The following is a 72089-nucleotide window of genomic DNA, read 5'->3' as shown; positions in this document are numbered from 1 at the left end:
AACTGATTATTATTCTATTTAATGAAAGAACACAGTTTTATATTTATTTATTGTGATTTTGGGAGAAAAAATCTTCCCCTGTTTCTAGATTAATTATAGCTTATAAGTTCTCACATAGGTTTTGTTTTAATATACTGACACATGAAGGCAATACTGGTAAAATTAGACATTTTAATAGGAAGTCATCATTCATCAGCAAGCTAGTCTTTATGGTCCAAAAGCTGAAAGAACTACAATGGTTCCAATGATATCTGAAATATAAACCCAAAATGTGGCCAATGTGACTCAGATATCTCTTTACACTGGGATTTTATTTATTCTGTAACATGCTCTTCTCTTCTCCATGTACACCTTGCATATTACTGCATTGCTTCTTATGAAATACTTACAAGACTATATTTACTGCAGCAATCAAGGTCCTCCTACAAAAAAGACACTAGAGATCGGTGTCTTGCACTCCCCGTGGTCCCGATGAAGCTCTGCCGGGAGACTGTGAAGAAAACAGATGATGTTGTGCCCCTCCGGAACACATGGCTGCACTTCTTATGTGAAAGCCATGAAACCAAGCTTGTGCTGACACCAGGTAACATCTTCATGTCACCCAAATATTCTGTTTACAGTGTATCAGTGATTGGGATGTTACATGCATTTTCTAATGCACATGTGTGAACTGTAATCCATACAGTTGTTGCTATGGAGAAGATCAAAGGAGAAATCCAACTTGGTCTTGGGCAATCCAGGATGAAAAGAGAAGCCAAACAGCATGGAGTAAGGGTAAGTACATCACACAGATAATAAATTATCCCATAAAATCAAACACAAAATGCTAAAGCAGGAGCTGTACTGAGAGTATAATACTTTAAAGGCCCCTAAAACATTCCAAATTTACTTTACTTTCTTTATCATCTTTCCACACTGCAGTGATTTGGGGTATCATAGCTTTGATTCCCATAAATATGTATAAGGAATGCTCAGCAGTGTACTATTATGGCATCAGTGACCATCATTTAATAACAACAACAACAACAACAACAGTATTTTTGTACCCCGCCTCTATCTCCCCAAACGGACTCAGGGCAGCTTTCACATGGCACAAAGTGCCTAAAACAACACATAAAATAAAATAAAATATGCAAAACAATACAAGATAAGCCAGAAGTATATAAAACAACAATTTGAATTCAAAACAGCACCAAATAACCTATAGTGTCAACTGTCATAAAAACATGGTCAATTGTAAACAAGAAGAAGGGAAAGGGATAATGCAAGTTGTAGCTAAGGATCAACGGCATGGAATGAAAGTGCTGTGCTGTATCATAGTTGCGGACCATTAGGCTAGACATTTTCAAAGGCTTATCTAAACATCCAAGTCTTCAATTCACTCTGGAAGAAGGACAGGGTACGAGGCCTGCCTAATCTCCCTGGGGAGGACATTCCAAAACTGGTGGACCACCACCAAGAAGGACGTCTCCCTCATCCCCACCAAACATGCTTGTATTGTGGTGGGACCACGAGGAGGGTCTCCCCGGCAGATCTTAACGCTTGTGCAGGTACATGAGGGGAATGTGATCATGAAGACAGGCAGGGCCCTAACCGTTCAGGGCTTTATAGGTGATTATGTGTACTTTGAATTGGGACTGGAAGCTTATTGGCAGCCAGTGCAGCTGTTTTAATAGGGGCATCATCTGATCCCTATAATTTGCTCTACAATTGACGTCAGGCTTTAGTGAAAAATGGGAAAGAAATATTATCCTTTTTTTTTTATTGAAAACACTGCCCCTGTCATGATGAAGCCTTTCATAGGAATCTCTTGCAACCTTTCAACTATTGCTGAAATTTGAGGAAAAAAAAAAGATTCTTCAAACAAGGAAATGCACCAGAAGTTGCAGTATTTGTTCATCTCCTTTTCAAGCTTTTAAAAAATATATCCAAACAATGCTTCTGTAGTCCCAGAGTATTTTCTGGCAATCCCTGATACCAGTTATAAAATTTTATTCCCATCGTAATATGGGATTCTTTCTAATTTCTGGGCATATTTTACAAATCAGTTTCCTCCCACTTCTATATTTTAAAAAGAATTACAGTTGCAGTTGATCAGTGACTTGTCTTATTTTTGCTTTCACTTACAATTCCTAAATAATACATAGAAAAATTCCCTTTCAAACTACAGAAAAACAAACAATACTCCTGTGGTGGACCTTTGATTTTTTTTTTTAAAAAAACTCACATTAGGATTCAGCTCTAGTGCAGGTGCCAGGAATGGTTGGAAACACCCCACCCCACCCCCAAAAATGGAACGAATGCAGCAAAAGTAAGGTTGGGAAAATACAGAAAACAGAAATAAGCTGCATCATGAGAATTCACATTAAAGAGGGATCTGGAAGAGACCAGATATGGGAATAAGGTAACTGACATTGCAAAGCTATTCCTTTTGAGGCTGTACACCAAACGGGCCTTGTGAAAAATACGAGCAAAGGTGTAGCCTTCACCACTTGTATCTTTTGTTTCACAGGATGAGTGCCACAGTATCCCAATTCCACCCGAGGGCCAGGCAGGTGTGTGCAAAGCTGACTATAGGCCTGTCTGTGGCAGTGATGGTAAAACCTATGGAAACCTGTGTACATTTTGTCATGCCAAATGGTGAGTAGATTGCATAGACAAACATCTATAAGAAAATGAAAGTTCCTGCAGTCCTCTTTAGCATTTCAAGGCATAGATAAATGTCTAAAGATTAAAATGCTCAGAAGACCTGCAGAGTTTCCACTTTGGCTGATGCCTACAAATCTATATAAATAAAAATGTAATGTTCGTTTTTGCGATTAATATAACTCAAAAACCAGTGGGTGAATAGACACCAAATTTGGACACAAGACACCAATCAAAGCAATCTATGTCCTTCACTCAAAAAAAAAACAAAACAAAAATTAACCGGAAAGATCTAAGCTAAATGACTATACAACCCCGCCCCGCCCTTGCTCCTGCAGAGGGGGGGGAAAAAAAACAACTGCTGAGAGAGAGATGGCTTGAGAGAGGGAGGGACAGGTGGCCCATATATCCCTCTCAATACCCCCTGCCTCTCTCTTCCCAAAGGATTGAGAGAGAGAGAGAGAGAGAGAGAGAGAGAGAGAGAGAGATGGCACCCTCCTCCAGATCCATCTCTCCCCTTCCTTTCCTTTCCTTTTCCCCTTGGCTGCCTAGGACTCACATGGAAGGGCCTCCACTGGGCTGCTGGGAACTCACACGGAAGGGCTTCTCTGATTGTGTGTGCACGTGTGTATGCGTAGGCACACACACATATCTCTACATACTTCAACTCCCAGAAAGCTCACCATACTGAGTAATGGGAAGAAATTCTGGGAAATGAAGTCCAGTATTCAAAGAAAGGACAAAAACAGGAAATGTACACTCTGTGAGTTAGGAAAGGCTATCCAGGAAGGCACAATGAAAAAACACTCCCGAAAGATGGCCATCCATTTCTACTCTATAGCAACCCTGGGCTATAATATCTACAATAATATCTATGCATCTATCATAATAATATCTATAAGTCAATAATAATAATAATAATAATAATAATAATAATAATAATAATAAATGTCTATGATATTTATGTTTATAACAACAATATCTACATGTCTATAATAATGTCTGAATGTCTGTAATAATAATGTCTATATGTCTATAATAATATCTATAATATCCATATGCCTATAATAATAATATCTGTCTGCCAATAATATCTATACATCTATAATAATAGTACCTATATGTCTATAATAATAATAATAATAATAATAATAATAATAATAATAATATCTATATACGTATAATAATATGTACACATCTCTAATAATAACAACTATATAATATCTATAATAATAATATCTATATGCCTATTAATAATATCTATAGGTCATAATAATATCAATTGCCCGTTTTTGCTTGAAAGATATTTAGCCTTGTGCTCCTATTTTTTATCAGTTTTATACTAATTTATGCAATGCTTTTGATATGAAATAAATAAATAACATCTATAATAATAATACCTACATGCCTTTAATAATATTTGTGTCTATAATAATATCTATATGCTTATAATAATATCTATACATCTTTAATAATAATAGTAATAATAATAATAACAATAATAATAATAATAATACCTATATAATATCTTTGAAGATGTATATGGCAGTGTGGACTCAGGTAACCCAGGGCCCTTCCACACAGCCATATAACCCTTTGGCTTTGAGGAGACTGAAAAGGGGCCTGTATTAGGTTGACACTTTGCCACTTCAGTTGTGTATTGATAGCTTAGAAACCAGCTCTACCTCTTTTCTTTCTTTCCCATTTCTCCACAATGGGCCACAGCAATGCGTGACCGGGTACAGCTAGTGATATAGTAAAAAACATAAGTTCTTAGTGGTGCAACTAGGGACTCTTCTACACTGCCATATAAAATCCATATTATCTGCTTTGAACTGGATTATATGGCAGTGTAGACTCATATAATCCAGTTCAAAGGAAATCGTGGATTATCTGATTTGATAATCTGGATTACATACATGGTAATGTAGAAGAGTCCTGGGACTCTCAGTTTTAAATGCTGTAATTTTTTCCTGTTTTATTTTTCCCCTTCAGGGATAGTGGAAACGCGATCACACTAGCCCATCAAGGTGAATGTGAGCGAAAGGTAAATCTACTCTTGAGACAATTCCCTATTTCAAATCTGGCCTTTCTTACTAAAGGTCTTGCAGTCTTACACGTAAAACTAGACGAGGAGAGGAGACGTATTGGTAATTACATGACTTTCCTTTGGAAAGAAAGTAGCAACCGGCACCTGCTGGTATGCACAGGTCTGCTCTGATGGCTATGACATGCCACCCCTACCACCACTAAAACCACTGGAATCTGGTTTTTAATGCTAAAAGAGAAGGACATTAAGAACACTCAATGTGAAATATCTAGATTCTTGCCCGAGACTGACATCCATTGGACTATGATTGCTCAGTCTATCTTCCTCAAAGCAACTAAACACACTGAGCACTTTGGGTGCAAAATAAAAGGACAGTGTGATGTCTTTATCCTTCTGCAATTTGAAGCAAAGGGAGATCAGGTGAACTCATGCAACACATTGCTGATACTTTGGGTAAATGGTCAATGGTGTAAAACTAGTTCATTTACAAAAATATGGATGATTTTAAAAAAAGTGACCACCTTGTAACTATTACTGTTGTGAATTGGTCACCCTATATTTCTTGGTTATTTAGTTTTTAATGTTTTTTTAAAAATTTCAGTGATATTTGTCTTTACTATTCCAATGTAGCACAGATTTTATATATTCGTGCCATAACTTCCAACTCTTAAACAAACAATGCATAGAGAATTTCCCCTTTGAACTATAGGGAAACAAACAATACTTCTGTAGACATTAGATTTAAAAAACAGCTTTGGATTGAGCAGTAATGCATATGCCAGGAATGGTTACACCCCTCCCCCCTCCCTAATGGAATGAACGCAACAAAAGTGGTAACGATGGGAAAATATAGAAAATGGAAATAGGCTGCGTCATGAGAATTCATACTTCTTAAGAAGGATCTGGACGAGCTCAGATATGGTATATGAGGAAACTGATATTACAAAACCAGACCCCCCCCCTGGTGGTGCAGTGGGTTAAACCACTGAGCTGCTGAACTTGCTGACCAAAAAGTTGGCAATTCAAATCTGGGGAACGGAGTGAGCTCCTATTGTTAAGCCCAGATTCTGCCAACCCAGCAGTTCGAAAACATGCGAATGTGAGTAGATCAATAGGTACCGCTTCTGCGGGAAGGTAATGACGCTCCATGCAGTCATGCCGGCAACATGACTTTGGAGGTGTCTACAGACAATGCCGGCTCTTCGGCCTAGAAATGGAGATGAGCACCACCCCTCAGAGTCGGTCATGACTAGACTTAATGTCAGGGGAAAACTTTACCTTTACTATTACAAAACCATTCCTTTTGAAGCAGTACACCAAATGGGCCTTGTGAAAAATACTAGCAAATGTGTAGCCTTCACTACTAGTATTTTAATGGTTTTTAACTGGGAATGTTCTAATACTGTTTATATTTAATTCTGTTTTAATGTTTGCATGTTTGTATATTTGAATTATCTGCTGATGCTTTTATGTTAAGCTGCTTCGAGTCTCCTTCAGGAGAGCTAAAGCTGGGTATAAATAATCATAATCATAGTAATATTTTTTCGTAGGATGAGTGCCGCAATATCCCAATTCCACCCGAGGGCCAGGAAGCTGTGTGCCAGTATGACTATAGCCCTGTCTGTGGCAGTGATGGTAAAACCTATGGAAACCTGTGTTCATTTTGTAATGCCAAAAGGTGAGTAGATCGCATAGACAGCCTTCTATAACAAAATTAAAGTTCCTGCAATCCTCTTTAGCATTTGAAGGCATAGATAAATATCTAAAGATTGAAATGCTCAAAAGAAATGCAGAGTTCCACTTTGGATGATTCCTACAAATGATATAGTAAAAATATAAGTTCTTAGTGGTGCATCTAAAGCCCCTTCTACACTGCCATATAAAATCTATATAATCTGCTTTGAACTGAATTATATGGCAGTGTCGACTCATTTAATCCAGTTCAAAGCAAATTATGTGGATTATCCGCTTTAATAATCTGGATTATATGTTAATGTAGAATAGTCCTAGGACTCTCCATTTTAAATGCTGTATTTTTTTCCTGTTTTTTTCCCCCTTAGGCAAAGTGGAAACACGATCACAATAGCCCATCAAGGTGAATGTGACCGAAAGGTAAATCTACTCTTGAGACAATTCCCTGTGGCAAATCTAGTCTTTCTTCCTAAAAGTCTTGCAGTGTTACATGTAAAACTAGATGAGGAGAGGAGACTTCAATGTAATTAGGTGACTCTCCTTTGGAAAGAAAGTAGCAACCAGCACCTGATTGTATGCACAGGTCTGCTTTGATGGCCATGACATGCCACCCCTACCACCACTAAATTCAAGCGCTCCTGTATACTGGAATGTGGTTTTTAATGCTAAATGAGAAGGACATTAAGAACACTCAATGTGAAATATCTAGATTCTTGCCTGAGAGTGACTTCCATTGGACCAGGATTGCTTAATCTATCTTCCTCAAAGCAACTAAGCACTCTGAGCACTTTGGGTGCAAAATAAAAGAAAAGGACAGGGCTATGTCTTGATCCTTCTGCAATCTGAAGCAAAGGGAGGTCAGGTGAACTCATGCAACGCATTGCTGATACTTTGGGTAAATTATCAATGGTGTTAAACTACATAAAGACTGATGATTAAAAAACGGTGACCACCCTGTAAATATGATTGTTGTGAATTGATCTCCCTATATTTTTTGTTATTTAATATTTAATTTTTCTTTTCTTTCGGTTATATTTGTCCTTACTGTTCTAATGTAGCACAAATTCTATGTAAAATCATACCACATATATTTGACATTAATATTGATATCTGAAATATGTACAGAAAAGTCTTTACATCTCAGTCTGTGATGGCAAACTAGCTATCTGCTCTAAGCAATGCAAGGTTTTCTGAAAGAAAATACTGTACACCCCTTATAAAATCAAAACTTTCCATACAATAGTCCTGGCAAAACTGTGCTCAGAGCTAGCATTGCAACAGTTCAAATTGTTTACGCTCTGAATATGGAATGCAATACTCTTCGTTTTTTATTTTCATATTACTACTGAAATGATAAAAGCATGAATAATGTAAGGAATAAAAGCTAAAATTGAAACATTTAGAATCCCAATAACTGGCCATGTTTTACAATATCTTGGCATCTGTCTTCCAAACCAATTACAGGGAGTTATCTCTTGAAGTTTTAGATATTTATTTGAACAAATGTGTCAATGACCTAGGAGGACAAACTGAAAATACTGTAGTTGATCCCCTGCTTCAGGGAATCTCAATCTCTCTAAAGGTGAATCTATACTGCCCTATACCCTAGGATCCGATCTCAGATTATCTCCTTATCCTGGATTAACTGGCAGTGCAGATAATAGAAAAATTGTGGGGGAAACCCCAGAATGGGTACGTTTACCAGCGGTTTATTTTGTTTCATAGAATATGTGCCGTGACTACCCTGTCGGAGGAGGTGATCGCCCATGTACAAAGGAATTTAATCCTGTCTGTGCCAGTGATCGTAAGACCTACGCAAATCCGTGTTGCTTCTGTAATGCTAGACGGTGAGTAGATCACATAAAGATCCATGTACAAAAATAATAGTTTTTGGGGTACCCTATACCCCTCGGAAATTATAATATATATATATATATATATATATATATATATATATATATATATATGGATGGCATGGGCAGAAGAAACAAGAAGTTCCATTTTTGGTGATATCTGCCAATCTCAATAATATTATTGGTAATATCATGTACTCTCCATTTTAAATGCTGCAATTTGTTCATGTCTTTCTTAGGCGAAGTGGAAATACTCTCACAGTGGTCCATGAAGGTGAATGTGAGCAAAAGGTAAATATACTGTTGATGTAAATATACTGTTGATGTGACAAATGTAGCCTTTCTTACCACAGTGCTTGCAGTCTTACATGTAAAAATAGATAAGGACAGGCGACCCCAAGGTAACAAACTGGCTTTCTTTTGGAAGAGAAGTAGCAAACAACATCTGGTGATATGCACAGGTTTGCTTTGGTCACCCCATCCTGATCATCCCACCCCTGCCACCATTAAATCCAAGCTTTCTCTTATACTGCAACAAGGCATTTTAATGCTCAATGAGAAGCACATAAAGAATACTCAGTCTAGAACTTCTAGATTCTTGCATGAAAGTTATTCCCGTTGGAATACAGTTGCTCAGTCTTTGTTTCACAATGCATCTAAACATCTCCAAGAGCTTTGGGTGTGAGATAAATATTATTGCAAGGAATTGCTCCGTTGGGTGCCTGCAGTCAGTCTGATGTGGCAAGCCAGCTTCCTGCTCTAAAATATCAATTTCTCTGTCGTTCTCAATGAAAGAAAACTCTCTTGCTAATAAACTGGATTCCAAAACCATTAAATGAAAATTAGATATGAACCAAGGTTCCACAAAGCTGGAGTTCCTTCTGAATAGGTGGACATACTTATTTTGTCCAAAGGTGTCCCCTGTGTAGCAACTAGAAAACCCTGTTTGTATAATTAATGTAGGTACTAGGCAGCCCTATATAAATTATTATGTTTCCCAGTGATAAAAAATATGGCTGCCATTTTTGCATGGAAGCCAAGATCTATATCCTTTTTGAAATTAAAAATATGCTCTCTGATGTCAGCAAAGGATCTGCTTATGTTCGTTTACTTCAAAAGAATAATCTGTCGTAGCTTTGTTTTGGGTGATGACGGCTTGAAGTTGAGTAGATCTACCCTTTTTAGGGAAACCATGCAGAACCAAAGAACAAGCTTTGTGGATCAAATACAATCAGCAATACATAAGCACGACATGATTCCGTGTAAATACAAATGTCAAACGTACATTTCAACAAAAGTGTTTCTTTGTCTTGCTCTAATCTCACTCCAGGGTGGAAGCAAGTGGCAGAAGAAACCTTACAAGCAAACTGAACAGCAGTTTGGTGAATGCTATGCAAACTCAGACAGTTCCAGCTCTTCTTCCTCTAGCTCTTCTTCCTCCAGACCTTCTTCTTCAGACTCCTCCAGTTCTTCCTCCTCCAGTGCTACCTCCTCTGAGCCCTCTTCTTCAGACTCCTCCTCCTCTTCCTCCTCCTCTAGTTCCTCCTCTTCTAGTTCCTCCTCCTCTAGTTCCTCCTCTTCTGAGCCTTCCACTAAAAAAAGACAAGGGAGGAAGAAAAGGGACAGCAGCAGCAGCAGCAGCAGTGACACCGAGAGCAGTAGTAGCAGCAGCAGCAGCAGCAGTGACACCAAGAGCAGCAGTAGCAGCAGCAGCAGCAGCAGTAGTAGCAGCAGCAGTGACACCAAGAGCAGCAGCAGCAGCAGCAGCAGCGAGAGCAAGGGGACACGCCGCCATGGAAACAAGCGCCTTTATCAGAAGAAATCTAAATACAGTTCTTCCAGCAGCAGTGACACCAAGAGCAGCAGTAGCAGCAGTGATGACACCAGCAGCAGCAGTGACACAAGGAGCAGCAGCAGTGACACAAGTAGTAGCAGCAGCAGTGACACAAGTAGCAGCAGCAGTCAGAGTTTTGAGAAGGTAACTGTCTTATCCATTGTTCTGTGCAGAATTTCTGGGAGAGACTTGATAATGTGTGTCTGTGCGCCTTCAAGTCACTTGTAGACTTAAGTCACTTTTGGACCCATAAATCTCACAGGATTTTCTTAGGCAAGGAATACTCACAGGTGGCTCTGCCTTCCTCCGAAATATACCCTACAACACCTGGTACTCCTTAGCGGTCTATCATCCAAATACATACTCATGAAAAGTTGACCTTATTCATGAATTTGAGGGCAGATTATGGGGTCAAATCAAGTGGAGGGCCTTCTCTGTGGTTGCCTCCCATCTCTGGAACTCGTTCCCCAGGGAGACTTAGACAGACACCACCCTGGCTTTTCTGGTGTGCTTTTGGGGATTGAACAACCAATTTCCATGCCACGTCCTGTCCCAGGTCCAACTTGTCTCTCTGATGCTCTTCATCTTATCCCTCAGCTGAAGATTACCTCTACTGTTATCCTGTCCGAGCCCCCCACAAGTCATAGCATTTTCTATCTATCTCACCCATGGATTTTATCAATTTTTATCCATCGGTCTAGCTCTCTTTGTCTAAATCGATTACCATTTTATCATTTATTTTTTATTATGGTTTTTTATTTTGATGTCATTACTATGTTATTATTATTTTATTTGATGTTATTGTCTTGTTTTATATGTATTTTTGCTCTTTTGTAATTTGTTTGGGCCTGGCCTCATGTTAGCCGCCCTGAGTCCCTTTGGGGAGATGGTTGCGGGGTATAAAAAAAGATGATGATGATGATGATTATTATTATTACACCAAGGGTTATTTCATGGAGAGAGGAAAATACCAATGCCCACCCCTAGCCGCTATCATCATTTCCCCATCCAAAAAAAATCCAAAAGTTTCATCATGGAGGTGAGAGTGGAGGGAACCAGTGTTTCTTTTAGATCATCTAGGGACAGACTAGTCATTTACCTCTGTACTCAGAGAAGGGGATGGTTCTTTTTTGATAAGAGTTAAGGTACAATACTCACATTGGTCCATAGATAAATTACCCAGGGTTTTAAAATTAATTTTGGAATAACATTCTGCACATATATACAATTATATATGATAAAATTTACAAATGAACAAATTGTATCTCCCTCGGATCAATGACTGCTGGATTGCTGGGTTTCCTGCTTGATCCTGGGAGAAACAATGTGTTCACTTATATTGTACCCTATTGTACTGTGTTGTATTATTTCATTTCTGCCAAGCTAGGAAGCAAGTAATCCAGAAAAAAAGAGCCAATCTGTAAAGCAGTGGTTCCTAAACTGGTTCTGTGGGTGTTTTGGACAACAGCTACCAGAAGCCCCAGCCTCCTTGGCCCACAGTCAGGAATTATGGGACCTGAAGTCCAAAACACCCAGAGGACCAAAGTTTGGGAATGATTACTGTACAGTATATTAATGTTCAGCTTTACTTCACTATCAAGCTGTGCCTGAATGCAGAACAGAATTCTTAAAAGCATTGTATAAAATGAAATTCAGTCTATGTGCACAAGAAGTTTATGAAACATATCTGATTCCCTAGAGTTTTGGGTCCTATATCTAAGATATTTCATTATATGAATATATGCAAATACAAAAATTCCAAAACACGTCTGGTTCCAATCATTTTGGATAAGTATTAGGTATCTGTATCAGAATAGCCATTCATGAAACAAGTAGCATTTTGTTATCACAATGAAAAATGTATGATCTCATTTTTATTCTAAGCCTGTTGCTGGAACTGCAAAATCAAAAAGTAACATCAACTCATTCAATATTTTCGTATCTATTTTTAAGAGACCACGAGAGATTTACCAATACTCTTTCAAGTCAATGAAACAGCAGGTGAGACTTTTCGTTTTAGTTGGACAAAATGTTTTTTAAAAACCAAAAGTTTGAAGCAAAAAATTGAAGGGCAAAAAAACAAACAAACAACAACCTGTAGTTGCATGGTCGTTTCCTTCTATTGATGTGTCACTGAGATGAAGGAAGGACAAATATAGCTGGCTCTCAGGATGCCCATTCTTCCAGTTGGGTTCTGGCAGGTTGGAGTAGATGCCCCCTAGAGGACCTACGCATTTGGGGTGGATTGTATGGAAGAAGGCTATCCTGTAGGCAACCTGGATTCAAACCATGTAGGGCTTTAAAGATCAAAACAAACACTTTGTACTTTGCCTGGAAAGAAATTGGCAACCAGTGGAGTGATTTTAGTATGAGTGTAATAAATTCACTCCCTGATGTTCCTATAACTAGTCTGGCCTGGCGTGTTTTGAATTAATTGAAGTTTCCGAACTTGGTACAGAAGTAGTGCATTGCAGAAGTCCAAGATGAATTAAATTGTTTAGTTGCAGGTAGAATATATTGTTGATGGTCAACATGTAGTTAAATTCCATTGATTCAGTAACTCTACTAGGAGCTCCTGGTGGCACAATTGGTAAACTCTTGTGCTAGCAAGACTGCTTACTGACAGGTTGGCAGTTCGAATTCAGGGGGCCAGGTGAGTTCCCATCTCAGCTCTAACTTCCCATGCAGGGACATGAGAGAAGCCTCCCACAGGATGGTAAAATATCCAGGCATCCCCTGGGCAACATCTTTTCAGATGGCCAATTCTCTTACACCAGAAGCAACTTGCAGTTTCTCAAGTTGCTCCTGACATGGATTTTTTTTTTTACTCTACTCCAATTGGGACCAACAATTAGACACTTGTTATAGTTTAAAAAAATAACTTTTCCAAACTCTGGCTGTCATTTCTCACCTCCAATGTAAGTGGTGGGTGTACTACTTCGACCATCACCGCAGTGCCACTTTATGGAAGGGATTGGCTTTTCAATGAGTGTCAAGCAAATCCAACAACTACAGAGGCTCATTGTTCAATCCTCAATTTCCTCTGTGTTTAATACTACTACTACAAATAATAATAATAATTCATTTTATTTCTTACCTGTCCTGAAGACTCGAAGTGTGGCACAACAAACTTTAAATATGCATTTGGTTTTGCAGTGGACCAAGCAGGAAACTGATCGCAAACAGAGGCCAAGGAGCAGCAGCAGCAGCAGCAGCAGCAGCTCCTCTACTGCGACTTCTAGCTCCAGCAGTGAGGAAGATAGAAACATTCCGGTTAGTATCATAACAAAGCAGATTGTAAAGACTCCAGTCTATGGGTTGTCTCTTTGGATCTTTTCCTTAACAGACAGCAGGTGCACATCTCTAAAATAAGCTGAAAGTGGTTAAATTGGCATTGATAGTTACATCAACTGGGGTGGGAGGATAGCTTCAAAGTTCTGGGCAAACAATTATCTGAGCTTTGTCCATTTTTATGGACCAGTTCCTCTTATTTTATATCTTGCTTGACCCAAACAAGCCAGATTCTGCTGGCTTTTGTTATTAACTGGACTTTCATGTGACCTAGTTTATTGCCAGAAGTCTTCTGCAAGCAGGCAGCTTTTACATCCATCTAATTGAAATTGATATCCCTATTAATATATTCCCATTCAAAACAACATTTTAAAGCATCAATCAAAGTATTTTTCCTCTTTTCTCCTATTAGAGAAAATGGATAAAAACTGTCAAAATTAGTATTCTCATCATCCGTCGTGATGCCAAGCTGCATGGATCTGAAATTGTGATATATAAAGCTCCCAACTGGCTAAGATTGATTGCTACAGACATTACACTGCCAGGCAAGCCATTTATCTGCTGGGACTCTGGAATAGTCAACCCTTACAAAGCCAAGGTAAGTCCCATCAGGTCATGCAGGTGATCCCACAGAACAAGACAACCAGGGGTGCGTGATGTATTTGAATAAGTTGTATTTAATATTCTTCTCTTCCTCTCAGTCGTCTTTGAAGGCAGGCCAGGATTGCAAGGAATACGAGGTCACAACTGAAGTGGAGACTGGTTCTTTGGCTGATCATCCAGCAATTCGTTGGAAACTTGCATACCCCAAGATCCCTTCCACAGTGTCTGACATTTTTAAACGGTTAGTAAAAGCTTTGTTTATGACATAAAACAGAGTCTTAAGGCTCATCCATAAGGGGAAAAAGTCTTTGAGAGTTCCAAATTTTGTTCTTCCACAAAGCGATTTGTGGAAATGGGTGGAATTCAATTTCTGAAATATCGAGATATATCATATGATCAGTGGGTGAGGCGGGAAGAGAAAGCGAAGGAGAGGAGAAGGAAACCTGGGATATTTTTTTTAAAAGGTGGATCATATCTCAGAATATGCAGGAAAATTTTTAAAACTGAACTTGAAGCAGTTGATTCTTTCAGAAACTTTTTCTCTCTTCTGGATCAGCCCTTGTCCCCTGAGTCCTGCAAGAAATCAGATGGAAAAGGCATGTTTCATTCTTGTAGTCTCCTGAAAAAGGGCCCTTTTTTCTGATACAAGTAACTCTTTTGGGAATGCAGATTAGGCTTGTGGTGACCCCAACTCAGACTACCACTTGTACCCATATTCCAGTCAGTGTCCTTCCTACTGATAGGGAGATGTCTCCAGAAGTGTATGGATTTCTAAAGTAATATTGTCCCACGTAGAAACTGACATATTAACTGTGGGATAATGCGAACTCTCAGAACCTCTGAGCCATCCTGAAAGGTAGCATTGATGGCTGGGAGTGGTAACCAGGGGTACTTTGATTGCACTTTTCCTGCATGTCAGGGTATTGAACTTGGATGACCCATGTGGTCTCTTCTAATTTTATGATCTATGAAATACATGTGGGATTCACCTCTGGTGTCTCTTAAATTAATTAAACTGGATAATGTGATTCTTCCTTCCTTTCTTGACAGGTACTATGAACTAATCCCTGAAATGGCATACATGCTGGGACATTCACATAGAATTCAAAGAAACCCCTCTCAAGAAATTTCAATGGTTCTGGCTCTAACCACTCCACGCAGCTACGCCATGGTTACAAGGATCCCAGAGGTCAGTTGTCTCTATCTGTGCCAAAGTATCAGTGCAGGAATGCTCTGAAGGAAAAGAAGGGTGTTTGCTGTGCTTAGTTTTTTAATCAGTCCTCGTGTTTCTTTCCAGGGTACTTTCTTTAAAGAGGACCTCATGCTTCTATATGAAATGCCTTATATCAAAACTTCCAAAATCATTGATGTTCCATCAAGAGTCCTTGCGAGTCTGAATGGTGAGGTTTTTAACATTTCTACACTCTTTAACCCAAGGGTGATCAATCTGAACCAGGATGACTGACAGTGAAAGCTATGGAAATTATTGGTAGTGGAGGATCCCCTTCTCTGCTTTAAGCCATTTAGTGTGAGAGGAAGTCCAGGTCAGTTTCCCCTAACATTTTAGTTTATTTCTCTGAAAAGAATGTATAATTGCACCAAGCAATTCCATTACCATCATGGTTCTGTAATTTTAAATAGCAATGAAGAGCTGAACCTGAGCCATATAATAATAATAATAATAATAATAATAATAATAATAATAATAATAATTTGTTTTTATCCTGCATTATCTCCCCAAGGGAACTCAGGGAGGTATAGAACAGAAAAAATGGCAAACATTTAATGCCAACAAGGTGTGACAAAACAGATCGAATCATAAACAATAAATAAACAACTTCATAGTATAATTATAAAATAGCACAAACTAACAAGATTAAAAATGGAAATATGTAAATATAACATTTAAGACATGTTTAACTAATACACTGAGTAATAGTAAGCGATAAAATATTAGAAGTATCAGACAATGTGAGGCAAACCCCAATACTTGTTATTGTTGACCTGGAAGAATAAATAGTAACTTAGCATTCAGTAAGAAAATCACCCTATCAAAGTTACTGGTCCAAGCTAATCTTGTCCAATCTAATTGTATTAATTTCTTTTCTTAAAATAATCATTTTAGCGTTTCATAGCTGTTTACATAACATTAAGGATCACTCCAAAAGTAGTTATTTTCTCTCATTCATGTTGCTGCCTCTCCTTTAGGTATGTGTAAAGTAAGCGGTCAGACAATCCAAACTTTCCATGGACAAATCATCAACAAAGGATTGGTTCCCGGCTGTTTCCTGGACTTGTTACAAGACTGTACCTGCCACAAAAACTTTATGGTGTTGATTAAATATGAACCTGATAACAATATACTGGTCAATGCCACCATGGAATACACGTAAGTATGCTCAAACGTGGCAGTAAGCGAGTTTTTTTCTTGGGATGAATAAAAGAACTCGAGTCTTGCAAATCATCAAATGGGCAAAATATACCTAAATACTGTTTAGCTTTTACAATCCAGCTTCAAGGCACTGTAATGCCTTGCCAATGCTAAGCATATGTAAATCAAAATGGTTAATTGAAACAACATGAACATAAATGAGGAAAGAGCTTCAGAGTGCTTGATAAATGTATTTTCTTGATGATGACCTGATTTCAGTGTTGGAAAATTCAGGAATTGTGATCACAAGGGAAGATTAATGCTCTATTGCATGTTTATTTTTCTATCAGGGAGATTGTCCTCAAGATTCGTGATGGAAAACCGTTGTTAGTAATGAATGGGACCACCATACAGAGCAATGAGCCTTCCTTACGCAATCTCAGAGGTACGTACAAGACTGTATGAATGAATACCCAGATTGAACCATTTGAATCATGATTTGAGGCAGACGGTGGCCAACAAATAGATAAACATCAATAGTTTAACTTGAGGGTGGAAGGTATACTAAATGAGTGTGGCCTGTTCCTCGGATTACAGGCTAGAAAATATTACCTAAACTAGCTTGGGGACCCGGCGCTGCCCGGGTTATTAGAGAAAGGAATTGTATATCAAGGTTGGTCTTTATCAGTTATTTATATAGCTCGCAGTAGTCTCAGGAAGTTAGTGAAGGTACTGCGAGTGCCATCATCTGTGGTCCATCCTCCTCCAAACTGCACCAGGATGGAGAGGGTCATGGGGGCTCTGTGTGCTAAGTTTGGTCTTGATCAGTCATTGGATGAGGGTCACAGCAGACTCAGAAAGTGAGTTAAGGTACTGCAAGTCCCATCATTCATAGTCTCCCTCAAACATCACCAGAATGTTGAGTTGGCCATGGGGGCTCTCTGTGCCAAGTTTGGTCTTTATTGGTATTTGGATGAGTGTCACTGTGGTTTCAGGAAGTGAATGAAGGTACTGCAGGTCCCATCATCCGTTGTCCATCCTCCTCCAAACAGCACCAGGATGTAGAGTGGGTCATGGGGGCTCTGTGTGCCAAGTTTGGTCGTGATTGGTCATTAGATGAGGGTTGCAGCAGTCTTGGGAAGTGAGTGGAGGTAGTTGAAGTCCTATCATCCATTGTCTGTTCTCCCCCAAACCTCACCAGAATATTGAGTTGGCCATGGGGGCTCTGTGTGCCAAGTTTGGTCTTCATCAGTCATTGGATGAGGGTCTCAGTGGTTTCACTAAGTGAGTGATGGTACTGCAAGTCCCATCGTCCATGGTGCATCATCCTCCAAACCGCACCAGGATGTAGAGTGCATCATGGAGACCCAGTCTGCCAAGTTTGGTCCTTATCGGAAATTGGATGATGGTTGCAGTGGTCTCAGGAATTGAACGAAGGTACTGCAAGTCCCATAATCCATGCTCAATCCACAATCAACCCACACCAGGGCGTAAAGTGGGTCTTGAGGGGTCTATGTGCCAAGTTTTGTGTTGTTCAGTCATTGTAGAGGGTCGCAGCAGTCTCGGAAAGCGAGTAGAGGTACTTCAAGTCCCATCATCCATAGTATGCCCTACTCCAAACTGCAGTAGGATGTAGAGTGGGTCATGGGGGCTCTGTGTGTCAAGTTTTGTTTTGATTGAACATTAGATGAGGGTTGCAGCAGTCTTGGGAAGGGAGTGGAGGTACTTGAAGACCTATCATCCATGGTCTGTCCTCCTCGAAAGTGCACCAGGATGTAGAGTGGGTCATGGGGACTCTGTGTGCCAAGTTTGCCCTTGATCAGTCATTGGCGAGGTTCTCAGTGGTCTCAGGAAGTGAGTGAAGTGACTGCAAGTCCCATCATCCATTGTCAAATTCTTCCAAACCGCACCAGGATATAGAGTGGGTCATGCGGGCTCTCTGTGTAAATTGTGGTCCTGATCCATCATTGTTGGCAGTTGTAATGGTCTTAGGAAGGGAGTGCAGGTATTGCAAGTCCCATCGTCCATGGTGCATCCTCCTCCAAACTGCACCAGGATGTAGAGTGCATCATGGAGACTCAGTGTGCCAAGTTTGGTCTTTATCGGTAATTGGATGAGGGTTGCAGTGGTCTCAAGAATTGAGCAAAGGTACTGCAAGTCCCATAATCCATGGTCCATCCCCGGCCAAACCACACCAGGATGTAAAGTGGGTCATGAGAGGTCTATGTGCCAAGTTTGGTCCTGATCAGTCATTGGATGAGGTTAACAGCAGTCTCAGAATGTGAGTGATAGTACTGCAAGTCCCATCATCCATAGTTAATCCTCCTCCAAACTGCAGTAGGATGTCGAGTGGGTCATGGGGGCTTTGTGTGCCAAGTTTGGTCTGTATTGGTAATTTTCTGTATTGGTAAAAGGCCCCTGGCCTTTTCCTTTCCTCTCTTTGTCATCTCGGAATCTTGGAATTGAGGCTGGCCAATCAGAGAATATATGCAAATTTCCTTCTCATGTCCCCGTTTCTGTCATGAACTCTTTTCTCCACCAGGGGCTCCTATTGAAGCTGGCCAATCAGAGACCATATGCAAATAGCACCACAGCTGCAGGCAATCAGAACGCTGGCACATACTCCTCCCGCCACACATCCGCTGCATACAAACTTTGACTTTTATTATATGTATAGATAGATAGATAGGTAACACAGATTAACAGAAAGGTTATCTCTTTTTTATTATAAAATAGACAGAAATAGACTATAGGAAGTTGATGAACAGGGATTTCCTGTTCTATAAGAGCATGAGATTTAGTTCAAAGCCCATTTTATTTGCTATAGCTAACCTTTTTCTTTGTTTAAATTGCAGAAACAAATGGTATCATTGTTACAGTAGGAGACAAAGATATTACTCTGCAGATGGAGAAAAATGGATTGGAGCGACTGTTCTATGATGGACGTAATGTCACGGTATGTTTCTTGTTGCAAATCATTTTCCAGACTGCAAATCATTTTCCAGATATGATTTGCAAACTCCCAATCCAAACTTGTGTTTTCCTTTGGCCTTCTCCATAAATCTCATTCTCTCTCTGCATCCTGGCCAGATGTTGCCGAGGGCAATGGATGATGGTTTGAGATTTGATGGAGCAGCCAATCCCCTTTGATTGTGTTATGCAGAACTTTAAAAGTTCTACTCAAGATTTTGGGCCTTGACACACAACCCCTCCCCATCATTTCAGCACATGAGACATCTCCTTTAAAATGGAAACAGGAACTCTGTTTTGATTCAAGATCCATTGGCATAGGAAACACCAGCTGTGGCAGCCAGAAAGGAACACGGGTTTTCCTTGAGCCACAGACCCCTACTTCCTCTGTTGTAGCCTGCAAGAAACAATCCTTATTATTTTGAGTATATGTGTGTGTGTGGAGACGACGTGTTTGCCATTGTACTGCTATTAAGGTCTTCCCATCCTATTTTTCAGTAGCAATGCAATCATTAACACAATACCCTCAATTCAATGTTTCCGTGGGAGACTGAATGGATGTAGCTACATTATTCCTCATCCTGAATGTAAATTAAGTTTCAATGAATGCTGTTCATCCTTTCATCAAGGTTGTGGTGACTCCTAAGATTGGATTGGCCTGTGGTCTCTGTGAAAATTACAACGGAGAATCAGGACCTCTCAGAACCCCAAGTGGCTACTTGGCCAAAGATCTTGTCAGTTTTGCCCAGTCCTGGGTTGTTCCTGATGCCTTAGGTGGAAGTAAGTGGACTCTTTTGTTACAACTGAGATGGCTGGTAGTTGGGGACTTTGCAGGGCTGCTAGATAAAGTGCCTTTTCATGTGCCAGTTCACTGGTTCTCTGTTCAAGGTTTTAAACGAACCTACTTCTTCTCTTGTAGCCTGCAAGCTGCAGCACTCAACAGTGACACATGAGAATCCAGTGCTGGCTGCAGAAGAAAATTCCCAGTGTGTTTCCAACCATCCCATTCTGCAGTGCCAAGAAGGGTGCTCGCCCACTGAAACCAGCGAGATTTCTGCCGGTTTCCACTGTGTGTCAGCTGGTAAGTCTATGTCACATCTACTACTCAGGACTAAAATTAGTCTCCTCTTCTCTCTCTTTCTTTTCCTGACATTATAAGGTAGATGGGCACCTGGTTTAGTGCAATGCTCAGGGCACTATGAAGATATTTCTTGCTCTTCCAAAAGAAGGGATATGGGAAAGAGTCACAGTTCTCTCTGTGTTAATAAGAAGAAGAAGAAGAAGAAGAAGAAGAAGAAGAAGAAGAAGAGGAAGAAGAAGATTTGTATCCTGCTACCATCTCCCAAGGGACTCGGTGCGGCTTACATGAGGCCGAGTCCACAATACAACAATAACAATAACGGCGATAATACAAAAACAATACAGAACTCATAGTAAAATAAGCAAAAACAATAACAATAACACGACTCATTTAAAAACCAATGTCTGGGCCAAATGTAATAATTATTTTTTTTTAAAAAAAAATGCTGGGCATGAACAGGTAACATGTAACTGGAATAAAGGTTTTGGAGAGGGAAGAAATGTGCAGACAATCCAAAATCATTATTAAAGTGCATTGCTGTCCTGATCAAAATTGCCTTCCCCAATTGCTATTTGGAGGCTTCCCTTGAAACTTCAGAGCGGACTTTCTTTTCAAGAGAAAGCAAGCAAGAGTCTAGTTTGTCCTTAGCTGTTGAGACTAAAAAAGTATTTCCCCCTGAAAAACATCCATTCTGATAATTTCTTCCCTGTTTTTCTTCTTCCCTAGGGACAACTTTGCCTACTGAAATGACAAAACTTGTTGAAAAACCTGAAGATTTTGTAGACACCGTTCGATCCCACGTGGCTTGCTCTTGTGATCAGTGAAGCGTGTCTCTACTGCCAATTCCTACCTGAACCTTAACCTGTAATATTGTTTTTTGTGTGGCCCAGTCTCTCAATTCTGAGCAGCTGAACCTATGTTAATTTAAGTATTGTAAAAGTCTTACTAAAACCTAGATCTCTGTCCCATCCCATCCCAAGTACAGAGAACCATGAATTAAATGAATGGCTTCCTAATAAACAATTGCATTCAAAATGAGTAATACAGTGATGATGTCTTTATTCCATTATATATGCTGAAGCATGAAGGGAAATGTTTCTGCTACATGATGCGTGGACACACCTATTTAGTGGATTAGAAACTGAGTGGATGAAGAATTGTAATTATTAAAATCACTACAGAAAGTAATGAAATCTCCATTCTAGGTTTCATAACAGTAAACTAATAACTCCAGAATTGTTGTTCTCCAAACTGTTTCAGTGAAGAATAAAAAGCTATACCCCTATTACTACTTTTATTCATTTATTCTATTATCCAGAAGAGCTCATATAGGTAACAGTTTTACATAAAATCACATAATTAACATTTTTAAAATATCTTAAAACCACAAGCCTAAATCTATAACTTGCATATTCACTATTGTTATTGTGAGCTTTGAAGTTCCTTCTGACTTAATGTTGACTCTAAGAAATACATGGAATGGGTTTTTTCTTAGTATGATTTCATTGGGTGGAGGAGCTCCCTGTTTCTTGCTCCTTTCCTCTTCACCTGGTTTCATTATGCCCCAAAAATAAGCTAAGCAAGACAGCTATGTGTCTCCTCACTCCATTGCTCAATTTGAGTCAGAAGAGACCTAATAAACAAGTACAGTGCACCCTTATATCCAGTGAGATTTGCTTTCAGTACTCCATCGGACACCAAAATCTGTGAATATTTAAGTGCCATTAAATACAATAGTGCAGTACAATGCAAATGGTAAAATCAAGCTTTGTCTATCAGAATATTTTTTGGCAGGAGGGAATATTTTCAAACTGTGGATGGCTGAATCCATGAATGCAGAAATTGTGGACTAGGAGTGCTGACTGAAAAGGCAAAAACCTTGTTACATTACACTATAGAAGTTTGGTCAGATTTTCACAGATTTTTCCTTGAAATGTAAGTTACAATAAGATGTTACAAGTAACGTTCTATTTTTGAACTCTGCTCTTAGATAAAGTACAGGTTAGATTTGCCCTCTAGGACAGTGGCTTCCAACCTGTGCTCTGTGGAGCCCTAAGGGCTCCATGTGTACTTCTCAGAGGTTCTGTGGCTGCTCCAGGAAAATAATAATAATAATAATAATAATAATAATAATAATAATAAAAACATTAATTTGTTTCATGTCAGGAGTGACTTGAGAAAGTATTAATACTAACACTACTACTACTACTACTAATAATAATAATAATACTTTATTTCTAGACCACTTTCTCTCCCCATAGGGATTCAGGATGGTTTACATACATATAAAACAGGCAAACATTCAATGCCATGTTAGAAGTCACACAACACTCAAGAATAAAAATACACATTAATAAACTTTTTACAAAAATGCTAACATAATAAGCAAACAAATACACTAATGGAACATAATTGCACAGAGACATGTATCCTAATAAGCTACTAGACATTGAGCTACTAGAGCTTCAAAGGTGCCTAAATAAGATAAATAATTTTTAATGAAGTTGAAGTATAATAAATAAAAAGTAGAATCAAAATAAGAAAACTAGACAGTGCATTCTGAACAGAAATTTGACAAGTTGAATTTCACACCTCTATTTTTAAACAAATATTTACATATATTAACAGCTTACAGTGTAAAGAGACCACAAAACAAAGAACTTTTTACAAACACATAACCCCACCACCGAGGCCTGAACAAGTATCATTTTCTTTGCCATAATTTTATGAGTCAACCAGTAAACAAATGGCATATCCAAAATTCCTGACCAAAATTCCCCTTATCACTCTCTAAAATATATTTAATGAAAACCGACCAATATGAATCAAATTCTGATCTATTAATTTCCCCCTGAATGTTCTTCCGGTGAGCACTGATGGCGGCAGGTTGGGAGTTCTGAGTGCTCTCTGAACGCAAACCGCTTTTTCGGTCGGGAGGGCAAAATAAGCCCCCACCCCCGGGCAGATTGAAGCCGAGGGGAGACGCAAAGTCAATTAGCACCGCCAATCTCAGTGTGAGATTGGTTACTATCTTTCAGTTCCTTGCAATTCTAAGTCTCGCCACTGTGAGTAAAATAATCACTGGTTCTTTTTTCCCTATCTTTGTTCAGCTTTGTGGCATCAATTAATAATGCTAGCCTAGCACTCAGGGCAATGTTTAATCCTATAATGTTACCTATTTCCATAAATATATTGTCTCAAAAACTCTTCTGCTCGGCACTGAATGAAAATATCTCCCTTTGTGCATGCCACATCTCCAGCAGAGGTTACTTTGCCTCCTATCCTTCTGAAATAATTTAACTGGTGTGGTACACCATCTCTATATGACTTTATACATGTTTTCTTTTAATCTTTTTGACAGATTCTTAACCACTCTCTACTTTAGAACCCTTTTCCAGTCAAGTTCCATCAGAGGCCCCAGATCTCCTCCCATACCTTTTCTAACAGCTTCAAGACGATTTCCTTGTCTATAAATCCATTAAATATTTTTCCCAATTAGTCCTTTCCCAGATATTTCTCGCTTTTTAAGTTTACTTAACCATTCTTCATATTTATTTAACTCTCTACATATGGGATTTTTACCTAACCAGTATTTTTCTCATGTATATAGCTGCTGCCTCTCAAACCAATTCAGGACATCTTGTTGCTCTAAATAATTAAATTTACCCATTGAGTTTTGTATCCATTCTTTCCAAGAAAAAGCAGTTTCCACCTCCACTAATTTTTTATTCTTAAGTTTCACTCTCAGGTCTTCCATGTAATTTCCAATAAAACTATTGGGGTTAAGGGAGAAACTCCTGGAAATATTTTGTTTTATAACTTAACCCATTTCTTCATAACATCTTTAGCCAGGTTTTTTTTACACCCCTTAATTATTTTGCCTATTTTTTATAGGAAAAAACATTTCCTCATAATCTCTTTGCCAGCATTTGTCTTCAAGTTTAATTTATACTAATTTAGGTTCTGAGAGCAGCCTAAACACTCCCTTTATTATATGTCTCTGATAGTAGGTTTTTAGTTCTCTTATTCCTAATTCCCCTCATTTCTGAGGAATGTATCATAGGCCTAGATCGTCTAGTTTCATTACCAAATTTATTGACTATTTTCTGCCATTTTTTAAGATCAACATCTGATAATTTAATAGGTAACATATTACAAAGGAAGATAAATTTAGATAATATTTTCATTTTAAAAATGGCTGTTTTGCCAAACCATGAGAGATTTTTTTTGTATTCCAATAGTCTTTTTGAATTTCCCTAAATAGTCTATCAAAATTTATTTATTTTTAACTCTGAGTAATTAACTGGTATTGTGACTCCCAAGTACTTAATTTTGCTTGTAATCTTAACCTTAAATTGGTCCATTATTTTCTCTTTGTCCTTTCCCTCCAGGTTTATTATCGTTACCTCCATTTTTTTTCCAATAAATTATTAGTCCTGTTATTTTTCCAAACTGTTTTAAATGTAGATTTATCAGATCTAGTGCCACATAATGAGAAGACAGGAAAGCTTGGAGAAGGCAGTGATGCTGTGGAAAATGGAAGGAAAAAGGAAGAGGGGCCAACCAAGGGCAAGATGGATGGATGGCCTTCTTGAAGTGACTGGATTGACCTTGAAGGAGCTGGGGGTGGTGATGGCTGACAGGGAACTCTGGCGTGGGCTGGTCCATGAGGTCACAAAGAGTCAGAAACAACTGAACGAATGAACAACAAAAGTGCCCTATCCAGACTCCTGACTGTCAAAAGTGTATCATCTGCAAATAAACGGATTTTGATTTTGTTGTCCATGCCCATTCTCTGTATCTCCTTATCTTTCCTGATTGCAGAAGCTAATAATTCCATCTATATAAATAAAAATGTAATGTTCGTTTGTGATACCATCAGAACTCAATAACCACTGGGGGAATTGACCCCAAATTTGGACACAAGACACCTAACAACCCAATGTATGTTCTCCACTCAACCCCCCCCCCCAAAACACTTCCCCATCCCTCCCCCCACCCCCCTTAGAAAGACGTTCAACTGTAAGCCTCAGGGAAGGAGGGGGAGGGAAGGAGTGCACGTGCATGGCCAGCAGTGAGTGTGCATGCCCAGCAGGCTCCCATGGAGGCCCTCCCTTCAGGAGCTGGAGAAAAAGCCCTCATCCCCGCAGGCCTGCTACCCTGACACTATCCTTTACATCAGGGGTCCTCACACTATGGGGTGTGGAGAAGGGTGAGTCCCCCTCCCCCCCCCCCCCCAAGACGTGCTTCCCCAGGCAGCAGCACTCCGGCAGGTGCAGAGGAGGCCGGGCTCCCTCCTCCTCCTCTTCCAAGAAGAAAACTTGCAACTGAAGGAAAGGAGGGATGGGGGACACATTAGGAGATGAGGGGAAAGAACAAACAAAAAGAGGTAAACAACACTTTAGATTTACTTTGTGCCGTCACTCTGCAGCAATGCCCTTATTTTTTGGATTCTCCATGCTCCAACATATCAGAGGAAGCAGCAGCAGCAAAAGAGGCAGAGAGAGAGAGGGGAGCAGCAGGAAGGGAGACGGACTCTCCTCTTTGTCTCTCTCTCTCTCTCTCTCTCTCTGCAGCATCCACCAGATTCCTGGCTATGTCTCTGCAGGCTTCCAGCCCCATGCTAACTTTAAGTTAGTGTCACATGGCTCCTGGGGTGGGGGGAGCTAAGGATTACCCCGTCCACCACTCTCCAGGGCCAGCAAGAATGACCAAAAGCTTTATTTACTGCAGAGGAGGCTCTTGTTTGGAGGAGAAAAGGTGAGATGCAGGAGCCTGAGATTGGGGGCTGAGGCCTGCAAGGGGAGAAGTTTTGTGGGCAAAGATTCTTGCTGGGTGCCTCTGAGCATGTGCAGAGTTATTCCTTGAGCTTTCCAAAGGTGATGGATTGCAACTCCTTGCATCCCCAAAACACTCTGGGGATGATGGGAGATGCCTTTCAGAAAGGATGGGAGATGAAACTAGCGGGTGCATCTACACTGGGAAATTAATGTGGTTCAGCAGCATTTTAACTTAGTTCAAGGCTGTGGATCCCAGGGAGTTGTAGTTTGACAAGGCCTTGGGCTGCTTCTACAATTTTTGAAATAAACTTGGCTACCGAATTTTACATCTGTCCCTTCTGTCGATTCCTTCAACTAGAATTCCTCTGTTTTCTGAGGGCCACAGCAACACGTGGCAGGGTACAGCTAGTAACTAATATAAATAGTACTGGGGGAAAGGGCAACCCTGCTTTACTCCTTACTTAATACTAAAAGGTTCAGTACTCAAATACTTAATTATGACTTTGGCCCAGATTTCTGAGTATATTTGTTCTATTAAATGTTGGAAACCCTCTCCAAAACAGTATTTCTTTATCAGGGATTTCAACACTTTCAAACCCACTGAGTCAAAGGCTTTATATATAACCAATGAGTAATGCCTATATTAAGAGAAATGAAAACTGTTGTATGGGGAAAATATGTTAGTGTGTATAAAGTAGGCATGAAAACATGGAGAAGAAGTGATGTAGAATTTTGGAGTGTGTTGAATGTTGATAGGTTGAGGAAAAATTGTGATACGATGTTCCTCGTTAACTATCTATATCCAAATACTGGTATACAACTCCCCCCCCCCCCAAAAAAAAACACCCTAACAACCCCAAGCATTCTGGCACCAATAATTTATATAAGGGAGACTCTGTGTTACCGATGATGTAAAGAGAGTTACTGGAAATGGGGGAGACTGCTGTTAGGAAAGGTCTAATCCAGAGCTGAGGAAATTCTATGAAGCAGAGTTAAATAACAAATTAAAATCCATTGATGAAATTCAGATTAAAATTCACAACTTAAAACTGACTGAGCAGGCTTGCTGGAAGAAATGGGTCTTCAGTTGCGTCTTAAATTCCAACAGCTGATTTAGCTGGCAAATCTCTTTTGCGCATCTTGGGGCAGCCAATAACAAGCTTATCTGGGGATGTTTTCCCACCAATCTTATAGAATGGAGGCTATTGTTTGATCTGTTCCTGTGGAATTCTGGGAAATGTAATTTAGGGAAGCCGAGAACCTCTCTAGAGACCTCTTCGCATGAGGGTTTTTCAGCCCCCTTTCCCAGTTGTCAATGGGGCCTGCCAAGCATCGTCCCTTAGCTTGGCCCTGCCTACATTCCTCCCAAAGAGGAGGGGAAGTGTTGTAAGATGTTTCCTCTGCCACCACAGGGAGGAAAGTGTTTTTGGGGTAACTCCAATGGAGCTACCCACATTTTGTTGATCTTTCCTCCATACGATGGGGGAAACTTAACATTTAACACAGTTTCTGCCACAAAAACAGAAACTGTTCTAGAATAGAACAACTACTTTCAAAGTAAAGACTACTCAGTAAAACAGAAAATAATACTTTCAAACCGGGAACAAATTTTCTGTATTATTAAAAAAAGTTTTTTATAAAAACTTTGAAAATGCAACAAAAATCCATGGATAAGTCCAACATTTTGAAATTCAGTGAGCTAACAGTAATAAATGTGTTCCACCACAGTAACAAGTTTTGAAGCGGATGACCCCTTTCCTAGGCTGCAAAATCGGCGGGCGCAGGAACAACAAGACAGGCAGTCAGTTTCTTTCAAGAAAGCAGTTTACTCAGAAGTCAAGCAGCTGCTTGGGTCGCCTCCTACGCAACATGGCGCCTCGTGGAAACGACCCAGGCCTCAAGCCATGTGGCCTTTTTTATACAGTCAAAGGGGTTCGGTTTAGGACCGCCCCGGAACAAAATCATTGGTTCAAAGTTATGGTGCAGTTTAATAAACATCCAATCATCACCCGCCACCCAAACATCCAATCACCACCCGCCACCCTTGCCAAACCCCTCCCTAACCCCATACTGCCCCCTGTCCCATGTGTACTGGTAACTTCCCCAAGTTCCATTTTGTAGTTCCGCCTTAGTTTCATCAGGATAGCTCAAAAATGAGGGTGAAAGAAGTTTCCCCACTACCAGTGAAGTTTTCCTTATTGCGCTGCGCAACTTCCATTAACGAAGTACTTATGAAGATTCATAAGTTTCATTAGAGTTCCAAAACTTTTAACTCTAAAATTCGGAAAGAACTTTAGAAACCAAGAGTCAGCACCCCCTATTTTTGAACACAGTTTAGAACCTTTTTTAAATGGATCGCACATGACTAGCAGCCACCCCTTTGAGGACCTCAGTGCCTGGGGTGGGTTGTACAGGAGAAGTTAACAGTGTGATGTGATAGCTAAAGAGGCCAATGTGATTCTGGCCTGCAATGATAGGAGCATTAAGGGAAGAAATAGTCCTGCTATGGTCAGATTTCACCTGGAATACTCTGTCCAGTTCTAGGCACCACAGTTCAGGAACAGTACTGACAAGTTGAAATGTATTCGTAGGAGGGTAACCAAAATGATCCACGGTCTAAAAGTAAAACCCACTGAGGAACAGGTTGAAGAGCTAGATAAGTTTAATTTGGAGAAGACACGGTTAAGGGACAACATGGTAGCCATGTTTAAATATTTGAAAGGCGGTTTTATTGAAGACAAAGCAGGCTTGTTTTCTGGTGCTCCAGAGTCTAGGACATGGATTCAATAGAATTGTATAGCAGGAGAAGAGGTTCTACCTGAATATTGGGGAAATCTGCCTGCTTGTTAGAACTTTTCAACAATGGAATATTCAGTCTCAGATTGTGGTAGGATCTCTTTTTAAGAGATAAATTAGTTCACACTGGTTTTAAAAGGATAACTATACTCTAGGTCAGCATAAATGTAGTCACTGTTATGTTATAAATGATGTCTTGAAACCAAGCAATTCACAAATCCAATTATGAAAAGAACACCTAATTTCAATTGTTTTACTAATTTTAATTCTAAGGGGTTTATTTACATTATTGCCTGTCCATGTAATAAGCAATTAGAATTACACAACGTAAGAGTGATATTAGGAATCATTGTATCCCTTTATTTTTAAAATATCTTTTCCATCTATTCCCAGATCTGTACATCCCCAACTCCCATCCCATTATTCACATAAGTAAAGGTAAAGGTTTCCACTGACATTAAGCCTAGTCGTATCCAACTCTGGGGGGTGGTGCTCATTTCCATTTCTAAGTTGAACAGCCAGCGTTGTCCATAGACACCTCCTAAATCATGTGGCTGGTATGACTGCACCACCAGGGGTTTAACCCGCTGCACCACCAGGGGGCTCATCATCCACATAGTGTTATGAATATATAGACCATCAGTTCTATTACCTCAGCTTATTCTAATTTCATCAATTACATGTAATTATTGTAATATATTTTCTTATTATTCAACCATAGTCTTTCTTGGCCATTTGGTAGTTTGAATTTGCCATTACTTTTATACATGAAGCTAAAAAAAATGGCTTCCATGTATTGTCAAATAGAACTACTTTTAATGTGTTGTTGAAGGCAACACATTAACTACAAGAACTACTTTTATTTCTCCTTTTGCTAATCTTAATTTATAAATTAACTTTTCCAGTTGGGCTTTAACCCATATTCTATTTAACCAATTCTTTGTTGACAAATTCTCTAATTTCCAAATTTTGACTATTTTGAACCTTGGGGCACATAACATGAGTAATATAAGATTATTATCTTCCAAATCTTTATTCTTACTTACAAGTACCGAAGTCATTAGTAGAGCTCCTCTGAAATATTTTGTTTAGCGCGAATCCCCGAGGGGCACTCTTGAGGGGGGCCTGAACCCAATTGACTGTTTTCATGTCTTGCCCCGCGACTTGCTGAATGGAAGTTATTATCCAGCACTCTCCCAGGCAATACGGACCTGGAAACAAGTCCTTTCAGACGGAAAAGGGAGTTGCTTTCAAGAAAAAAAGCACGGATTATGGAGTCGGGCAAACAAAGAGGTTTTGGAGAACAACAACAAAGCACATATTTTGCAAACTGAAAAGAGGCAAGTGGGTGGCTAGGAAAACCGAGGACCTTTCCTTGTCCCTTGAGGGTGGATTAAGCTGCAATAATTGTGAATTTTGGGTTCACAGAAAGACTGGAACTCCTTTTGTTTTCAAGGTTTTCTAGGAAATATGTCCCCTTCCCCCGATGATCTAGAAGGGGATCTGGAAAGGCTTACTATTATCTCCTGCCTATAAATCTAGAGTGAGAAACACTGGACTCATTTTCAGGTTTCTCCAAACTCCAAGGGTCCTTCTACACCACACTATCACAGCGCTGTTACCCCACTTTGTCTGCGATTCAGTGATTTGTCCTTGGTGAAGCACTAGAATATCAGGGCGGAATAAGCCACAATATCTACTTTGAACTGGGTCTGAGGGCCCTTCCACATAGCCCTATATCTCAGAATATCAAGGCAGGAAATCCCACATTATCTGAGTGTGGACTCAGATAACTCAGTTCAAAGCAGATATTGTGGGATTTTCTGCCTTGATATTCTGGGATATAGGGCTGTGCGGAAGGGCCCTGAGTCCACAATTCCATGTATCCCAGTTCAAAGCAGTTCATGTGAGATTTTAATCACCTGTACCAGAGCAATAAACTTATTATCCTTAATGAATTTCTCTAGTTGAACTCATTGAAATGCATCACAATATAGTTCCAGATTTGGTATTGCAAGGCTTCCTCTGGAAGAGTGAGCATATTTAAAGCTGTTCACAAAGTTCAAAGATTTTCCTCCTGCAATAAAATTTTCAATATATTTTTGCCATTTCCTAAAAAATTCCTTATGTATTTTAGGGAAATTGTACTAAATAGAAATAAAAAATTAAGAAGAATGTGTGCTTTAACAGCTGCTATTAGCTGTAATTTGGTCCATTTGTTTATCTTTTTGTGTGTATAGAGATATATTATTTTATAATGTTTGTAAATTGGATGAGATACATTTTTGTCAGAAGGACTTTTAAATGTTTAAAGCTAAGACAATCTTTGAAATCTTTGATATTATTTTCTGCTACAACTGCTCTTTCTGGCTTATATTTAAATTTAGCATTTTAATTTTTTTTTCCTCATTTATTTTGTGGCCTGTATAAATTTGCTTATGTCTGCCATTGAAACAGTTTAATCTCTTCTTGGAATGGTGCTATCTTTCTGGCAAGGTTGGCTTGGAATTCTTGTTTTAGTTGTTTTTGTCCATTTTTTACAACCTTATCTGGCCTGAGCCAGGTGAAGTGTCCTGCTTTGTCGCTAAATAGACGGGGAATGTGGTGAATCTGTCACTCCATGTGCTGCTCCCTCACAGTGTTGCTTCCCCCATCACACAGGGGAAGTGTCACCTGAACAGAGAGGATCTCTTCTGGATCTATTGGAGCCAGCACAACACGGGCAGGTCCCCGTGTTGGGAGGAAAGCGTTGTATGACACTTCCACTCCAATTATGGGCAGTGCCTCTGCCAGAAGTCAAACAATGTCGTAGGATGGGCAGCATGTCCATCTGTTGCTGCACTGATGAGGAAGCATTCTAGGACTCTTCACAAGCCCTGATGAGGTCTTTAGTTTTTCTCATCTCTAATTTTGTTGTATCTTCTTGTTTTCCTTTCACATAGTACCATCTTGTCTCCTCTGGTTCTTCTTTCACTCAAATTGCTTCCATCCTCTGTATTCTTGCTCCTTCCTGAATCTTATAGATGGGTTATTATTTCTTGGCAACTTCGATTTTTTTTACTTATTGATTATTTCTTGTCCTGCTCCGATTTATTGCTCCTAAAGAGGATTGATCAGGGAGGAGAAGTTAAGTGATTTAGCCATTTCCCAGAACAACAAGACACAATGCACTAACCCTTTAATTTAGTACTTTACTTGTTTTAACCATTATCTGATTTTTTTTCAGATGTTTTGTTATTGAAAAAAATAATTTATGGTCTCCATGACATACTTCTTTAAAGTGAAGCTTTTTTGGATCTGTAAATTCCAAATGATGTCTCCTTAGACCTCTGTCCGTCATTTACCCAATAATTTTGAAGGGAATATCAAAGTCAAATTTCCAAATTAAACTGGTGCAGGATTTAGAGTTGTTGTTAAGGCCTGTGAAGCCTCATCCTTTGAGGATGAGGTCGAGGAATCTTTGTGTGAGTCTGTTATTTCTGTGGGGGAAAGCAATAGTGTTTTTCGAGATGTTTTAAATAGATCTGTTGTTGAGGAAACATACCATGTTTCTCAGGAGAATCTCCCAAGGATTGACTGTGAAAGGAATGTGGCAAACACATTGCATGTTTAGAATTGGTGCTACAATTGGTGTATGGAAGACAAGGAAGAAAGGGCACAGAAGAAGACAAAAGTAAGCAAGAACCACAGTCCAGTCAAGCCTCCAACTTTTTCTTACAAACCTTTAGTCCCAGGAGGAGTTAGAATTTTGACTTTTATTTATTTACTAGCTTGGGGACCCGGCGTTGCCCGGGTTATTAGAGAAAGTGGGTAATGGTGGTTCTGTATGCCAAGTTTGGTCTTTATTGGTCTTTGGATAATGGCAGCATTATTTTCAGGAAGTGAGTGAAGGTACTTGAAGTCCCATCATCCATGGGCCATCCTCCTACAAACAGCAGCAGGATATAGAGTGGGTCATGGGGGCTCTGTGTGCCAAGTTTGGTCTTGATCAGTCATTAGATGAGGGTGTCAGTGGTGTCAGTAAGTGAGTGAAGGTACTGCAAGTTCCATCATCCAAAGTCCATCCCCTTTCAAACTGCAGCAGGATGTAGAGTGGATCATGGGGGCTCTGTGTGCCAAGTGTGGTCTTGATTGGTCATTAGAAGAGGGTTGCAGCAATCTTTGGAAGGGAGTGGAGGTACTTGAAGTCCCATCATCCATGGTCTGTCCTCCTCCAAACTGCAGCAGGATGTAGAGTGGGTCATTAGAGCTGCATGTGGCAAGTTTAGTCTTGATGAGTCATTGGCGAGGGTCTCAGTGGTCTCAGGAAATGAGCAAAGGTACTGCAAGTCCCATCATCCATCTCCAAATTTTTCCAAACAACACCAGGACGTAAAGTGGGTCATGAGAGGTCTATGTGCCAAGTTTGGTCTTGATCCATCATTGGATGAGGTTTGCAGAGGTCTCAGAATGTGAGTGAAGGTACTGAAAGTCCCATCATCAATGGTCAACCCTCCTCCAAAACTTCAGCAATATGTAGAGTGGGTCATGGGGGCTCTGTGTGCCAAGTTTGGTCTTGATTGGTCATTAGATGTAGGTTGCAGCAGTCTTGGGTAGTAGAGGTACTTGAAGTCCCATCATCCATGGTCTGTCCTTGAAAGTTCACCAGGATGTAGAGTGGGTGATGGGGGCTCTGTGTGCCAATTTGGCCTTGATTGGTCATTGGATGAGGGTCGCAGTGGTTTCAGTAAGTGAGTAAAGATACTGCAAGTCCCATCATCCATGGTCCATCCCCCTTAGAACTGAATCAGGATGTAGAGTGGGTCATGAGTACTTTGTGTGCCAAGTTTGGGCGTGGTCTGTGATTTGTAGGGGCTACAATGTTCTGTGAGAAGTGAATCGGGTGAAGGTACTTGTTCTGTGAAAAGTGAATCGGGTGAAGGTACTGCAAATCCCATCATTAGTGGCCCACACTGCCCTGAAGAGCACTGGAAGTCCCATCATCGGGATGTAGAGTGGATCATGGCGGCTATGTGTGCGAAGTTTGGTCTTGATCGGACATTAGATGAGGGTTGCAGCAGTCTTGGGAAAGGAGTGGAGGTACTTGAAGTCCCATCATCCATGGTCTGTCCTCCACAAAAGTGCACCAGGTTATAGAGTGGATCATGGGGACTCTGTGTGCCAAGTTTGGTCTTGATTAGTCATTGGTGAGGGTCTCAGTGGTCTCAGGAATTGAGTGAAGTGACTGCAAGTCCCATCACCCATTGTCAAATTCTTCCAAACCGCAACAGGATGTAGAGTGGGTCATGCGGGTTCTCTGTGTAAATTGTGGTCTTGATCCATCATTGTTGTCAGTTGTAATGGTCTTAGGAAGGGAGTGCAGGTATTGCAAGTCCCATCATCCATGGTGCATCCTCCTCCAAACCGCAGCAGGATTTTGAGTGCATCATGGAGACGCAGTGTGCCAAGTGTGGTCTGTATTGGTAATTGGATGAGGATTGCGGAGGTCTCTGGAATGAAGCGAAGGTACTGCAAGTCCCATAATCCATGGTCCATCCCCGGTCAAAGCACACCAGGGCGTAAAGTGGGTCATGAGAGATCTACACTGGAAGAAGAGGGAAGATGGCTGCCTCTTTTGGGGCCTAGGTAGGAAAAGGCAACCTAGAAGGCCTGCAAGGATTTGGCAGAAGGGTCAAAGGAGGCCGAGGTGAGGGGGCTTTGGGGCCAGAAATGTTCAGAAGCATAAAAAGGCATCATTAAAAATATAATTATTGTTTTTCTCTGCTTTCATTGGAATAATGTAGTGCCTTACCTTGTAGAAGGACAATGCTTTTTCAGATCACCCAGTCAGAAGCTGCCTTCTTGGACACAATGTAGAAGAGGGAAGATGGCTGCCTCTTTTGGGGCCTAGCTGGGAGAAGGCAACCTAGAAGGCCTGCAAGGACTTACCAGAAGGCCAATCAGAAACCATATGCAAATTTCCTTCTCTCATGTCCCTGCAGCTGTCATTAACCCTCTTTGCCACCAGGGGGCCCTGTTGAGGTTGACCAATCAGAAACCATATGCAGATTTCCTTTCCCCTCTCAGCCACTTGAGAATCTTGGAACTTTCAGGCTGGCCAATCAGAGGCCATATGCAAATAGCACCACAGTGGCAGCCAATCAGAAAGCTGCCACAAACTCCTACCTACGTCCTCCCTCTGTCCTCCCTCGCCCACAAACACTCTCTTTTATTATATACTAGCTTGGGGACCCGGCGCTGCCCGGGTTATTTGAGAAAGGCATTGTGTATCAAGATTGGTCTTTATGTCTTATTTATATGGCTCGCAGTGGTCTCAGGAAGTTAGTGAAGGTACTGTGAGTCCCATTATCTGTGGTCCATCCCCCTCCAAACTGCTCCAGGATGGAGAGTTGGTCATGGGGGTTTTGTGTGCCAAGTTTGGACTTGATCGGTCATTAGATGAGTGTTGCAGAGGTCTTGGGAAGTGAGTGGAGGTACTTGAAGTCCCATCATCCATAGTCTGTACTCCCCCAAACCTCACCAGAATGTTGAGTTGACCATGGGGGCTCTATGTGCCAAGTTTGGTCTTTATTGGTTTTTGAATGAGTTTCGCTATGGTTTCAGGAAGTGAGTGAATGTACTGCAAGTCCCATCATCCATCGTCCATCCTTCAAACAGCACCGGGATGTAGGGTGGGTCATGGGGGCTGTGTGTGCCAAGTTTGGGCTTGATCGGTCATTAGATGAGGGTTGCAGCAATCTTGGGAAGGGCATGGAGGTATTTGAAGTCCCATCATCCATGGTCTGTCCTCCAAACTGCACCAGGGTGTAGAGTGGGTCATTGGGGCTCCGTGTGCCAAGTTTGGTCTTGATTAGTCATTGGCGAGGGTCTCAGTGGTCTCAGAAAGTGAGTGAGGTTACTGCAAGTCCCATCATCCATCTCCATTTTTTCCAAATGACACCAGGACGTAAACTGGGTCGTGAGAGGTCTATGTGCCAAGTTTGGTCTTGATTAGTCATTGCATGAGGTTTGCAGAGGTATCAGAATGTGAGTGAAGGTACTGGAAGTCACATCATCCATTGTCCGTCCTCCTCCAAAACTGCAGCAGGATGTAGAGTGGGTCATGGGGGCTCTGTGTGCCAAGTTTGGTCTTGATCGGACATTAGGTGAGGGTTGCAGCAGTCTTGGGGAGTGGAGGTACTTGAAGTCCCATCATCCATGGTCTGTCCTCCTCGAAAGTGCACCAGGATGTAGAGTGGGTCATGGGGACTCTGTGTGCCAAATTTGGTCTTGATCAGTCAGTGGTCTCAGGAAGTGAATGAAGTGACTGCAAGTCCCATCATCCATTGACAAATTTTTCCTAACCGCACCAGGATGTAGAGTGGGTCATGCAGACTCTCTGTGTAAATTGTGGTCCTGATCCATCATTGTTGGCAGTTGTAATGGTCTTAGGAAGGGAGTGCAGGTATTGCAAGTTCCATCGTCCATGGTGCATCCTCCCTCAAACTGCACCTGGATGTAGAGTGCGTCATGGAGACTCAGTGTGCCAAGTTTGGTATTTATCGGTAATTGGATGAGGGTTGCGGTGGTCTGAAGAATTGAGCAATGGTACTGCAAGTCCCATAATCCACGGTCCATCTTGGCCAAACCACACCAGGACGTAAAGTGGGTCATGAGAGGTCTCTGTGTGAAATTTGGTCCTGATCAGTCATTGGATAAGGTTAACAGCGGTCTCAGAATGTGAGTGGTGGTACTGCAAGTCCCATCATCCATGGTTCATAGTCCTCCAAACTGCAGTAGGATGTAGAATGAGTCATGGGGGCTCTGTGTGCCTATTTCGGTCTGTATTGGGAGTGTTCTGACCCAGCAACCGGCCTTTCCTTTCCTCTCTTTGTCATCTCGGAATGTTGGATTTGAGGCTGGCCAATCAGAGACCATATGCAAATTTCCTTCTCATGACTCCGTTTCTGTCATGAACTCTTTTCTCCACCAGGGGCTCCTCTTGAAGCTGGCCAATCAGAGACCATATGCAAATAGCACCACTGCCCAGCCAATCGGAATCTTTGAACTTTCAGGCTGGCCAATCAGAGACCACAGTGGCAGCCAATCAGAAAGCAAGCACATACACCGCCACACTTTTGTCCTCCGCATACAAGTTTTGACTTTTATTATATATATAGATATAGACTAGCTTGGGGACCCGGCGTTGCCCGGGTTATTAGAGAAAGTGGGTAATGGCGGTTCTGTATGCCAAGTTTGGTCTTTATTGGTCTTTGGATAATGGCTGCATTATTTTCAGGAAGTGAGTGAAGGTACTTGAAGTCCCATCATCCATGGCCCATCCTCCTACAAACAGCAGCAGGATATAGAGTGGGTCATGGGGGCTCTGTGTGCCAAGTTTGGTCTTTATCAGTCATTAGATGAGGGTGGCAGTGATGTCAGTAAGTGAGTGAAGGTACTGCAAGTCCCATCATCCAAAGTCCATCTCCTTTCAAACTGCAGCAGGATGTAGAGTGGATCATGGGGGCTCTGTGTGCCAAGTGTGGTCTTGATTGGTCATTAGAAGAGGGTTGCAGCAATCTTCGGAAGGGAGTGTAGGTACTTGAAGTCCCATCATCCATGGTCTGTCCTCCTCCAAATTGCAGCAGGATGTAGAGTGGGTCATTGGAGCTCCATGTGCCAAGTTTAGTCTTGTTTAGTCATTGGCGAGGGTCTCAGTGGTCTCAGGAAGTGAGCAAAGGTACTGCAAGTCCCATCATCCATCTCCAAAGTTTTCCAAATAACACCAGGACGGAAAGTGGGTCATGAGAGGTCTATGTGCCAAGTTTGGTCTTGATCCATCATTGGATGAGGTTTGCAGAGGTCTCAGAATGTGAGTGAAGGTACTGGAAGTTCCATCATCCATGGTCCACCCTTCTCCAAAACTGCAGCAGGATGTAGAGTGGGTCATGGGGGCTCTGTGTGCCAACTTTGGTCTTGATTGGTCATTAGATGAGTTTTGCAGCAGTCTTGGGTAGTGGAGGTACTTGAAGTCCCATCATCCATGGTCTGTGGTCCTCCAAACTGCTCCAGGATGTAAAGTGGGTCATTGAAGCTCCATGTGCCAAGTTTAGTCTTGATGAGTCATTGGCGAGGGTCTCAGTGGTCTCAGGAAGTGAGTGAAGTGACTGCAAGTCCCATCATCCATTGTCAAATTCTTCCAAACCGCACCAGGATGTAGAGTGAGTTATGCGGGCTCTCTGTGTAAATTGTGATCCTGATCCATCATTGTTGGCAGTTATAATGGTCTTAGGAAGGGAGTGCAGGTATTGCAAGTCCCATCGTCCATGGTGCATCCTCCTTCAAACTGCACCTGGATGTAGAGTGCGTCATGGAGACTCAGTGTGGCAAGTTTGGTATTTATTGGTAATTGGATGAGGGTTGCAGTGGTCTGAAGAATTGAGCAATGGTACTGCAAGTCCCATAATCCACGGTCCATCCCCGGCCAAACCACACCAGGACGTAAAGTGGGTCATGAGAGGTCTCTGTGCGAAGTTTGGTCCTGATCAGTCATTGGATAAGGTTAACAGCGGTCTCAGAATGTGAGTGGTGGTACTGCAAGTCCCATCATCCATGGTTCATAGTCCTCCAAACTGCAGTAGGATGTAGAGTGGGTCATGGGGGCTCTGTGTGCCTATTTCGGTCTATATTGGTAGTGTTCTGACCCAGCCCCGGGCCTTTCCTTTCCTCTCTTTCTCATCTCGGAATGTTGGATTTGAGGCTGGCCAATCAGAGATCATATGCAAATTTCCTTCTGTCATGCCCTGTTTCTACCATGAACCCTCTTCTCCACCAGGGGCTCCTCTTGAAGCTGGCCAATCAGAGACCATATGCAAATAGCACCACAGCGGCAGCCAATCAGAACGCTGGCACATACACCGCCCTCCACAATTCCTCTGTCCGATACAAACACTCTTCTTTATTATATATACAGATATAGATAGATTAAATTAAATTTCTTTGTTGACTGTTCACCTGTGCAAATCCAATCTGTTCCTGGCGAGGTTAGAGCACCTTCCATGGAGATTGCTCAAGGGACAGAAGAACTGCATTACAGGTGGATAGATACAATCAAGGAAGTCATGTCCCTAAGACTGCAAGACCTGAACAGGACTGTTGATAAGGTGACTTGAAGGTCTCTCTTTCATTTATATATTTATATTTGTCGTGTCAGAGCAACCAGTCCATTATATTACATTTCTAACAGAACAAAGCAAACAAACAGACAAAATACAAAACTTGTGAGTTTGGTAGTTGGTTAATGTCCTTTGACCAGTATCTGGCCACCTGGAGTGCTTCTGGTGTCGCTGCAAGAAGGTCCTCCATGGCGCATGTGGCAGGGCTCAGGTTGCATTGCAGCAGGTGGCCAGTGGTTTGCTCCTCTCCACACTCGCATGTCGAGGACTCCACTTTGTAGCCCCATTTCTGAAGGTTGGTTCTGCATTTTGTGGTGCCAGAGCGCAGTCTGTTCAGTACCTTCCAGGTCACCCAGTCCTCTGTGTGCCCAGGAGGGAGTCTCTCATTTGGTATCAGCCATTGGTTGAGGTTCTGGGTTTGAGCCTGCCACTTTTGGAATCTTGCTTGCTGAGGTGTTCCAACGAGTGTCTCTGTAGATCTTAGAAAACTATTTTTAGATGTAAGTCGTTGACGTGCTGGCTAATACCCAAACAGGGGATGAGCTGGAGATGTCTCTGCCTTGGTCCTTTCACTATTGGCTGCTACTTCCTGGCAGATGTCAGGTGGTGCAATACCGGCTAAGCAGTGTAATTTCTCCAGTGGGGTAGGGCGCAGACACGCCATGATAATGCGGCATGTCCCACTGTTTTAGTATGGTGAGATGTGTTCCACACTGGGCATGCATACTCAGCAGCAGAGTAGCACAACGCACTGTATCTGGTTGTGATCCCCAGGTTTTGCCAGTCAGCTTTTGTATGATATTGTTTCTGGCACCCACTTTTTGCTTGATGTTCAGACAGTGCTTCTTGTAGGTAAGAGTACGGTCCAGAGTGACTCCCAGGTATTTGGGTGTGGTGCAATGCTCCAGTGGGATTCCTTCCCAGGTGATCTTCAGAGCTCGGGATGCTTCTCTGTTCTTGAGATGAAAGGCATGTGTCTGTGTTTTAGATGGGTTAGGGATCAGCTGGTTTTCCCTGTAGTAGGCAGTAAGAGCACCTAGACCTTTGGAGAGCTTCTGTTCTACCGTCTTAAAGCTCCCTGCTTGAGCAGTAATGGCACGATCATCAGCATGGCACGATCTCTTTCACTGAGTCACTATAAGTCAATTTGAAGACAATTAATAATCCCTGAGCTTGGTAAATTCCTTTTTTATATTCCTGCATTCAGCATCAAGTTTGGTCTAAAACTATCTAGCAGCTTGTGATCCCTTTATTTTATCAGTTTTAGATAAATTATTTTATGCAATGCTTTTGACATGAAATAAATAAGCATCAAACTAACTTGCATTATGTCATTTTGGCAGAAAATTGCTTGAATTAGATGAGCTTTCTAACATTTTGCTGGAATCCCTTCATAACTTCTAAATTGCCCTCTAATGTTTTATTCTTAAAGCCAGTGGGTAGAATCTGTGGGGCAGTGGGGGGAATCATTGGGCAGTACCCCACATTGCTCCCTTACCATCACATGTAGTTTCCTGTTTGCTCCTGTCTTGGTCCTGCATTATTCCTGGCTTAGTCAGGACTGCCTCTTAGCACACTGCCAAGATGCAGTGTGCATGGAACCGGGGTAGAACCCTGCCAGAAGTAGCCCTGTGTCATGTGATGGGTTCCAGTGGGCTCTGTCCTGGCTGCATCATGGCAGCATTCTAGGATTATTTATTTATTATTATTTATTTACAGCATTTATATACCGCTTTTCTCACCCCTAAGGGGACTCAAGGCCCTATATAATGAGGATGGGTAAAAGGCCCTATATAATGAAGTCCTTTGTCTCCCAATGCTGATTCTGAGGGTTCCCAGATATCTTAAGGGAATTGTGTGGGTTCTTTATGTTGTTGTTGTTGTTGTTGTTGTTAAGATGTGATCATTGGACTGAGTCACCCACTAATTCCACTAAGACAAAGGGCCCTTCCACACAGCCATATAACTCAGAATATCAAGGCAGAAAATCCCGCAATATCTTCTTTGAATAGAGTTATCTGAGTCCACACTGCCATATATCCCAGTTCAAAGCAGATAGTGTGAGATTTTATTCCGCTGTGTGGAGGGGGCCAGAGACTTCCAAGACACCACAACAGTAACCCATTTTATGGCAGTGATAATTCTACAGCCCTGATGATGTATACTGGGAATATATTACATCCATGATCTTGGATGAAAATTATAAAAACTATTGTAGACACTTGAAAAGCTTCTTCTCCACTAGTTTGCCAACCAATCAAAAGATGTATCAGGTTAGTATTTCCAGAACATATTTTCCTGTTCTGTTTTGTAAAATGGTTTTCTTTCCAAGTAAAACTAAAATTACTTTGCTTGGATCTAAAACAGAGGTTCTTAGCATTATTCATTCAAAAGACTCTTTTGGGCAAGTGAAAACCATTGATCTTTTTCAAAATGTAGTGGCGTATAGTTTTATGACATTCAGCGTGTCATACAATGGTTTGTATACACCAGGACTGTGATCATGTGTTATCTACCTTTGGGTCCAACAACTGTCATAATTACAAAAAAAAGATGAGAGTAAGCATTTTTTTTTAGATATGCACATACTGTAATATTTTATCAAATAAATATGACTGTAATGTATTCCATATATTTATAAGGGTAGGAAATGCTAAATTTCAGTTAGAAGTCAGAGAAACTAAAGGTTTATGTGGGGTTTTTTTCAGTTTAAGGATGTCTAAATGGAGGTTGGTCTCAATGAAAAATTGAACCCTCACCCAGTTTGCTCTTCTCCTTTCTCATGGTTTCTTGGCGGAAATGTAGTGCATTTATGATATTTTTATGTGTTTATAGTAAGCAACAATTACATTCCTGCTTCATGGTTAACACTAGGTGTAATTTATTATTTTCTGTGGCTTGAGCCATTTATGCCCACCTTTCTAGTAATATTAATAAAAGCCTTTTATTGTTTTCAAAAAGCGTAATATTTTCCACAACAAAAAGCACACCTCATCTTTGACACATAAATTAAATAAAGAAGACAAAATGTAATATTCTTTTTAAATGCAAGGGTTTATTAGAAAATTATCAGTTTCATTCATGGATCCCTTTGCTTGGATAGGGATTGGACACATTTCTTTGGGTTTCATGGGACTTTTACAATACTTAAATTAACATATGTGCAGTTGCCTAGGAATGACCGACTGGGCCACACATAAAACAATATTCCAGGTTAAACTTCAGATGAGAATTGGCAGTAGATACACGCTTCACTGATCACAAGAGCAGGCCACGTGGGATCGAACGGTGTCTACAAAGTCTTCAGGTTTTTCAACAAGTTTTGACATTTCAGTAGGCAAAGTTGTCCCTAGGAAAGAAGAAAAACAGGGGAAAATTTATCAGAATGGATGTTTTGTAGGGGAAAATGCTTTTTTAGTCTCAACAGCTAAAGAACAAACTAGACTTTTGCTTGCTTTCTCTTCAATGTCTCTTCTGATGTTTTTCAGTTTCAAGGGAGGCCTCCAAATAGCAATTGAGGGAGGCAATTTTGATCAAGATAGCAACACAGAGAGAACTCTGACTCTTTCCCGTATCCCTTCTTTTGGAAAATCAAGAAATATCTTCATAGCGCCCTGAGCACTGCACTAAACCAGGTTTCCTGAGTTTATAGAGTGCCCATCTACTTTGTAACTTCAGGAAAAGAAAGAGAAAGAAGAGTAATTTTAGTCCTGAGTAGCAGATGTGACACAGACTTACCAGCTGACACACAGTGGAAACCGGCAGAAATCTCACTGGTTTCAGTGGGCAAGCACCCTTCTTGGCATTGCAGAACGGGATGGTTGGAAACACACTGGGAATTTTCTTCTGCAGCCAGCACTGGATTCTCATGTGTCACTGTTGAGTGCTGCAGCTTGCAGGCTACAAAAGAAGAAGTAGGTTAGTTTAAAACCTTGAACAGAAAACCGGTGAACAGAAAACATGAGAAGGCACTTTGCCTAGCAGCCCTGCAAAGTCGCCAACTACCAGCCATGTCGGTTGTAACAAAAGAGTCCACTTACTTCCACCTAAGGCATCAGGAACGACCCAGGACTGGGCAAAACTGACAAGATCTTTGGCCAAGTAGCCACTTGGGGTTCTGAGAGGTCCTGAATATCCACCGTACAATTCACAGAGACCACAGGTCAATCCAATCTTAGGAGTCACCGCAACCTTGATGAAAGGATGAACAGCATTCATTGAAACTTAATTTACATTCAGGATGAGGAATAATGTAGCTACATCCATTCAGTCTCCCAAGGAAACATTGAATTGGGGGTATGGTGTTAGTGATTGCATTGCTACCTAAAAACAGGATGGGAAGACCTTAATAGCAATACAATGGCAAACACGTCAACACACAAACATATACTCAAAATAGTAAGGATTGTTTCTTGCAGGTTATAACAGAAGAAGTAGGGGTCTGTGGCTCAAGGAAAACCCATGATACTTTCTGGCTGCAGCAGCTGGTGTTTCCTATGCCAATGGATGTTGAATCAAAACAGAGTTCCTGTTTCCATTTTAAAGGAGATGTCTAATGTGCTGAAATGATGGGGAGGGGTTGTGTGTCAAGGCCCAAAATCTTGAGTAGAACTTTTAAAGTTCTGCATAACACAATCAAAGTGGATTGGCTGCTCCATCAAATCTCAAACCATCATCCATCGTTGCCCTCGGCAACATCTGACCAGGATGCAGAGAGAGAACGAGATGTAGAGAGAAGGCCAAAAGAAAACACAAGTTTGGATTGGGACTTTGCAAATCATATTCCAGTCTGGAAAATGATTTGCAACAAGAAACATACCGTGACTTCACGTCCATTATAGACCAGTCGCTCCAGTCCATACTTCTCCATCTGCAGAGTAATCTCGTTGCCTCTTACTGTAACAATGATACCATTTGTTTCTGCAATTTAAACAAAGAAAGGGGTTAGCTATAGCAAATAAAATGGGCTTTGAACTAAATTTCATGCTCTTGTACAACAGGAAATTCCTGTTCATCAACTTCCCATAGTCTATTTCAGTCTATTTTATAATAAAAAGGAGATAACCTTTCTGTTAATCTGTGTTACCTATTTAGGTAATATTTTCTAGCCTGTAATCCGAGGAACAGGCCACACTCATTTAGTATTCCTCCTACCCTCAAGTTAAACTATTGATGTTTATCTATTTGTTGGCCACCGTCTGCCTCAAATCATGACTCAAATGGTTCAATCTGGGTATTCATTCATACAGTCTTGTACGTACCTCTGAGATTGCGTAAGGAAGGCTCATTGCTCTGTATGGTGGTCCCATTCATTACTAACAAAGATTTTCCATCATGATTCTTGAAGACAAACTCCCTGATAGAAAAATAAACATGCAATAGAGCATTGATCTTCTCTTGTGATCACAATTCCTGAATTTTCCAACACTGAAATCAGGTCATCATCAAGAAACTAAATTTATCAAGCACTCTGAAGCTCTCTCCTCATTTATGTTCATGTTGTTTCAATTAACCATTTTTATTTACATATGCTTAGCATTGGCAAGGCATTACAGTGCCTTGAAGCTGGATTGAAAAAGCTAAACAGTATTTAGATATATTTTGCCCATTTGATGATTTGCAAGACTCAAGTTCTTTTTTTCATCCCAAGAAAAAACTCGCTTACTGCCATGTTTGAGCATACTTACGTGTAGCCCATGGTGGCATTGACCAGTATATTGTTATCAGGTTCATATTTAACCAACACCATAAAGTTTTTGTGGCAGGTACAGTCTTGTAACAAGTCCAGAAAACAGCCGGGAACCAATCCTTTGCTGATGATTCGTCCATGGAAAGTTTGGATTGTCCGACCGCTTACTTTACACATACCTAAAAGAGAGGCAGCAACATGAATGAGAGAAATAACTACTTTTGGAGTGATCCTTAGTGCTATGTAAACAGCTATGATACAGTATAATGATTTTTTAAAAGAAAACAAATTAATACAATTAGATTGGACAAGATTAGCTTGGACCAGTAACTTTGATAGGGTGATTTTCTTTCTGAATGCTAAATTACTATTTATTCTTTCAAGTCAACAATAGCAAGTGTTGGGGTTTGCCACAAATTATCTGATACTTCTAATATTTTATTGCTTACTATTACTCAGTGTATTAGTTAAACATATCTTAAATGTTATATTTGTATATTTCCATTTTTAATCTTGTTAGTTTGTGCTATTTTATATTATGATGTTTATTTATTGTTTATGATTTGATCTGTTTTGTCACGTCTTGTTGGCACTGAATGTTTGCCATTTTTTTCTGTTCTACACCCCCCTGAGTTCCCTTGGGGAGATAGGGCAGGACAAAAATAAAGTATTATTATTATTATTATTAGTAGTAGTAGTAGTAGTAGTATTTTATGGTTCGGGTTCAGTTCTCCATTGTTATTTAAAGTTACAGAATCATGGTGGTAATGGAACTGCTTGGTACAATTATAAAATCTTTTCAGAGAAATAAACTAAAATGTTAGGAGAAACTGATCAGGACTTCCTCTCATACTAAATGGCTTAAAGCAAAGAAGGGGATCCTCCACTACCAATAATTTCCATAGCTTTCACTGTCTGTCATCCTGGTTCAGATTGATCACCCTTGGGCTAAAGAGTGTAGAAATGGTAAAAACCTCACCATTCAGACTGGTAAGGACTCTTGATGGAACATCAATGATTTTGGAAGTTTTGATAGAATCGAGCGACACTTCAAATGGAAGCATGAGGTCCTCTTTATAGAGAGTATTCTGGAAAGAAATATGAAAAATGATTAAAAATTAAGCATAGCAAAAATCTGTCTTTCCCTTCAGAGTTTTCATGCACTGATACTTTGGCATAGATTGGGATAACTGACCCCTTCCATCCTCGTGACCATGGCGTAGCTGCGTGGAGTGGTAAGAGCCAGAACCATTGAAAATTCTCGAGAGGGGTTTTTTTCAATTCTATGTGAATGTCCCAGCATGTATGCCATTCCAGGGATTAGTTCATTGTACCTGTTGAGAAAGGAAGGAAGAATCGCATTATCCAATTTAATTAATTTAAGAGACACCAGAGGTGAATCCCACATGTACAAATTAGAAGAGACCACATGGGTCATCCAGTCCAATACCCTGACATGCAGGAAAAGTACAAAGTACCCCTGGTTACCACTCCCAGCCATCAATGCTACCCTTCAGGATGGCTCAGAGGTTCTGAGAGTTCTCATTAACCCACAGTTAATATGTCAGTTTCCATGTGGGACAATATTACTTTAGAAATCCATACACTTCTGGAGATATCTCCCTATCAGTAGTAAGGACACTGACTGGAATATGGGTACAAGTGGTAGTCTGAGTTGGGGTCACCACAAGCCTAATCTGCATTCTCAAAAGAGTTACTTGTATCAGAAAAAGGGCCTCTTTTTTCAGGAGACTACAGGAATGAAACATGCCTTTTCCATCTGATTTCTTGCAGGACTCAGGGGACAAGGGCTGATCCAGAAGAGAGAAAAAGTTTCTGAAAGAATCAACTGTTTCAAGTCCAGTTTTTAAACTTTTTCCTGCATATTCTGAGATATGATCCACCCTTTTTAAAAAATATCCCAGGTTTCCTTCTCATTTCCTTCACTTTCTCTTCCCGCCTCCCCCACTGATCACATGATACATCTAGATATTTCAGAAATGAAATTCCACCCATTTCCACAAATCATTTTGTGCAGGAACAAAATTTGGGACTCTCAAAGACATTTCCCCTTATGGATGAGCCTTAACACTCTGTTTTCTGTCATAAACAAAGCTTTTACTCACGGTTTTAAAATGTCAGACACTGTGGAAGGGATCCTGGGGTATGCAAGTTTCCAACGAATTGCTGGATGATCAGCCAACCAACCGGTCTCCACTTCAGTTGTGACCTCGTATTCCTTGCAATCCTGGCCTGCCTTCAAAGATGACTGAGAGGAAGAGAAAAATGTTAAATACAACTTATTCAAATACATCACTCACCCCTGGTTGTCTTGTTCTGTGGGATCACCTGGATGACCTGATGGGACTTACCTTGGCTTTGTAAGGGTTGACCATTCCAGATTCCCAGCAGATAAATGGCTTGCCTGGCAGTGTAATGTTTGTCGCAATCAATCTTAGCCAGTTGGGAGCTTTAAATACCACAATGTCAGATCCATCTGGCTTGGCATCACGACGGATGAGGCGAATATGAATTTTGAGAACTTCCGTCCCTTTTCCCTAATAGGAGAAAAGAGGAAAAATATTTTGATTGATGCTTTTAAAAATTGTCGCTTTGAATGGGAATGTACTCATTAGTAGGAATATCAGTTTGAAATAGATTGATATAAAACCTGTCTTCTTACAGATGACTTCTGTCAATAAACTAGGCCACGTGATATTTTCTCTAAGGGTCCATCCAGATAGGGCTTTAAATACAGGAATTCCCCTTTTTAAAAAGAGGGGTGGCTAGACTACGTCAGTACTAAATGCGCTCTGAATCGCTACAATGGAATGAAACCAAAGGAGAAATTGATCCCCTTTTATCCTGTTTCTGCCCAAAAGATATGCATCGCCGTATGTCTGTGTGACCCTGCATTCCAAAAATCAGTATTTTCCTTCTCTCCCCTCTGTGGAGACTGCTCTAGCTGATGTCCCTTTTATAAAGCCCAAAACAGCCGATCAGCTGATTGGACGGTCAAACAGACACACTGCTGATTTAAAGGAAGCACGAACAGAGAGCTATCAGAACTCTCTGAAACTCTATTTTACACTGTATAATATTAAACAAAACTTTAGTAAATAATTAGGGAAGGGAGAAATCTGATTGAAGTTTTTTTAAATTCACTCTGTTATGTACTGAACCTCATATGCACACATGCAAAAAATACTTGTATTTATTATATGGGCATGTACATCAAGAAATCCTAATTGGATGTCCCCCCACAAGGGTCTTCCTCCAGGGGCAAATCAAGAATGGGCAACTGAACAGATTCAGAAGTGGAGTGGGCAGATCAAAAGACAACCTGGCAAAATGGCACTACCTAAAAGAATCCCCTACCTTGTGTGACTGTGGAGCTGAACAGACAACTCTACATCTGTAGTCTTGTCCACTATAACCTGCCTCATGTACAGAGGAAGAATTGTTGGAGGCTACAGACAATGTCGTTGCTGTTGCCCGTTTTTGGTCAAAAAATATTTAGCCACTTGTGCTCCTTCTATTTTTATCAGTTTTATACTAATTTATGCAATGCTTTTGATATGAAAGAAATAAATGTACACATATACAGATCAGTGCATAACCATATATATATATATTTTAAAATCCGACTGATGTCCTTGTCTTCCTCTCATTTTATCCCAAGACACAGAAGGGAGGCCAGTGAGGGTGGCTGAGGAAGAAATCCTGGGACCAGCAGGTCTGTGTGGGAACTTGCTCTTTTTAATCCCATGTTTTGGTATTGTCTGGAAATGCCCTATGTTACAAGTCCAGTTAATATCAAAAGCCAGCTGAATCTTCTTAACAGAGCTGCCTTGTTTGGGGTCAAGCAAAATATGAAGAAGAACAGGTCCATAGAAATGGGCATAGATCACGTAATTGTTTGCCCAGGCCTTTGAAGCTATCCTCTCACCCCAGTCGATGTAACCATCAATGCTGATTTAACCACTTGCAGCTTATTCTAGAGCTACACCTGCTGTCTGTTAAGGAAAAGGTCCAAAAGGGCAACCCATAGACTGGAGTCTTTACACTCTACTTTGTTATGGTACTAACCGGAATATTTCTATCTTCCTCACTGCTGGAGCTAGAAGTTGCAGTAGAGGAGCTGCTGCTGCTGCTGCTGCTGCTCCTTGGCCTCTGTTTGCGATCAGTTTCCTTGGTCCACTGCAAAAATCAAAAATACCCTTAAAGCTTGTTGTGCCACGCTTCAAGTCTTAAGGAGAGGCGAGTAAGAAATAAAATGAATTATTATGTAGCATTATTAGTTTTATTAAGGCTCTTTCTGCACTTCCCTGTATCTCAAGAAGTGATGCCAGATAATCTGATTTAAACTCTGGTTTATTTCTCTGTCTTTATCTGCTTATGGGGAATTTAAGTATTCACTTTCAATAGCTGACCAGGTTACCATGTTTTCTTGGTTTCCTTAATTTTAAATTTTGTAAAGATTTCTCTTCATTTGAGGATTTTAAATTGATGTTCATTTTATTTTATCTCTGTGTCCTTTGCTTAATCTCTGTTTGTGTATTTTAATATGTATTTTATAGAGAAACGTTTTGGTGTGTAGCTTTTAGAGAGGTACGTTTTAATATATGTATTTGTGATGTTTTTGCAATGTTTATGTCTTTTAATTGTTCTGTAATCCGCCTCAAGCCATGGGGAGAGGTGGGTAAGAAATATTATTATTATTATTATTATTATTATTATTATTATTATTATTATGCAGGGCAAACTCCAGACTGAACAATGAGGGAGGCTCACATTTGTAGAAGGTGGATTTTCTTTATAGCCTTTAAGTGTCCATGGGATACCCTCATTTTACCAACAATGGTGGCAACATTTAGATATTTAAAGTTTAAGAATACTCTACCTTGCAAATTGTAAGTGTGGCAATGGAGTGATGGGCATGGTGGTTTACCCACCGCTGACACTAAAGAAGAGCATTAACAGCATGGGGTTGGGAATGTTACCTTTTTGTAACTATGTATAGTGTCTCACAATTATACCCAAGTAGATTAGACTCATTGAATCAGTGAGGTTTACTTCCATGTTGACCATCATCATAACTATGTATAGTGTCTCATAGTTAGGCCCAAGTAGATTAGACTCATTGAATCAATGAGGTTTACTTCCACGTTGACTATCATCATAACCATGTATAGTGTCTCACAATTAGGCCCAAGTAGATTAGACTCATTGAATCAGTGAGGTTTACTTCCATGTTGACCATCATCATAACTATGTATAGTGTCTCATAGCTAGGCCCAAGTAGATTAGACTCATTGAATCAATGAGGTTTACTTCCATGTTGACCATCATCATAACTATGTATAATGTCCCACAGTTAGGCCCAAGTAGATTAGAACCACTGAATCAATGAGGTTTACTTCTGTGTAGACCACCATCAATCCAGTAGGCTACACAAACTACAACCATTCCATCCTATAATTCTGTGATTTCTCGAACTGGCATAGTTACGGAGAACCGAATTCCCCGATTTATGCCATGAAGAAACCATGATTGTGTTAAATCACTCTTCCAACAAATCCAACTTTGGTATTAGAAGGCAGCACTTTAAAACACATTGGATAAGAGGACCAAGGGGAAAATATTACAGTTTGGGATTGATAGCAGCATAGAGAAATGGTGCGGATAACTGGAAAGGTGAACTAGTATGTCAGATAAATCTATTAGTTTAAGTGCAATATCAATATAAGAAAATACAGATAATGTTTTGTAATCGTTTCCTGGCAGAAATATTGGCTAACTTTTTCTAACTTTTTCAAGTGGCACCTAATCAACTGAACTAAAAATCTTACCTGCTGTTTGACTGATCTGAAACTGAACCGGTAAATCTCTTTTCGATCTCCCTTTAGAAGAATAGAGAAAAAAATATTGAATGAATGAGAGTGCTCTTTTGCCTTTCCACTGATAGATCTAATGATGACAAAGAACAATAAGATAAATTTCTCAATGATAACTGAAAGCTGCTAATTTTGATAAATTGAAGTACTGATATTTCTTTAAACTAGGTCCTATTTACGTTGCCATATAATTGCAATTTGAAACTGCAGTATATGGTCAGTATAGACTTACATAATGCAGTCCAGTGTAGCTATATATAATGAAAAAAGTACAAGCCTAAAGCTATTTAGCAAGACCACAACAGCAACATCAGTGTGAACTTCTGACTGAGAAAACAAGGGACTTCTTCCAACAGACTGTGCCATATGCTGCTCTAGCATGCCAACACCTCCAAGTGACATGAATATCCACCATGCTGATTTCCAATGGCATCGCATAGATACAAAATGGTACTTATGGAAGAAAGCTGTACATACATTATCAGCTTCTGAATTCTACTGAATGATTTTTGAACACCAAGAAACAAACACATGGACCTGCTTAACAGTCTGTACGGAGGATTCCCCATAATGCTAGCTGGAACACTGAAATATACTGTTGCACTTTTATCTCATGTGAGCATAACTGCTTCTCCTCTAAAACCAGGTTGATCTACTTTCTGGGTATTAAGCTTTCTCAGTGGAGCCCTTCCAGTAGGATTTTGCCCAATCTAACATTTCCAAATTGTATTCAAAGTAATAGTGACATAGTTACCTTTTTGGAAATCTGAGAACTTTCACTGCTGCTGCTGCTGCTACTGTCACTGCTGCTGCTGCTGCTACTGTCACTGCTGCTGCTGCTACTGTCACTGCTGCTGCTGCTACTGCTGCTGTCACTACTGCTGCTACTGCTGCTACTGCTGTCACTACTGCTGCTACTGCTGCTACTGTCACTACTGTCACTGCTGCTACTGCTGTCACTGCTGTCACTGCTGTCACTGCTGCTGCTGCTGCTACTGTCACTGCTATCGCTGCTGCTGTCACTGCTACTGCTGCTACTGCTACTACTACTGCTGCTGTCGCTGCTGCTGCTGTCACTGCTGTCACTGCTACTGCTGCTGCTACTGCTGTCACTGCTGTCACTGCTACTGCTGCTACTGCTGTCACTGCTGTCACTGCTGCTACTGCTGCTGCTGCTATCACTGCTGTCACTGCTGCTGCTACTGCTGCTACTACTGCTGCTGCTGCTACTGCTGTCGCTGCTGTCGCTGCTGTCACTGCTGCTACTGCTGCTGCTGCTGTCACTGCTGCTGTCACTGCTGCTGCTGCTACTGCTGTCACTGCTGCTGCTGCTACTGCTGTCACTGCTGCTGCTGCTGCTACTGCTGTCACTGCTGCTGCTGCTGCTGCTGCTCTTGTCACTACTGCTACTGCTGTCGCTGCTGCTGCTATCACTGCTGCTGCTCGAACTGTCTCTGGATCTGTGGCGGTGGGAGCGCTTGCCTCCACGGTGACGTGTCTCCTTGCTGTCACTGCTGCTGCTGCTGGTGTCACTGCTGCTAGTGTCACTGCTGCTAGTGTCACTGCTGTCACTGCTGCTATCATCTCGCTTTCTATCTGGCTTTTGTTTCGTTGGAGGTTCAGAAGAGGAGGAGCTAGAAGAGGAAGAGCTGGTAGAGAAATCTGTGATTTGCTTGGAAGGTTTCTTTGTATTTTTGCTTCCACCCTGGAGTAAGATTGAGAGGAAGGTACAGAAAGGCCATTGTTATCAACAGGAAACTTCTGAAATAAATAATTTATTATTTACTTAAGGTATTTTGAAAGGGAAATAAAATGGAATACAGCAATATAAACAAAAGTACGATTATATACAATTAGTAGACATTCATTAAATCAAACTTTCAAAACAATGTAACTAATAACCGTTTTAAAGATCCACTCAACCATTCCTTTTATTAACCATCCAGGAAGGAGAGGAACCTTTGTGCATGTTGAAAAAAAATGGTGCTGGTGGCTGTGCCCTCTCTGGCAAAAAATATTGTGGTGCCATGTTTAGCTGTAGCTGAGAGAATTGGATCTACAAAATGTGCAGTTAAATAAGATTCACTCTCAGGCAAGCATGAAGATAGCAGCCTGGGACTCTTGAATGCGATTGTCACTCAGCATTAAACATCATGTTTTAATATAAGACATGATTCATTATTGGGATGGCACAAAAAACTATAATGGTTTTATAGGGCCCCTTCTACACCACAGATAATATTCCAGATTATCTGCTTTGAACAGGATATGAGTTTTCACTGCCAGATAATCAGGGATAAGCAGATAATCTGGGATCAGATCCTGAGATATAGGGGCAGTGTGGAAGGGGACTAGATCACCTCTGCTTATCTAGTGTTGTGAATAAGGCTAGAATGCCTTTGGTAAGAATGGCTGTATCTGCCAGTGACTTACCTTTTGCTCACATGGACCTTCATGGACTATTGTGATTGTGTTTCCGCTGTCCCTGAGGAAAACATTTAAAAACAGCATTTAAAACAAAGAGTACATGATATTACCAATAACATCAATGAGAACTCATGTTTTCATTGCAGGCATCACCCAAAACTGGAACTTCTAGTTACTTCTGAACATTCAGTTTCAATATGTAAGCAAGTATCTTAAATCCATAAATACTGAAATGGTAAAGGAAATGGTAGGAACTTTAATTTTGTTATAGAAGGATGTTTTTGTGATCTACTCACCTTTTGGCAATACAGAAGAGACATTTGTTACCATAGGTGTTGCCGTCACTGCCACAAACGGGGGCACTCTCAAGTGTGCATGCAGCGTTCTCGCCCTCAGGGGGAAATGCAAAATTTCGGCACTCATCCTATGAAGTAAAAGATAGTTGTGGTGATGGCTACCATTTTTGCTGGTGCTTTTCGCAAACCTCTTTGGTGTAATCTCCCAAAAGGAAGTTTTGTAATGTTAGTTTTCTTTTTTCTATTTCTGTGCTCTTCCAGACTGCAATAAAGACCTGTGAGCTCTCAAGGTATTTTTGCATGTTGGTTAACACTGTACTCATTTATTCTACTTGAAGGAGGCCTCTGTTTCTGGCAACATATTTTTAACACAAAAAATCTATAGGAATGTTGTTTGATTAAGTTTTCCTACAGGATGATAAGCACATTTTCAGTTCTACACATTATTAACGTATTATTGTTTGTGTATTTGTTTAGAGGTTAGAAGATTCTAGCAAAAAAGTCACTGATCCACTGTAACACTATAGTTCAAGAGTTGCAGAAGATTCCCATGAAAGGCTTCATCGTGACAAGGAGAGTTTTCTTTGGGAAAAAATTATAATATTTCTCTCCAGTTTTTCACTATGAAGTCTCTTCTGTCACTGAAGCCATTATAATAAAGGTGAACAACACTATATAGCACTTTATATACTGTATATACTTGAGTATAGGCCTAGTTTTTCAACCCCTTTTTTAGGCTGAAAACGTCCCCCTGGGCTTATTATCAAGTCAAGGTTATTTATTATTTTGCTTTATTATTATTATTATTATTATTATTACATGTATTATTTTACTCTATTATGGTTATTATTACATTTATTATTTTTACTCTACTATTATTGGAAGGATGGATAAGCACATTTACATTGAAGAAGGTTACAATATTGGTTTAATCAGAGTTGGGCAGTTTTATCTTAAATCACAGTTTTATGTATATATTCAAAATCATTTAACCTACTGGTGCCCCAATTAATGTAATTTTATTGGTATCTATTTTTATTTTGTAATTTACCAGTAGCTGCTACATTTCCCACCCTTGACTTATATCCTAGTCAATAAGTTTTCCCAGTTTCTTGTGGCAAAATTAGGTGCCTCGACTTATAGTCGGGTTGGCTTATACTCGAATATTTATGGCAATCAAAGTGAAGTCCACGACATGTGAGTATGGAGGAGAGCACACCACAGACCACCTATTACAATGCATTCTGAGCCCTGCCACATGCACAATGGAGGACCTTCTCATAGTGACACCAAAAGTAGTCCAGGTAGCCAGCTTCTGGCCAAAGTACGTTTAGTATAATGCCAAGTTTTTAACTTTGTGTTTAAAATACATTTTAACTGTACTTTCAGTTTGCTTCTGACACGATAAACAAACAAACAAACAAACAAACAAAAAAATAAGGAATAAAACTCATTTGATACCTCAAATCACTGCAGTATGAAAAGATGGTATGAAAATAAGGCTTCCTCCTGTATATTTAGGACTGGAATACTTGGGGTGTGTGTGGGGGGGGGGGGCTTTAAAGTGGTATACTTTCAGCACAACTTTCTCTGTACCGTGTTTTGCGTTTGACTTAATGGGATAATTTATGGTCTGTGTGATATACTAACCTTTCCTCCATACTGTTTGGCCTCTCTTTTCATCCTGGATTGCCCAAGACCAAGTTGGATTTCTCCTTTGATCTTCTCCATAGCAACAACTGAATGGAATACAATCCACACATGTGCATTAGAAAATGCATGTAACATCCTAAACACCAATATAACTGTAAGCAGAATATTCAGGTGACATGAGGATGATACCTGGAGTCAGCACAAGCCTGGCTGTATGTCTTTCACCTAAGAAGTGCACCCATGGGTTCCGGAGGGGCACAACATCATCTGTTTTCTCCACAGTCTCCCAGCAGATCCTCGTCTGGAACAAGGATAGTGCAGCACACCAATCTCTAGTGTCTTTTTTGTAGGAGGGCCTTGATTGCTGCAGTGAATATAGTCTTGTAAGTATTTCATAAGGAGCAATGCAGTAATACACAAGGTGTACATGGAGAAGAGAAGAGTATGTTACAGAATAAATAAAATCCCAGTGTAACGAGATAGCTGAGTCACACTGGACACATTTTGGGATTATCTTTCAGATTTATTTATTTATTTATTTATTTCAAGTACTTCTACCCCGCCCTTCTCAACCTCCCTCTCAAGGGGGACTCAGGGCGGCTTACAACCGGCACAATTCAATGCCAACAATTCAACAAGTAAAATACATAGCAGCAGTAATCACAAATAGTTAAAAACAATCAATTAATACCATAACAACTAATAGAAAAACCAATCTAGTGGCTAACATTCACCGAGTTCTAAAAATCTGTAAGTCCATTCAGCATTATCATAATCCTTTCCAACTCTGGTCGTCATTACCTTGTCAGTCTGCCAGATTACCCAAAGGCCTGGTCCCATATCCATGTTTTCAACTTCCTTCTGAAGGAAAGGAGGGATGTCGATGACCTAATTTCCCCAGGGAGTGAATTCCACAGGCGAGGGGCCACCACTGAGAAGGCCCTGTCCCTCATCCCCACCAGCCTCACTTGTGATAAAGGTGGGGCCGAGAGCAGAGCCTCCCCAGAAGATCTTAAACTCCGAGGTGGGACATAGAAGGAGATACTATGGGAACCATTATAGTCCTTTCAGCTTTTGGGCCATAACGACTAGCTTGCTAATGAATGACTTCTTATTAAAGTGTCTAATTTTATGAGTATTTCCCTCATACATCAGCATATTAAAACAAAACCTATACGAGTACTCAAAAGCTACAATTAATCTACAAACAAGGGAATATTTTTTTCAAAATCATAATAAATAAATATAAAACATGTGTTCTTCCATTAAAATAATAATAATCAATTATCAGACTTGTCATCAACAGCCTGAAACATCAGGAAATTATTATATTCCCAACAGGACATGCTTACAAATGCATGCACACAGAGGAGAGCCTTACTTTAATGCCACTTTTCCTTGACTGGAACTCTTCATTCAAGATATCCCCAACAGGTCTTCTGGGAAGGACTCGAGCTTTCTTCTCATAATCCAGATGCCTTGCAACAACATGTGCTTCATGGCTGTGTGTATACACAGGGAATGCCATTAAATTTGTGGAAAAATGAAGAACATTCCAAGGGAAAAACACTCACTGAATGAATGGCATGAGAGCAGCAAGATCATTCCACAAGCTCTGAATATTCAGGAGCTCAGGCTAAATTCTTGATTTCACTATGACAAGTTTACTTACAGTCCACTTTACTCCAAAACTAAAAAACTCAGTATGAATGATCTCTCTCTCTCTCTCTCTCTCTCTCTTAGATAGATAGATAGATAGATAGACACACACACACACACACACTACAATGAAATTCTCATTGCCACGCCAAAAAATGAAAATGGGTTCTAAAATGACTTCAATATGAAGAGGAAAAATTAAAAGATTTTCATTAATGGTGCAGTGAAAAATGTTCTTCAATTTCCATATATGTACATCCATATATATGGACTTTGGAGAACATATGTTAGTATACCATTGCATGGTAGTGGGCAAAGTCACTAAAGTATAGGGAAGCATCATGGGTTCATAAAACTCCCACAAAACTATAAGACAAGACTGCAACATGAAACAATGTTTTGGGAAGGGAGAGAAAGAGCACAAAACCCTGAGCTGTAGCTCTGACTCTTGTTATGGTTCTTTCTGAAATATATCCAATGGTTAAGTAGTATGTGTTTCTCATTGTAACAGAGAGTGCAGCTAATAGTAGGTAGTTAGACCAACAGATAGATAGGGTTGGAGAACCACTGTACCTTGCCACTGCCAGCTCATATTCCTTATGGACTGGATCCATTTCAAATTTCAACTTCTCAGCTTCCAATGTGACATTGATTTTCATGGAGGTTTGTATCTTGAATTCACCCTTCATTTCCACAACATGTTTGGATTGTTCTCTGTTCACTCCCCACATAAACTTTCCAAATCCTAGGAGACTAAAAGCAAATAAGAAATCATACATATAAGACATTTAACCACTGGTATAACTAGCAGAGCTAGGTCCAGCATTAGACAGAATGAGGAAGCACCTCAAGGGGTTGATTTTTGGAGTCCCCAGAGAACTGTTCCTTGTGTAATTCAGTTCCCTTGTTTTCTTAAATTCCAAGAATAGGATTCATAGGATGTTTTCCCAATAGTGCAAAATTAACTTGGCTATGACTTGCATCATGTGTGAATGAAAGCGTGTGTGTTTGTGGGGATATTATATGCCTCTCCACCTTGCACGGCCATGTCAAACAGGTTCACAGTTCAGTTTTCATGAACAAAGCTGTGGCGTGGGACAATAATTTAACCATAATGGCTGAATACAAAAGTCATGTTTGGCTTACCCAGATGAGCTCTCAAGATGAAGTCCCTTTTGGATATTATGAGCCTTCTTCTGATCTGCTTCATTTTCCACTTCTTTTCCTACAAGAGATCAAAAGAGTAAAGGCTGTAAAAGGAGACTTGGCTAAACTCTGTCTACAGCTTTTGGCTAGGGAACCTGTCACCTTCATAAAAGAAAGGACAATCTCTTTTCCCCCTTTAAGAACGAACATAGAAACACTGACTATGTGTTGAATCAGGAGTCTAACAAAAAATTTCATGACATTTGGTGATCTTCTGACTTACCCTTAAATGTAGCATATGGTATAACAATGCTAGTGGCGCTAACATCAAGCACTTGGCTGGCAGCAGGAATCATGTATCGAACCTCCAGAATCAGAGGTACCATCCATCGCTCATTAACATTTTTGATGAGCTCATAAATCATTCCAATGGCTTGAGGCCCAAGTCTTCCTTCCTCTAACTACAACAGAATAGACGTCCAATCAATTAAAAAATATGACACAAATGGTTTGAGTAGACTGTGAACAAAAAAAGAAAGCAGCTCACCTTCCCAAGTAGTATTGCATCTTGATTGGTCAAATACATGATTTCTTTGCCCATAAAGGAGACTGAACTACCAAGCAAAGTATTCTCAAGGGCTAAGTCTTTGAATCCTGGCAGCTGAAAATCAAACAGATGATGCTTGCTGAGTCACATGCTCATTTAAGCAAGACCAAAAAGAAAAAAAATCATTTTACTCTTGTAGGCATCTTCATTTTGCCAATATCCATGCCCTTTTGTTGAGAACAGTGTTTTAACAATGCCCCAAAACCACTTAATTTAGTCCCAAGCCACAAACAGCTCCCTGCTATAAATGCAAGTAGCTGACCAGGTCATCTCTTCTTGCTCATTTGGAAGACATTTGCCCACCCCTTCTCCTCTGCAGTCCCCTAACACAGATCTAGGAATAATTCACCCGCCATTTTCTTAAGCCCGTGGACTCAAGGAACTGAATATATTACCTGTCTTTCTGTATCTTTAATCTTCTGATGGCTAAAGGTTTGCTCAGTTGGCCGATTGAGGTTTGCCCACCATTCCTTTATGCCGTTAGCTTGCACTGTAAACTTTTCAAAGAAAGAGAGAATTTGGAAAGGATACGATATGAGCTCATTCCTATTTATCATGTATGAAGCAATATGCAAAGGAACCCAGCCCACTTCTTTTTCCTGAAATGTGCTAAGGTAATGTGATACTTACCTCAAGTGGCTGAAAAACTACGCCAGAGAAAGCTACTTCTGAGCTTAAGATGAAATTTGAGGGGAATGGTCCATTGGGGTGGTCAATGGTAATAACTTTTAAATTGCTGCCAATTCTGTGGACAGCTGTAATCAAAACAAACACAAGATAGAAGCATGATACCTCTGCTACAGTTCTTTGGAAGTACTTTTCCAGACTGCTTACAACAATTCATGGTTCTCTTGAAGAAACTGAGTGGGCATCATTGCCTAAATATTTTCGCTGACACAACCTTGTCAATCAAACATGGCTGCCCCAAACATATGCTTGTTATATAGGATTCAAAAGAGAGAGGGGATATGTTTGGTAAAGTTGCCCTGTTTCAACCTTTGTTCAGGTGAGTAACAACCATTCCCAGGGAAGTTGCAATTAATATGCTTCTTGGAGCAGATCTGCCTCAGCCCCATGATTTTCTAATATTAAGTTGGTGTAAGACTTCCATATTTCCTCTTCCATCTCTATATACAAATCCAAAATTCTAGAACGGGGACTTATCGGTTGAACTGAACGCATGGCCCGCCAAGCTAAATAACATCCTTTTCGTCTTTTTATTGCAATTGTATCTGTTTAAATATTGGTCTGAATAGTTACAATGATGTGACTAGTATAATTGCATTTTAATGCCTACTTTTTACATGGTTTACGTATATATATATAATTGTAAACTGTCTTGACTCCCATATTTGCAAAAAGGGGAGATGGTGAAGAAGAAGATGATGAGACTAGAAAAGTTACTTTTGGGTGATCTTTCACTGAATCTCCTAATCTCTGTCCCATTCTTTTCCAGCTGGGAAACATGCTAAACTGGAAGTGGCCTAAATAGCTGCAAATGTATGTGTGGACAGAGGTTGGTACTACAGTTCTAGAATCACATACTGAATGGGGTGATTCAAGGAGCTGCAGTTAAGAAGTATCTTTCCCCAGGTCTTTAGGACACTGATTACACACATCATTAATTCTCAATAATAGGATGCAGGGTTCACCCATGAGATAACACAGAATTCAAAAACCAAAAGTATTGAGAAATTCGTTTGCATGGGAATTTTTTGTTTCTTATTAATTTGCTAAATATCTGATACTTACGATTGAACATGTTCAGATAAACAACGTGGCTGTAATTTCTATGTGTTTCGACAGACCAAGTATTCATAAGTTTCAAGGCCACATGGCAATAAGAAGACCTAAAGAAAATGGACACCATTGGTGATATTAAAATCAACAATATAGATACATTCTTGACAACTTAAAAACCAGCCCTCCTGTTTGGACGGATAGATGTTTGCATCTCAGAAGTCTTGTGGTAATTGAAAACCTAAAAATTTACCAGGCACTTAATGAAGCCTATAGACCAGTCCACCAAAGCTTGGTCTCAAATACCATTATTAAGTCTATGTGCACATGCAAATATCTTAATATAAACACAAGCAGATTCACATGTGCGCATATGAGGTCCAGCACAAAATGGAGGGATTTGTTTTTTTAGAAACTTCAATTGGATCTCTGTCTTCTCCCAATTCTTAATTCAGCCTCTGTGTAAGATTGTAAAGTATAGAAAAAGAGCTTCAGAGAGTTCTAATTGTTCTCCATTTGTGCTTCACTTGAACCACCTGGGTGTCCGCTTGACAACCTGATCAGCTGTTCAGCTGTTTCGGTTTTTTAAAAAGCACATGTGCACTGGAACAGTCTACACCAGTGGTTCTCAACCTGGGGTCCCCAGATGTTTTTTGCCTACAACTCCCAGAAATCCCAGTCAGTTTACCAGCTGTTAGCTGGTCTACACAAAGGGGAGTGAAGGAAAGCATGTTTTTCATGACTGCAGGGATATACAGTCATGCAAATGTAAACTTTTTCAGGCTGAATCATATTATAAGCACACTTTTTTGACACATGCTTTTTAGTTCTTAACCCAATCCCTCCTGCACTTTGGCTAAGCATTGTTTAGCCACCACCACCACCCCCACCTACCCCCTTTAAACTGGTTACTATTGGGTTTTAAAGCATATGTAGAAGGGCCCTGAACTAGTAGGCTAAGCCAGTGTTGCATGCACCTTAAGTCTCCCTGAACATGAAACAGGATATTTGTTAAGAATTAAATAGCCAACCACTGGGATACAGAAGCAGTTTCTGATGGGAGAATAGCCGATCCCCCTTTGCTTGTATCACCACTTCTCCAGGTGGATATTCATGTTGTCCAGTGCCAAACCTCTCAAGGGACAGAGTCTGTACTAAGAGATGTCAGGGTCATCTCAGAGCAACTGAAGAAGGAGCAACTGAGGGGATCAAAGAGGGGATTTGACTGAAAAGCATTGGAGGGTGGAAGGTGCATCTCAACTTACAGATTGTAGTACATTGGAAGCCTGAGTTTGGAGCAAGCCTTCAGCTGAGAGTAGACAAAGGGGAAAAGCAGTGAATCCTTCTCTCTGAATGCAACCTTAGCGACAGCTGTGATAATTGGGAGAGTTGGGTATGTTTCAAAGATGGCCATGCAAGCCACAATTCGAACTTGAATAGGAGTAGAAGAGTTCATATAGATCTGGGCGAGAATGCCTTGAACCTGTTGAAAAAGGAAATGTCTTATGGTTATTATGTTTAACACCTGCAATCTTTGCGAAGGTTGTAAAAATGAGTAACATGCTTGGAGTGAAAGAGAAGCAGATAGCTCCTATAAGGAGATGATACAGTAAGCATAAACAGTGTCTTTAGCTGCACCCACACTTTGGAATTATTGGGCCACATAAACTTCCATGGCTCAGTATTATCGGATTTGGGCATTTGTAGTTTTGGGACATAATTCCCCTCCTTGGTCACAGAGCCTTGGTGCCAAAATAAATTACAAATCCAAGGATTCCATAGGATGGAGATGCAGCAATTAAAAACTTGCAAATCATTTATACTTCTACAGTATGGATTGCCTCCTAGGGCCCTTCCAGGCAGGCCCTATATCCCAGGATCTGATTCCAAGTTTTCTGTTTATCCCAGATTATCTAGCAGTCCGGACTCATATAATCCAGTTTAAAGCCAAAAAAAAAACAAAAAACAACAACAACAACCCTGGGATCAGATCCTCGGATATAGGATCTGTTTGGAAAGGCTCCTAGTCACTGTTTTCAACAGTTTTGAGGTAGGAGTGGTTGGCAGAAACAGATGTATCCTGTGTGACTACATTTCAAATACCTACTCCATAAGTGTCTCATGAAAACCTGTGCACTCCACTGAGTTCTGCTCCCTTGGTCATTCGGTGGCCATCTAGATGCTCTTCCAAGAGGGCAACCAAGGCAGACTTCTCCACCTACTTGCTCCACCTCCTGATACCAAGGCAGCATTCCTTCTTTCTATAATCATCTTGCCTAATATTTCCTCCAATATAGACCCTCTGCTTTCTTTTCCCTTTCTCCTTTCTTTTCAAACAAATTTCTGATATTCAGAATTGCAGCCTAACCATGGTTTGAGCTATGGGGAGGAGTTGCACCTGGAACCGCATCTGAAGACATAATATCTTCCTAATACCTTCAGGAGTCTTTCTTGTTCCACTTACCCTTGTAGAGTCCCGTTTGCCGATTTTCATCAGTGCTCGGATAGCAACAGCCTGGACAATTTTGGTGTATTTATCAGTCTCGGCCAAGGGTCTCACTAATTTCAAGCTGGCTGGCTGAGCAGCATTGCCAATAGACTTCAAAGCCAATATTATGCGTTTTTCATCGTGGTGCGTGACTGCCTCAGTGAGGAGGTTGTGGATGGGCTACAAACAGAAACAAACACAAAAATTGGGATCATTCCAACTTCATCTGAGAAATGCAGTATATGTGGCTGTCTTTTCCCTATGGCAAAACATTGAGTGATAATTTGCAAGTACCATTTTTGGGGTGGTATATGAGAGGCCCTGCATTAAACAGTCACCAGAGCAAGGCTGAGATTTAGATGAAACTAGTGACTTTTCCGGTCTGGACCACACTTGGGAATGTTCCCAGGGATCCAAGAAATCACTTCTTATTGGTAATATGCAAGCCTAAGCAATTCCTCAATGGCTCTGGAAAGCACACTCTTCTTTGGTTAACGCACGTACAATTCAACTTCACCTAAAATAAGGACCACATACCTCAAGCAATTTGTTGGGACAATTTTGACTCAGAGAACATTGTCTGGAGACTAGAGCTCCATATGCCAGCATGACAAGCTTCTCAAGCACTAATGGCCCAGTACTATGAACATGGTTGAGAATTTCCTGTGGATTAGAGAAAGCAGTCAATCCAGGAACCAGATTTTCATATACAATGTGTCTTTTATAATGCTTACTCCATTGCTTTAATTGAAAACAATGTATATCGTCCATTCTTGTAGGGAGCACCAATTTAACATGTACTCACGGCTGCTAGGCGAGCTGTGTCCTCTATTCTAGCAACATCCGGGCTGGCAGTGTGGAACATTATGGGAAGGAGCCAATAAAGTTCCATTTTCTGCAGTTCGCCTTTGATCAGTTTTTCTTTGAGGAACTTCATCGGGTTGTAACGGCCTGCATATAAGATTGAACTCAGCAGGAGATGTCTGCAAAGGAGAGAAGAGAACATCCTTAAGATTCATTCTGATCTCTTTTCTACAAGAGCAGTCCTGACTGAGAGATCTGAGGGCAGATTCTGAGACTCCCATCTCTGGCACTTCTCAGGTGCTCAGGCAGTGCTCTGCAGGGCATGCTGGTTAGGCAACATACCTGGCTTTGGGTTTGTGCTCAACTGTCTTGTAAAGGACATTCATCTCCTCTACAGTCAAACGACGGCACAGTTGGCTAAGGTCTATGTACTTGGGGAGAGCCTCTAGAGGGATGTTTTCCCAGCGATCGGCCTCCTTCAGAATTTCCTCAGCCTGATAGAAGAGCGGAAAGCAAAGAGGAGACAGTATATCATCAGTGTTGGCCATCAAAACATTCTTTTGAAAGTCAGTAAAAAAAGAAGAAACATATTTGTTTTTTTTTACCTGTTTCTTAGCATCTTTAATGTTCACCATCTCAGGTGGATTTTCTGGGAATTCATAATGAATGCTAACAATCTTCTCTTCAACACCTTCCTGTGCCTGAGTTTGTGGTGGGGTATGTTTAACAGCCTCATTAACCATGTACAATTTTTGCCTGAGAGGAAAGAGGAAAATAGAGTGCCATTGAGGATGGAATCAATTGTGGTCTCTCATTTCTGATTTTCCCTGAGAAAGTCAGGAGAAATGACATCAAGGAGTTTCAGACTGCATTGCTGAGCCCATAGACCCAATGGAAATGTAGCCACTCATAAGATGCTAGAGTTATCTCTGTAACAGTCATTATTATTATTATTATTATTATTATTATTATTATTAGAAACACAACAAGATGAGTCCACAGCAGACAAGATCACTCTGCCGGCTGTTGTACTGAATGATGATGATGATTATTATTACAAACACGAAGGAATGGCATGGGCAACCCTGCGAGCCAATATACATAACACTTTTTCCCAGGATCAAAGATGCTGCAGGAATCCCTCAGATATCTTTAAAGCTAATTTGTTTATTTCTTCAAGGGAAGAGGGTTTAAATGTTTAAAAGGGTGCAATGGGGAGGCATTGTTCTGATTTTATTTATTTCAAAGTAATGTTTTTAAATGGTTTGCATTTATCCCTTATTTGATTTTTGTATTTCAGAATGTTTCAGTTGTATTGTTTTAATGTTGGTTTGTCCCTAATGGGAGAAAAGTGGCATTAAAATAAAATAAAACATTATAAAACAAATTGACTTAAGCCAACGTGGAACTAAACTTACATATATACCCTTTTGGGGGGCGGGGGGAACACGTGGACTTCCCAACTTACTTGACTACCATTACTCCAGCACCATCGGCTTCACTCAATGGAGAAACTCGGTATACATCCTCAGACTCAACTTGAGAAATCGTGCTTATAGGACCATTACATTTTAGCTTCATGACCAAGGCTGAAGTTCCTTGAACCATTGTGTTTTTCTAAATGACAGAAAGCGGAACCTTTTGTGAGTACAACTCGCATGGGTTGAAAGACTAACATGGCTGATGCTTTAGAGTTAGCAGCTCATATAGAAGGATATAAATCCCACCCCACATCTCTGTTAAAGTCAGTGGAATAATTTAACTTTTGCACACAAACAAATATATTTGAGCTGTTCTTACCAGTGGGCATTTTGGATAGAGGTGGAAGTAAGACATTCCAATGGTCCGCTGGACTTTATTATCGCAGTTGCCATAGTCCTTGGTCTTGGTGATTGTGGAGCACTTGTTCCTGTCATCTGTGATGAAATACCTTGTCAGGCACTCACCCGCAATGCCATCCTGGAAATATTGATGAAGACACATTATCAGAGGATACACAAATATCATCCAAACAGTGTGTGGCTGAGTATGCAATTGAAGTAGAGCAGAATGAAACTAACACTAGGAAACACAGTGGAGAGTCACTCTTCTCTCTCTCTCTCCTTAATATTTTCTATGTTACAGTAATTTTTTCATGCTATATATTGTTTCTAATAGTTTAGAAAGTTGGAGAGAAAATGACCTGGCAAGTTACTTGATTGGCCCCAAGCACAGAGATTGGCCTTTAGTCTTGATTTTATACTAAGGGGAGAAATCTGGGATCAGATTATTAGGGTCTAAGATTTCCATCTAGAAACTTCACTTATCAATTAGACATTTTAGTCACAAAATATTTAAATGAACATCCAAATTGGCAATTTAGACCTTTCATGTAGCTCAATCCTTATTTTTATTTATTAAAAGCTGTCTTGGTCCTCATGGTGAGAAAAATTGGTAGTATACATATAAATAAATGCTGGAACCACCACAGATAAGCAGAGTGTTAGTTCACTACTCATTGAAACAAGGGATGGGGAAGAATTCCCCCCCCCCCAAATAGCTGAAATTCAGCTCCACCCATTATGGCTGGGGATGATGGGAACTGAAGATCAACAATTGGAGACAAAAACATAAACAAGAAATTGAATGTAAACAAAAAGTACAGACAGCATTTTACTACTAAAGTAGGCTGGAGGTATATGGAGAAATGACTGCAAACACTTTTAAGTATTAGAGCTTTCCCTTTTAGCCATTCTTGCTTTTTACTGATTACACCATCCCATCAATAACACAAACAAACCTCTTTCAGCTGAAATTCATTCTGGTCCTTTATGTTTGCAATCATCAAGTTCATGATTGCTCTCATATGATTCACACATTCAACAGGGGCCTCTTTTGGCACACGGATCTCGTCAAATCTTCCATTGTTGTAGACAGCACGGTAGTTATGCAGGTCACAGTCAGTCAGTCTGTAATCTTGCTTGGGAGGCTCGACAAATTGGCCCTTTTGCTCAGCAAAGTGATCTCCGGACTGGTCAGGGGCTCCAACAGCCTCTCCCATTCTAAGATTCAACATCTGGGAACAAAATGATAGGGGGAAAGAAGAGATATGACATTTTGTGATTTTCCCCCAATTAAGCACTTCAGCCAATAGCTGAATGTCTAACATGACTCCAGAAATACAAAATATAATGAAAGAGACCGAGAACAGGGAGTTAAATACAATATAAGACTGCAGATTAATATAACGAGGACTCGGATTGGCCCTGGAATACGATTTGGATCATGTGACTTTAATTGATGTTTTAATGCTATGTTTTTAATGGGTTTGGTTTTAACGTTTTTGTTTATTCACTGATATATTAATGTATGGCATTGAATTGTTGCCTTTCTAAGGCTGCCCTTAGTCCCCTTTGGGGTTAAGAAAGGATGGATAAAAATGTGGTAAATAAATAAATAATGCAAGCAAATTCGCATATGCAGGAGAACTGAAACACAAGATATGAGACTATCTAAAAGATACCTTTAGAATCAAAGGATGTTTTTTTCTGGTTAGTGGTGCTGAAATTAGTGTGTGACTTACACTTGATGGTGCCTCAGATTCAAATAAGTACATTATATTGTAGAAATAGAGCAATCATTTGTTTCTATAGCTCTTTCAAATGTTCTCCACTTTTCCTTCAATTGAAGCAGTGAATGAACCTGAAGGTTATACCAAAGAGCTTCCTCCTTACCGAGAAAACCACCTCCTTGTTCTGACCAGTTGCAAAGACAGATACGTCAGCTGTCATCTTTAGAACCGATCGTCCCAGATCTTCTCCTTCGGCTGTATTCAAGATAGTGCTCTCATATTTGTATTGCTGTGATCTCCCTTCCGGGAAATCTATCCCTGCAAAGAATCATACAAAGAAACATTTACACCTGTTGTCCTTAATGGTTGCAAACTTATATGAAATGAAGACCTTAACCAGGCAATCAAATGATTAAGCTAAAGTTTTAATGGATGAATTACTTAACAAATAATTTTAAATCCTGGCTAGTTCTTTATGCAATGGCCTACACGTCAAGTAGGAAACAAAAAGAGGCATGCTTCCTCTGGAGCTCCCTGGTTTCCGGTCCAGTCTCTTAGGCCTCATTCTATACCATTCCAATTAATTCCCATTTCTCAGGGACTGAGTCCTCAAAACATCATTTCAGACAAAGTCCCAGGGAGAATTTTTAATTTGCTGTGTTACTGATACTTACTGGGTCTGGGGGTGACGAGTCCTGAGGAAAGAAATTTGGAAAATTACCATCTAGACAGAATAGCAAAACACAATCCTTTAAGTGTAAAATATACTAGTGGGATGTGGTCTCCCTCCTCCCGAGAGTGCTGCTGTTCAGGTTAACTAGCCAACCACCTCCTCTTTTAGAATACTTCCATTCTCTTTCCAATGCTCCCTTTTCATTTCCAAGGGACATTCTTCCTTGATCATCTGCTGAGTTGGTTTAATCCCAAATGAACTGAATGGGTTGTAGAGACTTTCCTGTATCTTTACCATTATATTCTTGAAACCATTTCTAGAATCCTCACAAACTGGCTTCCGCTGATTTCTCAGTGGCCTCATTTAACTCCATTTTGGTTTTGCGGATGCTCACTGAATGAACAATAATGTTCAGCATTTGTAGTGAACATTACCCTAGTAGGCCAGCATTATTGCATTGCTAGGGGTAGGGGAAAAGCGTAGACCAAGTGTCTAAGAACACTGTAAAATTTTGATTGAGACTTTTCAGGTTAGCATCTTATTCTTTTAGTAAATAAACCACAGAAACTAAGCTTGTCCCCCGCCCCCTTCTTCTCCCATTTCTCTCTCATACACAGTTTCACTAACAATGTTTAAAATTAGTAACAGGCTTACCATTTTCTGGAATTTGACCTTCTAGAAGAAAGAAATTGAAAAGGTTATGTTGTGAACGTAAAAGTAGGATCCGGTCTGTTAACTAGAAAAATATACAAGCAGAATCTGCACCATTTTATTGCAGTGTATCCTGTGCAGTCCTTCCCATCGAGGTTGTAGACACCAGAGAGACACGGGACTTTACTCCAAACAATGTATTGAGCCCCATTCCCCAAATATGTAGGCTAAGGATCTTGGAGCATTCATGTTGAGTAAAACCTGGATTGCAGCCCCTCTTCCAACATGGAGACCATTAGCCATCAGTGCCTCCAGATATTGGAAATCCTGTTTCTCTCTCGGTGTTTAGTCCTGACACTAAGGACTTCATCACATTGAGGTCTAGAAGCTGGGGTAAAGTGTATCACTACATTACCATTACTATACTGTCATGAATAATGGGAAACCATCCCACGTTTTCCCATTCTCCCCGGCTTCTTCCCACTATCTCTCTGGCTTCTTCTGTGTCAGTGGTTCTCAACCTGTGGATCTCCAGGTGTTTTGGCCTACAACTCCCAGAAATCCCAGCCAGTTTCCCAGCTGTTAGGATTTCTAGGAGTTGAAGGCCAAATCATCAGGGGTTCCACAGGTTTAGAACCACTGATCTATGTGGAGTCAGGTGTACATCTGACTCCTCTGGAATCTGCTTCTTAGTGCTGTTGGCATGCCTCCAACACAGAGCCCAGTGGAGCCTCACCGGAAGTAGCCCTGTGACATCTGATGAGCTCTGGCACTGCAGAGAAGCACAGAGATGTTTCTTGATGTTCACTTGATAAGTAGGGAGACAAGAACTGCTGTTTAAGCCCCCTCTCTTCCCCCTTTGTGGATTTTTAACAACCTCTTTTGATTTTGGTGTCCTGACATGAGGAAGGGAACTAATAAGAAATCTAACCACTAAATAATACTACTTGGTTATTACATTATTACTATATGATTCACTTCAGCAAAGGTTACCTGTGCAAAAGTCTGAGAGAGGTGCAAATGTATGTAACCACAATGAATAAATAATGGTCCTGAATTAATTACTCAATTTTTTAAACATATGCTGAGGATTTGCTATGTCTTATCAATTGTTTATTGAAATCCTAGAGAACTTACTGTTTTGGGACTTCTGGCCTCCTGGGGGGAAAGAAATTGGACAGGTTAAAATGGGAGCTCAAGAATAGAGTATAACCTCCTAATGGTAAAATATATTTCTTTTCAGTTATCTTCTAGATAATTCTACATATCAGAACAAGGAAAGCCTTCCACAAGTTCCATAAAGAATAATACAAAAATCTACAATATTTGCAAACATTGCTTTTAATAAACGCATAAGCACCCAGTGCTGCAAATTTCACTTGGTAGATTTTTTAAAAGTTGAAGCAGAAACTGAGGCCCCTTCTACACTGCCATATAATCCAGATTATCTAATCAGATCATCCACATTATCTGATTTGAACTGGATTATATGAGTTTATACTGCCATATAATCCAGTCCAAATCAGATAATCTCTATTTAATATGGCAATATAGAAGGGGCCTGACTAATCTGGAAGAAAGTTTCATAGGGGCCCACTTAAAAAAAATACTGTATGTCTGTTTATATTCATGATACAAGCGTTAACTATCTTTTTATAAACTACAATGTCCCATGATATCAAAATGCTGCAAAACTAATGAGGCTTTACCACATTTAGGAATATTTGAGCCTCTTTGGGCTTTGCTACTAAAAATAGGCAATTGATAAGAAGGATTCCTTTTCAGTAATTAGTTAGTGCTTAGAATTTAGGTAACATTCAGGAATAAGGAATTCTTGGTTATCCAGATGTGTTAGTCTTCAGCTTCCTGAAATCCCAATGAAGATGGCCAAATGGCAAGGGCTTATCGGAGTTGCAGTTAAGTGTTGGTGCCTCTCCAAACTAGGATTCCATAGGATGGTTGCAACAACTTGCAGTGTCAATCAATGTTGTCATCGCCCTACTGTGGATGGGAATGAGATTGCACTGTGTGCAAGACCACCTACAGCTGAAATGGTGTGCCTTCAAGTCATTTCTGACTTACGACAACCCAAGAGTGAACATATCATGGAATTTTCATAGTAGAATTTTGTTCTGATTTGCCTTATCCTTCCTCTGAGACTGGGACAATGTGATTTTTCCAAGATTCACTAGTGCAGTGGTTCTCAATCTGTGGATCCCCAAGTATTTTGGCCTACAACTCCCAGAAACCCCAGCCGGTTTACCAGCTGTTAGGATTTCTGGGAGTTGAAGGCCAAAACATTTGGGGACCCACAGGTTGGGAGCCACTAGACTAGTATGTTTTCAAGGCCCAATGGAACTTTGAACCCTGTTCTCCTAGTGTCCTAGACCTACATACAAAGCACTATGTCACACCAGTTCTAAAACTACCTATAGCAAGGTTTAAATCTTGCAAGGTATAGTCTTTTAGGTGCCCAGATTTCACCGGCTCAACTCTTATGCCTCCAATGTCATTTCAACAAATGTAGTAACATTGATTTTTCAACATAAAAAATAGTTACATGAATCAATAATTATATGGACTTACTATTTGGAAATTTTTGGCTCCCTGTGGAAAAGAAATTGCATACACTAATTAATGTGATTGTAGCATTAGAGAAGAAATTTAAGTTGTCAAATGTCAATTTGGCTATAATGTACAAAATTCTCCAGAAGGATCTTAGTAAATGCAAAGGCAGACTTACCCGCAAGGGTGAGCAGAAGAGCAAGGACGATTCCCCTCATGGTGAAGGCGAATGACTGCCCTCCGAAGTGTAGGGCATTTTATAGACAGACGAGGAGCCCCACGTGATCTAAGTTGACCAGAATTTTGCTGATTCAGGTAAAATTTTATCTCTTTTCAGCAAACATTTTTTTGGCAAATGATCTGATTTTTTTTAATTTTCCAGATAAAGAACCCATTTCTACCTCGCCTTTTACAAATTTATTTCTTTGCAATTATCCCACATATATCATTTCATGGTTCTCATTGAAATGTTTCATGAAATGATTTTATAAATTTAAGAAAACATTTTAATTGAAACAAAAATATAAAGGATTTTTACTGGGTTTTCTCATGGTTAAAGGGATAATTTTAGATGAGGGAGACTTTGTCCTGGTTAATCTGACCTAATATGTGTTGCAAACGATTACCTAACTGATAACCACAGAGAGGCTGTGCTGGTGCTTGACACCCCAATGCATAGTCCATGTATATATTTATTTTTCTATTTCATGGTGTTATGTTATGAATGATATTGGCCATTTGTATTCACAGATTCCGAATCCATTGATTCAATCATCAATGACTTGAGAATATCCAAGTCATTGATGATTATATATCCAAAAGGGAACCTACTATTTTAGTGCATCACTGTATACAATGGGAACCAAACCTCAGCAAAAACCAAAGAGCCACTTTGCTTACTCTCAAGTAAATGCACTGGGGTTTATTGTTAATTCAATGACATAAAGAAAAATCATGAAAGATCTTAGGGGGCACCAGGATTGTAAGGTTGGGTCGGAGCTTGTGCTACTTTACTTTTCATGCTGCTTCTGGACTGAGTCAAATCATTATGCCTGGGAGATACACTGGGTTGAGATGAATGCTATAGTTTGCATTGATTTGTACAATTTCACACACATTTTGA

At 40.3% G+C, this 72089-nt stretch overlaps 2 protein-coding genes across 3 annotated transcripts in view; one reads left to right on the top strand and one right to left on the bottom strand.

The window, feature by feature from the left end:
* The window catches only part of LOC132774088 (vitellogenin-2-like), a 38339-nt gene extending 16910 nt beyond the window's left edge, over positions 1-21429 (top strand). The window contains exons 24-44 of one of the 2 annotated variants that reach the window (XM_060773842.2): positions 409-583; positions 686-774; positions 2513-2640; positions 4642-4693; positions 6247-6374; positions 6757-6808; positions 8114-8235; positions 8481-8532; positions 9572-10219; positions 12029-12076; positions 13232-13348; positions 13779-13964; positions 14068-14210; positions 15020-15158; positions 15267-15369; positions 16178-16358; positions 16691-16785; positions 19196-19296; positions 19940-20090; positions 20230-20391; positions 21118-21429. In XM_060773842.2, the coding sequence (XP_060629825.2) occupies positions 409-583; positions 686-774; positions 2513-2640; positions 4642-4693; positions 6247-6374; positions 6757-6808; positions 8114-8235; positions 8481-8532; positions 9572-10219; positions 12029-12076; positions 13232-13348; positions 13779-13964; positions 14068-14210; positions 15020-15158; positions 15267-15369; positions 16178-16358; positions 16691-16785; positions 19196-19296; positions 19940-20090; positions 20230-20391; positions 21118-21215 (2970 nt within the window). In that variant the 3' untranslated portion in view covers positions 21216-21429. The remainder of the gene's footprint in view (positions 1-408; positions 584-685; positions 775-2512; positions 2641-4641; positions 4694-6246; positions 6375-6756; positions 6809-8113; positions 8236-8480; positions 8533-9571; positions 10220-12028; positions 12077-13231; positions 13349-13778; positions 13965-14067; positions 14211-15019; positions 15159-15266; positions 15370-16177; positions 16359-16690; positions 16786-19195; positions 19297-19939; positions 20091-20229; positions 20392-21117) is intronic. The other variant, XM_067467795.1, reaches the window with a different exon arrangement.
* A 20727-nt stretch (positions 21430-42156) lies between these two features.
* On the bottom strand, positions 42157-71206 carry LOC132774089 (vitellogenin-2-like). Its single transcript, XM_060773843.2, has 40 exons — positions 71145-71206; positions 70988-71008; positions 69539-69559; positions 68405-68425; positions 67752-67772; positions 67241-67395; positions 66307-66582; positions 65328-65486; positions 64996-65144; positions 64133-64283; positions 63870-64021; positions 63529-63706; positions 63261-63386; positions 62700-62903; positions 61501-61718; positions 60248-60345; positions 59126-59250; positions 58891-58992; positions 58436-58549; positions 58172-58349; positions 57889-57967; positions 57316-57495; positions 56465-56585; positions 55273-55447; positions 55081-55169; positions 53431-53558; positions 53141-53192; positions 51462-52412; positions 50663-50713; positions 48900-49010; positions 47183-47368; positions 46937-47079; positions 46006-46144; positions 45790-45898; positions 44809-44989; positions 44383-44477; positions 43941-44041; positions 43162-43312; positions 42860-43021; positions 42157-42470 (listed from the first exon to the last, which is right to left on the bottom strand). The coding sequence occupies exons 1-40, from the start codon at positions 71182-71184 to the stop codon at positions 42373-42375; spliced, it is 5811 nt and encodes a 1936-aa protein (XP_060629826.2). The 5' UTR covers positions 71185-71206; the 3' UTR covers positions 42157-42372.
* Positions 71207-72089: the final 883 nt, after the last annotated feature.

This window comes from Anolis sagrei, chromosome 4 (genome assembly GCF_037176765.1).
Source record: "Anolis sagrei isolate rAnoSag1 chromosome 4, rAnoSag1.mat, whole genome shotgun sequence".
Taxonomy (NCBI): domain Eukaryota; kingdom Metazoa; phylum Chordata; class Lepidosauria; order Squamata; family Dactyloidae; genus Anolis; species Anolis sagrei.
Note: the sequence above shows the minus strand (reverse complement) of the source record. Positions and strands in the feature narration are given on the sequence as shown.

Bases quoted from the DNA above. Each gene is read 5' to 3' on its own strand.
- LOC132774089 (XM_060773843.2), bottom strand. From the start codon at position 71,184: ATGAGGGGAATCGTCCTTGCTCTTCTGCTCACCCTTGCGG. The intron at 67,773-68,404 runs GTAAGCCTGTTA...TTCTTTCCTCAG, and splicing joins AGGTCAAATTCCAGAAAATG to GACTCGTCACCCCCAGACCC. The intron at 58,350-58,435 runs GTGAGCTGCTTT...ATTCTGTTGTAG, and splicing joins ATGCAATACTACTTGGGAAG to TTAGAGGAAGGAAGACTTGG.